The sequence below is a fragment of the Mesocricetus auratus genome, unplaced genomic scaffold (genome assembly GCF_017639785.1).
Source record: "Mesocricetus auratus isolate SY011 unplaced genomic scaffold, BCM_Maur_2.0 Super-Scaffold_100691, whole genome shotgun sequence".
Lineage (NCBI taxonomy): Eukaryota > Metazoa > Chordata > Mammalia > Rodentia > Cricetidae > Mesocricetus > Mesocricetus auratus.
This window is the reverse complement of record NW_024429267.1, coordinates 1123395-1195483: the sequence shown is the minus strand read 5'-3', so window position 1 is coordinate 1195483 and position 72089 is coordinate 1123395. Positions and strand designations below refer to the sequence as shown.

The window sequence follows — 72089 nt, the reverse complement described above, 5'->3', positions numbered from 1 at the left end:
GCCACAAGGGACAATGACTTACAGAAGGAAGAGTTTACTTTGGTTTATTGTTCCAGAATAATAGAGCCTGTTGATAGCTTGTGAGCAGGAGCAGTAATCTGAGAGAGAAAGATGATGTGAAAGCCCAGAGAGCAAGCAGAAAGTGAGGCATACTAGAAACCCTCCAAGTCTGGCCCAGCCGCACCCCCAGCCCCTGTGATGTACCTCCTCTTCAAGGATCTATGATCTAAAGGCTCCGTAGTGTCTCAAGTGTTCAAATAACTGAGCCTATGGGGGCAATTCTCATTTAAGTCGCCACAGATGTCATGGGGAATGTCCTTCTGTGTATGTTTCTCTTCTTGTTTGATGAATAAAACACTGTTTGGCTGATAGAGGCAGGAAGATAGGCGGGGCTAGGAGACGGGGAGAATTCTGGGAAAGGCAGGCAGAGAAGCGCCAGAAGATGACGCCATGGAGGGGCCAGGAGGATAGGACGCACCAGGAGTTCTCTGGTAAGATAAGGCCATGTAGAAATACACAGATTCGTAGTTATGGGTTAATAATTAAGACAGAGCTGGCCAGTAAGAAGCCCTAGCTATTGGTTAACAGTTTAATAAGGAATATAAGTCTGTGTGTGCTTATTTGGGGCTGAAGCGGCCTTGGGACCTGGCGGGACAGAAATCATCCATTGTCACAGATGCCCTTAGGCTACATGACCACTTTACACCACAGCCAGATGGGAGCTAAGCTGAGATTGTTGGAGGGGTACTGGCCTCAAAAGGACCCCAGAGACCCAAACATACACCATGGAAGACTTGTGGACTGGGGCATGGCCAGGAGACCCCAAGTGCCCACCACCGAGGCCCAGCAGTGGCAGCCGCTACGATGAGTGAATGTGTGATGGAGAGATGGGAAGGGTGGAGATGGGAGAGACTGTGGAGTTGATCGGTTTGTGCGCTATGGAGAGATGCGGAACTGGAGACACACCGGTGGTGAGGAACAGGTGAATAAGAGGAGCCTCAACAATCAGCTGGGGCCATTGCGATGTCCGGGGCCTGACTGCCACCAAGGGTCATGTCTGAGCCAGTGGCCCTACCATAGTTGGAGTATATGTTGACGTGTGTTGCCACCCCACGTCATTCAGATGTCTGTGGTCTGGGGGTAGGGGGGCCTTCCAGAGACCATGTTGATGTTCAGGCACTGTGGAGGCAGGGGCAAACAAAATGAGTGGCCTGTGCTGCCACCTGAGGCCATGGTGATATCCTGGCTTGGGCTCCACTGAGGGTCAAGTCTGAGTCCATGGCCCTGCTGCAGCCAGGGTTTGTGTGGATGTCCATGGCCCAAGTGACCACCAAAGGCCATGTGGATGTCCTGGTCTGGGCTGCCACCTGAGACCATGTGGATATCTGAGGGCTGTGCTGTTGCTGGGGGCCATACTGATTTGTGTGGCCAGGACTGCCATCTGAGACCATGGTGGCATCTGGGCCAATGCTGTTCCTGGCAAGAGGGGGATGTCTGGGTCCATAGTCCTATTGCAGTCAGGGTCTGTGTTGATGTCCAAGGTCTGTGTTGCACTCAAAAGCCGTGTGGATGTCCATGATCTGGGCTGCCTCCTGAGGCCATGTTGATGTCCAGGCACCACACTGAGCTGGCCCTGCTCCTTGCCAGACACCACACAGGAAAGCTGATCCTGTTCCTCATTGAACAGTGGCACCAGCAGTGACACGGGCATGGAGAGCTGGTCCTGACCCTTTCCAGCTCCTGGGATGCTAGTCCCACACCTCAGCAGCCACCACACATGGGAGAGGTGGTCTAGCCCCTCACCAGCTGTTGCACAGGACTACAGGCAGTGGTGTGGGTGTGGGTGAGCTGGTCCCACCCCTCTCTGGGGTGGTGTGGGAAAGCTGGCCCTGATGGCATCTTGGGTACAGGTGAACTGGTCCTACCCCTCACCAGTCACTGCACAGGGTGGGGGGGAGAATGTGTGAATATGGTCTGACCAACAGACTACCCTACCACCTAGGCTCAGATCTATGGCCTTGAGTTGGCCCACCCCAACACTTACCCCTTCTATGAACTGCTGGTGTATGTCCAAGAGCCAGTTCCTATGGAACCTTAGCCACAGGATCTCCATGACTCTGGACAACCCCAGGACATCTGAGAGCATTCTCAGTAAGGGTCCAGTATCAATGGTGTAGCAGAAGCCAGAGGTCCTGAACCAGACCAACAACTCAACACAATGAAAGCTGTCTGGACTCAAGGGTATGCTGTGTGACACACTGCAGTACCCAATGCTACTATGACAAAGGAGCATGTGATGGAGAGGCGGAAAGATGGCAGAGGGGAGTGGTACAAGTACAGCTGTGACTGGTGTGAGAAAATGCTTTTATTTTTCGGTTTGTTTTTGGAGACAAGGTTTCCCTATGTAGCCTTGGCTGTCCTGGAACTCACTCTGTAGGCCAGGCTGGCCTCAAACTCAGAGATCCAGCTGCCTCTGCCTCCGAGTGCTGGAATTAAAGGTGTGCGCCACCACCACCCAGCTTTTTTGAACTTATTTTTTATTTTGAGGGGGAGATTACAAGGATGGAGGGTCAAAATAAGTGGAATTGGAGTACATGACATGAAATTCCCTAAGAATCAATAAAAATTATGTTAAAAAGAGGACACCAGAGTGTGAAAGGAAAGTAGACACCAGGAAACCAAAGCCTCATAAGCACGCAAGAAGCCTCTGCTGTGCCTGCCCATGTCAGTGCTGCAAAGAGCCTGTCTCCTGGGTGGCTGTTGGGCTCCGGAAGAATGCTTCTGAAGAGAGGCTCTATCCAATCGCCATCCTGAGAAAACGGTTAGATGCTCACACTCTCAGCTCCTCTGCTTCAACTGAAGGGAAGACCCTGGAGGAGATCAGCATTTTTAACACACCTTTCCAGGCGCTTCTGTTGGCCTTACTGCTGTAGGGCAAGGACTGCTATATACATGCTCCCCTTGGTGTCCACATTCAATGCTCATCACGTCATAAGCAAAGGAAGGAAGGCTTGTAGGGTGGCCTACGCTGCTCTTATGAAGGTTGGCCTTCATGGAGATGAGTTCCTGTGCCTGCCTGCAACAGTCACCCACTCCTGCTGTAACCAAATAGCCTGCCTTTCCTTGTCCTCCTGGCATGTGGTAGGTTCTCTGTAAAAAAAATTTAGTCGTTGTGGAGGGGCTGGGGAGACAACTCAGTTACTAAAGTGCTGGCTGTACTCACACAGGGTCAGTTCAGTTCCAGCACTGACATAAAATAATCCAGATGTGCTAATGCACATCTGTAATTCTAGCAATGGGGAAGTGGACACAGGAGGATCCCCGGGGCTCATTGGAGAATCAGCTTAATCAGTGTAAACACATGTACACACACATGCGCTCACAGTCACATATCCATACCTACACCAGAGAGAGCTAGAGAGAACCAGAGACAGCTTTCAGAAGACACTTGGGCTTCCAGCACTGTCTTTCTTATCTCCCAAGGTCCATACCCACATACCATCTGAGCATCACAGAGACACTCGCTCTTGCCTAGGGGTAGGCCAGTTCCATGTAAAACAGATGTCAGGTAACAAAACACCTTGCCATCTTCATTATAGATACAGGCACAAGGCACAAATGACCTGAAATCAGCAGGCCACTCTGAGAACTCTCTAGAAGAGAGTCTTATAAGGTGGTACCATGACAGAGTGCTCTTGGAAGAGAAGGATCAGTGGTGAGCAGAGGCATGTCAGGGTGGGGGGATGGGGGTAGGGGGTAAGGATTAGTCCTGTATCTGAGGAGTCACTGACTCAGCATGCTCCAGCCTGGGCCTTCCTCTCCACAACCTTATAAAGTCTGTGACTTCCACTCCAGATGACCACAAGTCTGTTTTAACACTGAACGTGTGTCCAGTGTCACAAACAGGCAGGCTCAGAGATAGACTGAGAGGAGTAAGTATGATTCTGTGGTTTAATCCACCTTCACTGGACCAAGTTCCCCAGGGTCTGGCTCCTAGGTAGCAGCCCGGGCTTGTGGCATTCAATGGGAAGTTGGGAACTGAAAGTGTATTGGTGAGTGGGAGGGAAACAGAGACCTGGACCAGTCCAGGGGTGGGAGAGAGGCATCTCTCATCTGTGTGCCATCTGCTTCTTCAGCAGACAGACTGTCCAGCTCCTACTCTATCTTGGTTTGTTTGGGGACCTGGCACTTCACAGGTCCTACAGACTGACTACTGATGAGCCCTGGGTGTCTAGACTGTCCTCCACTGCTCATCTCCCTGGTAGGAGGACGCAGGCCAGATTCAGAGCACACAAAAAGTCAGTGACTTGGCAAGATATGCCAAGACCAGGTGTGTTTCCACCTGCTCAAAGAAAATCTCCATGGCATACTGGAGAGGGAGTGGACCCTGTCTCAGCTGGTAGGAGTGAGGCAGTGGGCACAGTCAGGGACCAAAGGCAGCTGCAGGGGTGAGGAAAGCTGAGCAGTCAGAGGTCAGAGTACACATCCCAAGTAGAAGAACCAGCAATAGGCAAAATTCACTTAATTGGTCATGGGGAGAGTGGCTGGAGGTAAAACCAAGCCTTGTGGTCGAATACTTTAGGGGTAAAGAGACAATGAGGGGCTGGGCCCAGTGCTGATGACAAGGAGAGCTCTGGTGGCAGAGTGCAAGATTGGTAGGGCTGTAGTCCCTCCTATCAGAGGGCAGATGCTAGAGGCCATCCCAGCATTGAAGATTGCCTAGAACAAGCCAGTGGAAGATGCTTGTGGTCCCATACATAGCCCAGCAGAGGATGGGACCTCAGTGCTCACACCAGTGACACAAGGATACACTTGCTGGGGCACCGGGCACTGTCAAAGTCAACATGCACTGGCTTGATAAATCTGAGCAATGAATACACCTCCGTGTGAAAAATGAGGAAACCGAGGCACGCAAAGCTTGGGCCCTTGCCACAGAGCTAGCAAGAGGTAGAGCTGGAGCATTCCTGGTGTGTCTTATACACAGTTTCAAATATATAGAAGAGGAAAAGCTCTGTGGGCTCTTAGTAAAGTTCCAGCAGCTGCCTTTGAGATCTTTTTCTCTTTGAGGTTTTGTTGTGTTTACTGAAATACTGATGCATTAGTCAGGGTTCCGTAGAGGAACAGAACTGATAGAGTGAATATACATTAAATTATTCCACTGTCTTACCAGATAGGGGCTGGCCAACCCAATAATGGCTGTCTGTACAGTGGAGAAGCAGAGGAGCCAGAAAGCAGTCAGTCTGCAAGACTGGATGCCTCAGAGGTACTAGTCTGGCAAAGAAGGCCTAGAAGGTGCCTGGGGAGCCACTGAACCCAGGGGCAGCAGAACACAGAAGGCAGCGAAAGAGTCTGTGGCAGTGGTCCTCACCCTTCCTAATGCTAAGACCCTTTAATATAGTTCCTCACGTTGTAGTGACCCCCAACCATAAAATTATTTTCGTTGCTGCTTCATAACTGTCATTTTGCTGCTGTTACGAATCATAATGTAAATATCTGATATGCATGATATCTGATATGCAACCCCACAAAAGAGTCATTCGACCCCTCAAAAGGGTCATGATCACACAGGTTGAAAACCACTGGTCTATGGCCTCTTGAACAAGATGCCAGAACAAGCAGACAAAAGGTTTTCCTTCAGACCTCCTTCTATTGGGGCTGCAGGCAGAAGGCACCGCCCATGTTTAGCCTAGGTTTTCCCACCTCAGTTAACATAATCAAGAAGAATCTCTCATGGATGTGCTAGAGCCTTGCCTCTTAGTGGAGACCTGATAGTTAATCAGCACAGCCAGGGATTGAGCTAGGGCTCCTTGCATGCTTCATCCAGGGCTTCATCCAGCTTCAAGGCTCTGCTCTTCCTAGCCTTCAACCTGCGGCTCATCTAATTATAGGAGGAGGCTGGAACCTCTAGGGCCGATGGCAGCATCAGTGTCAGCCCTGAGCTCTTCAGTGTTTATATCCAACAGAAAGCATTTCCTTTCCTGTGACCTGTGACCTTCCTTGTCACCATCATGCCTCACAAAACTGAGACTCCTGAATAGTCTGCTACCCAATCCAGGATTAAATTTCCCTGGCCATCCCAGTAACACCTCTTGACAATTGATTTCTTCTAATGAAGAATGAAGTGAGAGGGGCTGGAGAGATGGTTCAGTAGTTAAGAGTGCTTGCTGCTCAATCATGATCTGAGTTCAGATCCATACTGGGTGACCCACAACGCCTGTAATTGCAGCTCCACAGGATCCGACGGTCTCTTTTGGTCTCTGCCTGTGCCTGCACACATACACACACATGCACATACACATGTACAGATAAAATAATTCTTTTAAAGAAATAACCAAATGAGATCTTTCCGTTACCATGAATGCCAAATAACTTGAATCTCTCAGATTCCCATTTCCCCTCCCTCACCTCATGCCGATAGGCTGTCACTCCTTACACAGATGGGAAACTGAAGTGGGTTTCTAGGTCTTTCCACCAGCAAGGGCCAAAGTCAGGAGCAGGCACCAGCTGGGTCTGTAGTTCATTGCAGCTCATCAGACACCACCCTTATTTATTCTTGTCTATTTTTGCACTAGCAGAGAAGTTAGTACGAATGGGCATCCTCCAGCGTGTGAGTTCTCAGGATATAATTCACTTTAATCTTTTAAGCATTTGACAGTATTTGCTCGAAAGAAGGAGCAACAAGTACATAATTATTGCACTAATTAAGCTGCCAAAAACACAGGCGTGCAGGAAGAGCACCTTTGAAACGGGAGCCCACGACGCATTAGCATCTGCTGTAAGCTTATTAATCACCTAACAGGCAATTAGCAAGCTGTTACTGTTTGAGGCTGCTATGTAAATAAATTCTTGGGTTAATTTCTTCCTCTGATAATAAAGAAAACATTATGAAAATTAGCTAAGCGACAATGTAAATGATCTTCACTGTTAATTATACGACAGTGTTACATATGCAAGGACCCCAGAGCTGATAAGGGCCCTGGCTCCCTCCCTCCCCATTGCCCACTCCCAGCCCCCACCTTGGCTGCATTGCTTTAAAAAAATAAAAATGTTAACACAGGTAAGGAGTAGGGGGAGCTTTGGGGACCGGAGTCACAGCTGTTTGCTTGCAGCTTGCCCAAAGCAACTGTCAACGCCTCAAACTGGGATGCTCTCTTGCCTCAGCCTTAAGTGACTCCGTCCAAGAGGGGAGCAAGGGAAGAGCCAGAGGACCAGACCCAGGGACCCTAATTCATGGCTATCAATTCCCAGGGGCCACTCTGCAGTGCTGGATGAAAGCCTCTGGGCTGGTGCCACTGTCGCCTGACAATTCCTGAGCACTAGTGTATGTGTGGCATCTGGTAGTCAGGGGCCACCTGGCTCATCCATCTGGTCAGGTGTGTGTGATGATGCAGTGTGAGCCCCGACACCAGAGTTCAAACCTCCGCCACTCAGTGGCTACAAGGCCTCAAAGGTCCAGGCTTCCCTCAGCCACAGTTTCGTCTGCAAAATTGAGGTGATGGGCTGGGTTGGGGGTATTCCTTGGATACAGAGCTTGCTGGGAAAGTTCAGATGCTCAGCACTCATATGAATGGCTGGTGAGTATGGTAGCTGCCTGTAATTCTTGCACTTAGGAGACAGAGATAGAAGATTCCTAGCACAAGGCAGCTGGCTGGACTAGCTGAGTTCGTGAGCTCTCTCTGTTCAGTGAAAGACCCTGCTTGAATATAAGAAGAACAACCAAGCAGGACACCTGGCATAAACCTCAGACTCTACACACATATGTACACTATGTCTGCACCTGAAGACAAATACACACATGCACATACTCACTACACACATACACATACACACATACACATGCTGCTTTACTAGATGTGATGGTAACATACCTCCATGACATTGTCTGTGATGGACAATGACACAGAGTAACTTTCCCAGAGTCCTTTGCACAGGGTTGTCCATACTTAGAACTCAGACCAAATTTATTGCCATCATCAGCTTTGATCTGGCCATTCATATTGACAGCAATTTCACATCTGGCTCTGAACAATGATGGGAGTCTAGAGAGGAGGTGTGTGTGTGTGTGTGTGTGTGTGTGTGTGTGTGTGTGTGTGTGTGTGTGTGTGTGTGATCATCATTACAGGCTACTGAGATGGGCAAATGGCTTTCTGAGAAGTTGGGGTCTGGACATTTTAGGGGTCTAAACAAATCCCGCAAGACAGCATGTAATGGCTGAGCAAGGCTTTGGATCACATGGTAGGTTGGTATTTGCTTATGAAGGCTCTCTGAGTGCACCCCCACATACACAGAAAATGACATTCAAACAAGAAGTATCATCCTCCACTTTTGCATTGGCAAACGTTAGAAGGGTGCGGATGCTACACTGGTGAGGTCAGGGAAGGCAGGCAGCTCCAGCATTCCTGTGAGGGGAGTGCGGCCCAGAAGCCCTGGAAGGCAGCAGGACACCCCTGATCTGAACACACAGAAGTGCACAGTCCCTTTGCCCAGCTCTCTCGTGCTGCTTAGCCTAGCTGATCAACTCCTGGGGTTGCAAAATGACGTATGCATGAGACTATTCACTGCCACCATAATTACAACACCAGGAGACTAGAGACATCCAAATGTCAATTAATAGGACACTTTAATAAATTACAGGCATCAAAAGGACAGAGTGCCATGCAACCATTCAAGCACACTCCAGCACTCTGTGTGCAGAGACACATTGTGTTAAACAAGGCCTGTGGTACAGAAGACCCTCATGTCTATGAAAATAATCCTGTGAGATATATGCATATATGTATATATAATGTGATATATAAAAATAACATGTAACTTATAAGTACATTATAAATATAAACAATTATCATATATAAGTAATAAAACATATATAACATACATAAATAATAAACAAAATGCACATTGTGTGTTGATAGGTACACAAGCTCACCCTCTACAGAACTGTTCTTTAAGGCTTTACAAAAAACCCAAATTTGTCTCTGATTGGCCCTGAGAGCTGGACAACAGGGTGGGGAACCTTACTGACCCTAGTGTGTATGTCACAGGCCATCTTCAAGCAGTAACAGGTTTTGTGTGCTCCAGTCTGCTTCACAGAGGTACCGCTTTGCTTCCTCCCAGCATTCCAGAGGACACTACCAACACAGTGTGCCCTGCTCACATAGAGACCATTTCTAGCCCACTGGGGAAAGACGACTGATTGTTCAATGTACCGGTGATTCTGAAAAAGGCTGTTGGTAAGGCTTCTTGGAGACTGGTGCCCTGGCCATCAGCTACACTTCCCTGTAGCCGGGTCAGCACCAGACCCTCACTCTTAACCAAGGGACTTGGGCAAAGACAAGCCCTTTTGTGATTTTGGATTTGTTTGTGGAGTTCATCTATAGACACTTATATCTATAAATCACACACATGTACATATGATAGGCATTAGGATATAACTATGAATGATACATTAGAGTATCATACACACACACACACACACACACTTGTATTCCTGTGTGACTCTGGCCCCCTGTTTTAAGGAGCACTACCCCTCACTGCTAAGTCTCAGCCTAGCCCACTGTGCCTGCTGAGTAAGCCTTTATCTCATGACAGCACCCTCATAAAACCAAGATGCGGCTCGCACCTCCTACACTACCCTCTTTTTTCCAGGCAGAGGTCTTTTCCACTCTAACAGGGTCTCTGGCAGGCTCCCCCAGGCCTTCTGCAGCTCAGCCGGCCTCCTCTCTACACTCTTCAAACCTTGATGTGCTTTTTAATCTGTGACACCTAGAAATAAACGAAAATACTGGAAAGCAGCCAAACAGCACAGGCCAGAACAAGGCTGTCACTTGCTGACTCTGGAGGCGCCAGCTCCTGTTAAGTCACTAAGAGGCAGGTCTCTTTGGTTTAGCAGCTGGATCATAGCTTGGCCTCCATTGATCTTGCTGCTAACACACACACACACACACACACACACACACACACACACACACACACACACACACCAGAAGCAGCAGCTGACCCACAAAGACAAATGTGCTCAGAGGCAAGGAGATGTAGCCAATGAGCTTTAGGTTGGAGTTGGCCCAGCCCTTAACTTACTTTGTTCTGGTTGGGCCACTGAGCTACGAAAGCACCAAATGTTTATGAGACAGCTTCCATGGGTGTCTAGCCTCTGTTTACCCTTCTGTCTTTTGCCCGACTGGCTCAGACTTGGGAGTACACCCAGCATGGTGGGGAGAAGGATAAGCAAGGTACGGGCCTGCCGACTTTAGCCCTGCTGGGACTGTGGGCCTCATTCCCTATTGCCTCTTCTTTGTCTTCATCTTCATATTCCTCCTGTTTTTTAGTTAGTTCTCTCTCTCTCTCTCTCTCTCTCTCTCTCTCTCTCTCTCTCTCTCTCCCTCCCTCTCTCTCTCTCTCTCTCCCTCCATCTCTCTCTTTCTCACTCTCCCTCTGTCTTGTTGTGGATGGTTCTTCCTGCCAGCCTGGTACCATAGCCGTGTCAGCCCCACATGAACACACAGGGGCTATATTAGTTATGAAACTGTTGGTTGATGACTAGGGATTCCTATTGGCTAGCTCTATCTTTATTATTAACCCATTTCTATCAATCTATGTATTGCCATGATGCTGTGGCTTACCCAGTAATGCCCAATGCGGTGTTACTCCTCTGGCAGCATTGCAACTCCATGGCAGGCTCCACTGCCTGCCTTTCCCAGAATTCTCCTCCTCTCCTAGTCCCACCTGTCTTCTTACCTCATTGGCCATTGGCCCAACAGTGTTTTATTCATCAACCAATAAGATAAACATATACACAGAAGGACAACCCCATCTCTTTCTGTCTGTCTGTCTGTCTCTGTCTCTGTCTGTCTGTCTGTCTCTCTCTCTCTCATGTGTGTGTGTGTGTGTGTGTGTGTGTGTGTGTGTAGTCCAAAAGTTGACAAAGGCTCAATCACTCTTCACCTTACATTTTGAGGTACAGACTCACATAGTCTGACTTCCAGCTTCTTGTGTAGCCAAGGTTGATATCTGAGTTAGCTTTCTATTGCTATGATAAACCACATGACCAAAAACATCATGGAGAGGAAAGAGTTTATTTAATTTTATGGCTTATTAAGTAATCAAAATAGGAACCTCGAGACAGGACCTGAGGCAGAGACCATGGGGGATATGACTTGTTAACCACAGCTGGCTTAGCCTGTTTTCTTATAGCACCCAAGACCACCGTCCCAGGGGTGGTACCACCCACAGTGAGTTGAGAGCATCCCACACCAATAATTTAAAAAAATATCCTATAGATTTGCCAACAGTTATGGGGAAGTCCTGTGTATATGTCAATAAAGCACTGTTGGCCAATAGGGAAACAGGATAGGTGGGACTAGGAGTCGAGGAGGCGTCACGATGTAGCAGCCATAGGAATAAGAGGTCCGGACCCTTTCTCTGGTAAGAGAAATACTTAGATTAACAATTATGGGGTAAATACTTTTTTGTTGTTTGTTTTATGAGACAGGGTTTCTCTGTATTGTTTTGGAGGCTGTCGGTCCAGCCAGGCCTCGAACTCACAGAGATCTGCCTGCCTCTGCCTCCCGAGTGCTGGGATTAAAGGCGTGCACCACCACCGCCCGACCATGGGGTAAATACTTAAGTCAGAGATAGCCAGTAAGAAACCAAGCAAATGGCCAACAGCTTCATAAATAATATAGCGTCCTGTGTGTTTGGAGACTGCAACTGTGGCAGGGTCCAGGTAGATGGTGGGGAAGGGAAGGCTGCACTCTACACAACAGGCCAGTCTGTTGTAGGCTTTTTCTCAATTGAACATCCTTCTTCCCAGGAGTCTCTGGCTTATGTCAAGGTGACAAAAAGAAGCAGCCAGGACAGCTGGCCTTGAACTCCTCATGCTCCTGTCCCCTCATCTGCTCTCTCACACACCTTTGTACATGTATGACCCCAAAGATTTGTGACAACATTGCTTCTTCAACTGACCGTGAAGGGCATACCAAGGGGTCAGCTGCTGGTTCCCAGGGAGCAGCCCCAGAAAACTCCCTATCAATGCCGTTGATCAGGGGCCAAGGAAAGAAAACGTTTCACTTGCTCTGCCTTGTCTGTCTTGGACCTGGCTTTTGTTTCACTCTGTTTCCAAAGCCCAGTTCTATTCAAAGGATCATGCTGAACACCTCAGGAAGCCCTGCTTCCAGAAGTACATGCAGCAGGAATCAAGGAAAAGAAGTAAAAGAAATGTACATGAAACTGAAAGAGAGACACATCTGTGCATATGCCTTTATACACATGTGTGCAGGTGTACAAGTATACACGAGCATGTGCAAGCAGAGGCTCACCGTGGCTGTCATTCCTCAGATGCCATCCACACTGGTTGTAAAGGTAGTCTCTCATTGGCTTGGAACTTACCAAATAGCCAGCCAGAGAGCCTTTTGGATCCACCTGCCCCACTTTCCCTGCACTGGAATTATAAGTGTGCCATGGTTATGTTCATGGGCTTCAGGGCTCAAACTCAAGCCCTGTACTTTATTCATTCTTTAATGATGGCAGCATCTCCTCAGCCATCCAAATTAAATATTTGAAACCGTGTGTGTGTGTGTGTGTGTGTGTGTGTGTGTGTGTGTGTGTGTGGCAGGTGAGCCATGGTGCATTTGTAGAGGTCAGAGGACAACCTTGTGGGTTGGGTCTCTCTATCTACCTTTATGTGGGTCCCAAAGACCTACATTAAGTCACCAGCCTTGCTCAGCCAATGCTTTTACCCACCAAAGCATCTTGCCAGCTCCCAGTTTAAATTTTTTACAAAAACCAAAGGTAGAAACATCTGTGAAGTGGACAATATCCTCCCTTTGGAGCACAGGAAAGACTGACAGCAGCTGCCCACGGGGTCCCTCTGGGCACACTCTAGGGGTTTGGCCTTTGTTTTCCTCCTGTGCTCTGGCCATCTGCATGATGAACTGCAGGGATTATCATGTTAGGCAGGAGCTGCTGGCAAATCTTCATTTTACTGAGAAGGACTCTAGGCCCAGAATGGGGAGGCAGCTCCCAGCTAAGTTTCCTTAGCCCCGCCTACCCAACAGGAGATGACCACAGAGTGGTAACAATGGCCAAAGCACATCAAGTATTACTGTGTCCCGCCACTGTCCTCAGGACAGCCTTCCCAAGTTGCTAAGCCTATTTCCTCAAGCTCACAAATGAGGAAACAGAGTCCCAGGGAGGTCATATGACTAGCTGACCATCGCACAGTACTTAAGTAGTAGAGCAGGGCCTGCCATCCAGGGATCGCCTCAGATCACCATCTGTACCTCACAGGCTGCAGATACCACAGCACCCAAGGCTGTGTCTCCTCATCTCTTCTTCCTGGCTGCTTGAGTCATGCTCCACAGAGCTGCAAGCACCACTCTTGTCCCCCCCCCCATTGGTCACGTGCCACTATTGCTCTACTCAGCACCGCCCCCACCCCAGGAAGGCTTCGCAGCATGAGGGACTCAAAGCCAGAGGCACCCCTTCCTTTATGTCACTGTGCTCCGCCTGTCCCTGTAGGGCTGAGAGCATAGCCCTCAAGCAGACCGGTGCTTTCTTACCAAGTGGCCACAGGCTGTCTGCTTGCCCTATTATCCTGCTGGCCTCCTCGGTGGTGGAGCTAAGACAGTGAGCCTGCAATGGGATACAGAGCTGTTGCGCAATAGTGCAGGCCAGAGCCCAGTGAGCCCAGAGGCCCTCAGTCCTTGCCCCGCCCCTGTCCCCGCCCCACCCTCACCCCCTCCTCCTGCTCCCACTCAGGTGCCTCTGTCCTCTTGCTCTTTCCTCCTCAGTCAGCTGACTGAGGCTTCTAAGCTGGAACATGTGACCACAAGGGCCAGGGTAGGCCCCGTGCCCCAAGTCACAAGCACATTAGCCAGTCTTCTGAGGCCAGGGCCAACACTGCTGGCTTCACCCCTGAGCACACACTAGGACTTCAGTTCTTCCAGGCCCCGAGAGCATTCAAGGTGCAGGGGCATCAGTACTGTGTAGGTGCAATTCACATCTTATAAAATGAGCCACTTTTAGGCTCGGCATGCAGTGCCATTGAGAGTGTTCAGGACATTGTGCAACCATGTCTGCCTAGCTCCAGAGCATCCTCTTCATACCTAACCCTCCCCATTCTCTCTCCCCTCAGCCCTGCTGCCAGCGCTGCTCTGTGTCTTGGTGAACTTTCCCAGCTCTGACCTTCCATTCAGATGTAAAGCTATGCAACATGTGACCTTTGGTGCCTGGTTTCTTCAGTCAGCATACGGTTTTGTGGCTCATACATGTTGCAGCAAGGTCTAGTACTTCATTTACTGCTAATATTCCACTCAGCCCCTCTCAATTAAAAAAGAAGAGAGGGGAGAAATAGTCTCACACACCAATTGGATATCCAATACCAAACTTTCAGCCCTGAAAACATACATACATAGACTGAGCAGTGATATTTAGGAATATATGTATGTATTATATACATATATGCCCATAATAACAACTAATAATGTATATGCATATGACAACAACTAATTTTTAAAAGAGTCCATGAGTTTAAAAGAGAGAATGGAGGGGGGTGTATTACAAGGTTTGGAGGAAGGAGAGGAAAGGGGGAAATGATATAATATATTATAATCTCAAACATAGAACAAATAATTAAAAAAGAAGATTGGGCCCATTCTGCTTTTTGGTAAGGGCTTCCCTGTGGCCCGGTAGATAGAGGCAAATGTGGAGTTCAAAGAGGGCAGGGAGAGAGGAAAGGAAGCTGAGGAGGGGGTAGCAGTCTGACTGTGGGGCTGGGTGGGGCCAGATCAGGAAAGGGGGAGACCATCTTAGAGTCACTATCGCAGTGGTGAAACATCACAACCAAAAATAAGCTGGGGAGGAGAGGGTTTATTCGGCTTACACTTCCATGTCACCATTCATCACTGAAGGAAGTCAGGACAGGAACTCAAGCAGGGCAGGAACCTGGAGGCAGGAGCTGTTGCGGAGGCCACGGAGGGTGCTGCTTACTGGCTTGATCCCAGGGGCTTGCTCAGCCTGCTTTTTTATAGCACCCAGGACCAACAGCCTGGGAGGTGGCCCCACCCATAATAGGTTACCCCCATATCAATCGCTAATTAAGAAAATGCCTTATAGGTTTGCCTGTAGCCGGATCTTATAGAGGCATTTTCTCAGTTGAGGCTCCCTCCTCTCCGATGACGCTATCTTGTGTCAAGTAGACATAAATTAGCTAGCATAGAGACCGCACAAGAACAAGGGTGAATTCAAGTTCTGGGGCTGGAGGAGATACAGCTTCCAAACCATGAGGGCTCTTTCCATGACACATTCATAGGCACAAAGCAGCAGACACCTGGGTTAGACCCACAGAGGGACAGGAAACCTCAGAAACCCTGGGTTTTCATCCTGATTTTCTTATTCACTACTTTCTCTGGCAACATTTTTTTTCTAACCCTCTGCTGAGGGCTCCCTTCAAGTCAGCCTCACCACAGGGGGCCCTCCAGAAAGTCACAGAGCTATGTTCTCTGTGGAGTCAGAAACTCCAGGCCCACTCCTGCGGGATCTGGGGGGCCAACAGCCAGATTGCCTCCTGCAACTGTGCCAGGGTAGTTTGAGGGCCCATAGGCTGCTGGTACCCAGGACAGGGCTCCACAGGGTGGTCCACTCAACACAGAGCCCCTCCTGTTTCCCTAGACTGTGGAGCCAGCTCCCCACACCTGGGTCTGCCTGTGTCGGACCAGGAGCCTGACCAACTGAAATATTGACCTGCGTCAGCTTGAAAGCGTTGGACGGCGCGTTTTTCCCTTCAAGGTTCTGGAAATTATAAACTCCCTTCCGCTTCACGCCAGCCTGCTGAGGGTCTTTCCCTAGCCCCACCTGCTTTATTGGTTGGTAAGTGAGTCACAAGGGACATTCACATTGGGGCCTGGCTCAAGAATCAAGAAACACCACGCAGGGAGCTCTGGCATGGAGTGTGCAGCCGAGAGCAGTTTGAGGCTTAGGTGGGGGCGGGGAGTACACAGAGCAGGCTGTTCATGAGGGGGCAAGAAAGAATTCAGTCACCCTTGTGTTTCCACCGCCTCCACCCCAGGCCCCAGCCCTGCTGGCCTAACCAAACCTGGGCCACATTTAGGCCAGGAAGGCAGGCTTGAAACCCCAGTGAGTCTCCAGAGGGCAGCATGGTGTGATTGATTCTGAAAGTGTGACAGCAAAACAGTTAATAAAAACCCGATAGATCTGTAGAGCAGTGCTTTCCACACCGCCTAAATGAATGCTATTCATCACTACGGGCACAGGCGTCCCAGCCCTATGCACAAGGGGTGTATGTGTGTGTGCGTGTGGGCGTGCATGTAAGCGAGCCTGTAGGGATGACCTTCCTGTCTGCCTGAGAGCTCTAGTGAAGAATCAAAGCCTGCTTTCATGTGCACACATGTCTGCACGTATCTGAACAGAAGTATATGTGTGCATGTGGACGCCATAGGACTTTGAGCATTGTTCTTTAGGCTCCACCCACCTTCTGTTTTGTGATAAGGTCTCTCCTTGGGCTAGAACGCACCAATTTGGGGAGGCCAGTTGGCCTGTGAGCCCTAGGGAATCCTCCCATCTCTGCTTCCCAGTACTGGGATTGCAAGTGTGAGCTACAAAGCCCTCCTAACCCTACAGGTCCTGTAAGGACATAACCAGGAAGGACATAATCGGGCAGATGCCTTGGTCTCTCAGTTAGGGGTTCTATTCCTTGTTGAAACACCACGACCAAAGCAACTTGGGGAGGAAATGCTCCCACATTATAGTTTATCATCAAAGGAGATCAAGAGAGGAACTCAAGCAGGGCAGGGACCAGAGGCAGGAGCTGATGCAGAGGTTATGGAAGGTGCTGCTCACTGACTTGCTTCCCTTGGCTTGATCAGCCTGCTTTATTATAGACCCAGGACCATCAGTCCAGGTATGGCACCACCCACAATGGGCTGGACCCTCCCCCATCAATCACTAATTAAGAAAATGTCCTAAAGGCTTGACTATAACCTAATCTAAAGGAGGCATTTTCTCAGTCAAGATGTCCTCCTCTCTGATGACTCTAGCTTGTATCAGGTTGACATAACACTAACCAGTGCACTTGGTCTCTGGGGACATTGTAGAGGGCATGTGTGAGTTTGGCCACCCTCAAGCAGTTGGGCAGTCCCTCAGCCAGGGTAGCTCTTAGCTCAGCCCTAGAATGCAAGAGTGGATTACCCTGCTTCCCCAGGGGTGGCCTCTGGGGATGAGGGTCCTTCATGAGTGAAGGAAGGGGTGAAGAGAGAGCTGGCACAGGGACGATCCAAGGAAGCCTGCTCAGCTCTCCATTGGAGATTAGCCTTTAGAGGGGGGGTGGGGCTCAGTCCAGGGCTTTCCTCCCATCTGTGACCTCCGAGTTCCTGCTTTCCTGGTCCTCTGGCCATTTCCCTATGACGATGAGCCATCTAAGCTCCAAACGTGAAGGAGAGCTTGTGTGGTGACTTCCAGAACCTGACCCTGAGGAAGTCATGGGTGCATCCTGTATGGGGTGGTAGCAGATGACTTTAGTTTAAGGGAAGCCAGCTGAGGCCCCAAAGGGAAAAGGGAACTATGTGCAGAGACCTCCAGACCTCCTTGCCCTGGGACAAGCAGACCCCTGTAGATTGCTGATATCCAGGCTACCAGGGTAATGGGTGATAGCATGAGATGAACCACCCCCTCCCAGCTCCCCTCTGCCGCCCCCCTGGAGACAAGCCCCCCCCCCACCCCCAGCCCCGTGCTTGCCAGATGCCTCTAGTTCTCTGGATGCAGATGTTCTACTTCAGTTCGGTTTTGATTTCTGATGAGCATTAGGAAAGTAAAGTGAGGCAGCCAAGCATGGTGCTGGTATGTGCCTATAATACCAGTACTAGGCCAGTTGAGGGCTACACGTTGACAAAGACAGGGTAGGAGAGGAGAGTGTGGATCCAGCTCAGTTGGTAGAATGCTCATCTAGCACCCACAAAGCCCTGGCTTTGATTCCCAGCACCACATAAACCAGGTAGCAGATGAAGGCAGGAAGATGAGAAGTTCAAGTTGTCCTTGGTTACATAGGGAATCTGAAGCTAGTCTGTGCTACATGAGACCATGTCCCAAAACAACAACAAAACAAAACAGAAAAAGGAAAAGAGAGAGACAGAGAGAATATAGCAAATAATGGTTAAGTGAATATATTGCCACAGATAGGGCTAAATTAAAATGCTGGATTAAGGAACTAAAACAAATCACTATCCAGGTGGCATGTCAGCAAAAACATGATGGGACATAAGAGGCTAGAGTTTGGGAAGCTGCTAACCAGTGCAGTGTCTCCCACAGCAGGCCTGTGGGTTGGTAGGTCCCACCCTGCCCCACCTAGCATTTTAACCTAGGTTCAAGCCAGCAAACACTAACAAAGTGACAGGGAGTTCAAACTTATGGTGAAGCAGCTGATCAAGGACCTTGTTTTTGGGTGCAGGTGCTTTTGTGTCCCCCTTCAGAGGATGTGTTTTGGGGTGCTAGGCCCCTGAGGATCAGTTGTAACTGAGTACCACAGTGCTAGTCCCCCAAACCACAACTCGGGGGCACAAGGGTGGGAGTGTAAAGGCACCCTGGCTGTTAGGAACTGCAGGGGGGCCACTAGCTGGAGGAGCTGGGACGTCCACACAGCCTTCAGCCTGTCTGAGAGGCCCTCTCCTCCTGCAGAGACCCCAGGTTACAGAGCAGAAAGCCAGATGACCCAGGAAGTGCTTCAGGGACTCCTTACAGCAGTCTTCAGGTCACCAGTAGCCACTTTGCTCCATAACCCAGATTCCCTGCAGGCAAGTCCCCCCTAAGGAAGGGAGCAGTGGGTGAGGAAGGCTCCTCCCCCAGCACTCTGCAGAAGGCTCAGGGCTGCAAAGGTAGCCTGCATCCCAATGCATTAGCTTGTCTTCGCCTGGGAAATTACTTCAGCCCAGCATCATTTTTTATGTGCCTGTTCAATAAAATAATTATTGATGGCCTCATCCATTTAAGTCACAATCAAAATAGCAGCCAGGATGGGGCAGCCCTGTATTATATCACCCGAGTGAGAACTATTTTCTATCAATTCACAAATACATTCACATTTAAGTGAAAAATTATGCTATCTGGGATCAAATATATCAGAGGCTGGGAGCCAGGAGGGAGGGAGCGAGGGTCTGAGGGCATCTTCATTATTCAGTAAGAGAGAGTGTGGGAGAAGGCGCTTCTGAGAGGCTCTCTGCCTGCCAGTGAGCATCATGAAGGAGAGGGCAGGGTCTTCCCCTCTGGATTCCATCAGGAGTCAGAGAGAAGACTATCACTGGTTTTCCCCAGGAAGAAAAATTGAACCACGGTGAATTAGACAGGAGATAAATCTACATGCCCCACCCCTGGGTGTTGGCAATCATGTGCCAATCATTTAGCAAGTACATGTGTCCAAGATGGTTGGACAGCAGGTGTGAAGCAGGGTAAAGGCAGAGAGAAAGGAGGGATGAGAGAGTGGTGAGAATAATCTCCATGTGTAGTGGGAGCCAGGCACCACTCACGTGACTTGTCAGTGGCCGTCCTGACTTCCCTAAGAAGACACCGAAGCAGGTCATGGTAGGCATACTCTCTGTAAAAGCGAGGGTATGAAGACTCAGAAAGGGAGATTCAGAATCCCAAATGTGCACAGCTTGACAGGGGACAAAACCAGGTTTGGCGTCAGATCTGCAGGATGTCAATATGTGTACTGGAGTCGCCTTGCTATGTAGATAGATATTGGTAGCTGCTGGGCTGAGCAGGGGGAACAGAACAAGGCTTGTTTGGTTATTGGGATTTTTGTTTTGTCTGTGTTTTGGAGAAAGATGTGCTTGTTTTGATTTGTTTTAAATGAGAACTGAGCAGAACTGGGGAAAGCTGAAGGGCGTTGCTGCTGGCTAGATCAAGTGAGCCCTGAGGGGCTGGCCGGGCCTGGCCATCTAAGGCAGAGTCCTTTTCCTACAGAGCTTTCTCCTTAGCCCTACACACTTGAGGGTGGCCCAAGACAAGGTCCTGTCTTTGTTTTTCCTTTCTTCCACCACCCCCCCATCCTACCATCCCCTGCAGGCCCTGATGCTCCCCCATTACCTGGTGGGAGGGTCTCTCTTTCCTGGCATGTACATGGCAAGCCTGACCTCTAATTAGAACGTAAGAGTGTTGGAGATGGCAGTGCAGAGGCCTGCAAAGGACTTTTAAGAACCAAGGATCCCTATCATCACTGCCATGCTCCCCTTTTATCACTCCCTGAAAAGCCATCCCTGGGTCTGCTCAGAGCCAGTTGGAGCCTGAGGCAAAGGGTTCCCATGGTGGAGCATGGTGGGGCAACACTGGGAGTAGGCAACTCCCACATTATGGCAGCCTGCTTGGTATTTGACCTTTTCTTGCCTCTTTTAATTAACAAGAGGCCTTTCATTGGCATGGAAGTACCTGTCAAGGCATTACCCTGGCAAGGTGAAGCTTGGAAAATCCTGACCTCATGCACACACATCGTGTCTCCCCTTGACCTTGATCCCTGTCTTTCCCACTAGGAAGACTGCTATTAACTCCATCAAGATCATCTGAACAAGGCCAACAAGATGGCGTAGTAGGCAAAACACTTACAGAGCAAGCTGAGTTCCATACCCAGAGACCACGTAAAAACCTGGGGCAAGGCAGAGCATTGTGGCTCAAGCCTTTAATCTCAGCACTGGGGAGGCAGAGGTAGGCAGATCTTGGTGAGTTTGAGGCCAGCATGGTCTACTTGGTGAGTTCCAGGACAGTGAGGGCTATGCAGAGAATCTGTCTCAAAGAAACAAAATAAAGAAACAAACAAGAATGAATGAATGAATGCTGGATGCAGTGGCATGCTTCTGCAATCCCAGCCGCTCTAGCCTGGAGAATACAGAGCAGAAACTACAAGAGAGGCCCTGCTTCAACAAGGTGGAACTTAAGAACTGATTCATATCTCCAAACACAGTCACATTCTCACACAGCGGGCTAGGACTTTAAGAAATGAGCTAGGGACAGAAAGGGCAGTCATTCAGCCCACTCATCCAGGAAGCAGCAGAATCAGGGCTCATAACTTGTGTCTCAGAGCCATATTCTAGTTAAGTACATTGTGAAGTCTGTACAGCCAAGAATGGGAACAGGTGATGTGAGTGTCCACAGCCCAGGCAGAGGTTACCTGCCTAGCAGGCTGCTCTTGGCCCAGAACAGCAGTGGCCCCTGCTGTAGCCCCAATGGATGGAGGAGGCAGCTGTTGAGATGAACAATGGACACTGGGCAAGCCAGACAAATGGGGAGGAGCTCTGGGCAGAAGCAGTTGCCCCTAGCAGAAGGTAGGTAACAGGGGGAATGGCTAAAGAGCAGTAGAGTATGGACCTGGACGAGGTGCAAGGGCTGCCTTTGGTCAGAAGGACAAGCCAGGTGTCAGAGGCCTTGCTAGCAGTGGCCACAGCCCCGGGTATCTTTTGTTTGTTTGTCTTGCTTTTATATTATGGCTCATACCTTTAATCCCAGCACTTGGAAGAGAGAGACAGGCCCATCTCTGTGAATTTGAGGTTTGGTCTGGTCTACATAGTGAGTTCCAGAACAGTTAAGGGGGTATGTAGAGAGCCCCTGTCAAAACAAAACAAAACAAAACCTAAAACATCTTTGAAAAGACATAGTGTTACTCTACGGCGTGGGCTGGCCTGAAACTCCTGCATCTGCCTCCTGGGTGGCTAGGATTACAGGTGTGTCATCACGTCCTGCTGACCATTTTGTTTTTCTATTAAACACAATTTACATGTTGTACGACCAACTTTTCAAAGGGATAACCAAGGGATCTTGTGATCATTACAAAGTTCATTTAAAAATATTTCAGGGTTGGGGAGAGGTTCGATGGCTAAAAGCACTTGCTGTACAAATGTGAGGATCTGAGTTCAAATCCCCAGAATCCACATAAAAATAGCTGGATATATCCTACATTGGTATATAATCCCAGCACTCTCAGGAAATGCAGGGGCTAGAAAATAGAAACTCTGTCTCACACAAGGTAGAATGTGAAATTAACAAGCAAATATATAAATATATGAAAGCTATTGAGAGAGACATTCACTGTCAGCCTCTGTCCATGATTACATACACATCACATGTGCATGCCCACGTACACACACACACATAAACGCTCAGTCTCACACAAGGCACTACTAGGTAGCCATTGACAAAAAGAGGCAGCTGGGAATGCTGGGACACGGACAGAGGATTAAGCAAATACTCAGAACCACAAACAGATGTCTGAGGAATGTGAAGTTTTACCCAGTGTGTGGTGTTGTGTGGTCCTGTCTAACCACGGAAATGCATGTAATACAGCATGCTTCTTCAGAATGCCACCACAGCTGTGTATACTTTAAGAGTTTTCTTTTCCCACCAGGAAGAAAACAAACAAACAACAACAAAAATATTGAATGAAGTCACTAAGGGGGTGAACACATCTTACTTTATGTCATTTCAACAAAAGTGCATTATCTTAAAAAAGAAAGCCCTGGGAACTCTCTGAGAAGGCTCATTTTTCTTTCCATTCCTCTCCTCTCTTTCTTATTTTCGAGATGGGATCTCAACATGTGCCCCAAACTGACCCCATCACCCATCAGACACTGGGGTCACAGGCAGGCGCTGCCAGACCCAACTCTGTGTGTGTGTGTGTGTGTGTGTGCGTGTGTGTGTGTGTGTGTGTGTGTGTGTGTGTGTGTGTGTGCGCGCGCGCGCCACAGCATGCATGTTGAGGTCAGAGGACGTCTGAATTGGTCCTCACCCTCCAGCTCCTATGAGACAGAGTCTGCGTTTGCTCTTGAATATGCCGATCCAGCTGGCCCACAGAGCTTGTGGGGATTCTGCTATCTCAGCTGGCTCCCCACCTCACCGTAGGAGCTAGGATTGCAGACACCATGCCAGTGCGTCCAGCTTTCCATGGGTTCTGGGGACCTGAACTCAGGTCTTCACACTGGAGAGGCACACTGAGGTACAATCTCCTCAGCCCCGGACCCAGCTTTTTGTTGTCTGTTTGTTATTGTTGTTTGTTTTTAATAAACCTGCAACAAAAGCCACATCTGGAAAGAAGCCTTTGCAGGACAAGCCTCACTGCAGGAACACGGAACTGCCCCTTTACCCCCAGGATAGTGGCACTGTTCCTTATTGGTACCTGGCAGAAGGGCAAAGACTCCTGCCCCAGTCCTGCTGTGATGGCAAGGGGGTCTTTGACCTGCCAGTCACCACCGTCTCTGACAGCCTCTTCAGTCACCCAGACTTTCTTATAGGCCACTGTCCCTGCTTTTGCATGCCTCCTGCACAAACAGAGCCTCTGAGATGCCTGGTAAAACTGCAGGGTTCCAGCAACTGCAGAGAGGCCACCCTCAGCATATTGTAAGCATTACATCACCTAAATTCCAGCGTTGGGTAGTAAAGCAGTCATTAGAGACAGAGATAGATGTGCGCAGAAGGACCACCAGGCCTGGGGAGCTCCCAGACAGACATACTGCCACACTGGGACACAGAACTCCCTCCCTCCCTCCCTCCCTCCCTCCCTCCCTCCCTCCCTCCCTCCCTCCTTTCCTTCAGCAGGAGGAACTGCAGGAGTTCTCATAGCCAGTAGGAGAGGGCAGTGTCCCAGCCTACAGAGGCATGGTGGAGCACATTCCCTATGACAAGCAGAGCACAGTGGCTCAGGTTGGCAGCAAGAGTGAGAAAAACCACCCTGAAAGGTTCTCAGGGGCTGGGATGGAATGGGCCTGAGCAGTAGTACCCACTCCCTGGGCAGGGTTCCAAGACCCTTCCGGGTGCCACCCCCAGATCTGCCAAGTCCTGGCTTGCCACAGGCTTCATGTCTCCTTTGGCCTCTCTCCACCCTCTGAGCGCATGCTGGGGCCCACAGGGCTCTATCTGCTCACTCAGGGCCACATTCTCAGCTTTGCCACCATTTAGAGAAACAATCTTTGGGGACTTGGCCAATCAATTAAGACTTGGGGTCTTAATCCATCAAGGCAGAAGGAATGGACCCGAATTCGGCATCTGAATCAGAAGCTGCCCAGTGGGGCCAAGGGCTGCCTTCCCCAGCCAGGTACCTCTTGGAGACACAAAGACTGAGAGGGAAGGAGACCTTTCCAATGCCACACAGTCGCTGAGAGGATAGATCAGGGCTGTGACTCAATTCTGAGCCCCTAAGCAGAGTGTCCCTCTCCTGTCCCTGAGGTGGGAGAATCTGGAAGTCAGCCCTACCTGTCCACAGCCACATAAGAAACCACCCTCCAGGTCAAAGGTAGGCACTTGTTGAAATCTAGACCAAAGGGCCAGGGTTCCTTGGGTGGTGATCAAGGAGCCTGCCTTCTCCTTGCCTGCAGGGTCATGATGCTTTCCACACTGCCACAGAGGTGATGGTTTGCAAAGTCCTTTCCCACCACAAGCAGATGCCCTTAGAAGATGGACCAAATGCCAAGATATCTCAAACTAGGACTAGGGGACAGGATGGCTTAGTTGGTAAAGTTTCTGCCATAGAGGAGGACCGGAGTTCAGATTCCCAGCACCCACATAAAGGCTAGGCATGGCACCCAAGTACTAGGGCGCTGAGGGGGAACAGAGACAGCTGAATTCCAGGACTTCCCTGGCCAGGCAGTCTATCCAGTCAGTAAACTCTGGGCTCACTAGGAAAGCAATTGGCAAGACACCTGCTATTGGCCTCTGGCTTCCACACCCTCCATACATACCCATGTATGCATGACATTTTGTGTGCGCCCCCCCCACACACACAGAGCTACTAGGTCACTTGGCCAGCTTCCCCTGAGTCATTTTGGTGCTCCGGGTTCCAAGACAGATTCCAATCCAGGTTCTTAACCCTCTGAAATGCCCATGGTGGTAACAGCCCAGTGAATGCAGCAGGGCTGACCTGCAGCCCCAGAAACTCTCCCTGAAGCAGGGAGGTCCTGAGGGGGCACCCGGAAAGCATGCAGACAGAGAGATTGAATAAACAGTTTACACAGGACTCTCTGCTGCAGCCCTGCTTGAGGCCTCTCACCCCAGAACACAGCCTAGGGGCATGAGCTGCTGTGTAAGGGATGCTCCATCACTGGCTAGCAAGGGAGGAGAAGTGAGCTGAGCCTCATATAGGGACCCCTTGGAAGTCACCCCTTCTACTCCCAACTTCCCAAGGGCAGGTTGGAAAGGAGACCGTGGACAAGTGGCCCAAAGTAGGTACCATGGGTGATATCAGTGAGATCCCTACCTACAGCCTGAGGGGAGGAGGGGAATCCAGCCGGGCCACCTGCCTGCTCATCATCTGGGTGGATACTGGGCTTCATCTCTCAGGCAGGGATCAGGCTCCTGCAAATAGAAGGTATCTGGCAGACCCTCTACAGCAGCCACAGAGCCACTGAGACCACCCTGTGGGACTCGCACTTACTATAGTGATGTGTTTATTCACCAAGTGTTTATTCGGGCCTATAGTGATGGAAAGAAGAAAATCTCCGTGCTTGTGGGACTTGTGTCTGGAGTTTCCACTGGAGAGCAGGCTGGCATATACTTGCTGTACCAGCCCCCTTGGAGGTAGAAGTGGGAGAACCAGAAGTTCAAAGTCAGCCTGGGTTGCATTAGCCCCTGTCTCCAAACATATACAATTACTACTTCTTAAACTTTGAAGAAAGAAGGCTGTCTGGCCACACACAGCCTACTAGCAGAATCCAGTCACACAGGCTTTCTTCTACTGTCCTTCTTTCTGCCTCCATCCACTGGCAGACCCTTGGTGGTGGTCAAGGTGGTGGGTGGGGAGGAGGGTGTCCAACTTCTCATTACCTAGCACAAAGTCCATGTTTGAGAACCAGGCAATCAAGTTACAAAAGCAAGTTGCAAACATGATGTGTTATGTGACTTGACTTCACAATTTTGTGTTGGGCAGCATTCACAGATTTACCCAGGGTGCATCCCGGTATGGGCCACAGGTGGGGTGTGCCTGCTGGAGCCTTGAAGGCTGACCAAGCGCCAGGACTCTTCCCCAATCCCAGCATCAGCTTCACTTCCCCCTTTCCCCTGACTCTGCTATCTGCCCCACCCCCACCTGCCCATTGCCTCCCCACCTGCTCTCTCTTTGGGAGCTGGAGTGACTCTAAGAAGCTTCATGTCCATTGTCTGAGGAATGTCAAGCTGTGTGCCTCTGTGGTCCCCCCTCCTCCCTGAAGCTAGGTTGTCATTGAAGTGAACCCAGTGAGTCTCCTGTGTCCTTAGACAGCATCCTGTCTCCTTGGTCCCCAACTTTTAACAACTTCCATCTGTTGAGCACTTCTTACCAGTCACCCACGGGACTCGGGGCTAAGATCCCAGAAGCCTCAGCTCTTTGATCTTCCCAACAGCCCAGTTAAGTAGGTGTTTTTATAACTCCATTTCCCCCAAAGGGGACATAGCATAGCTAAGACGCTGGGAATGGCTCTGTCTAGTCTCCAGGCTCCGGTTTTTGCTCCATCTCTACTTCCCTCCTTGGGAACATCTTATGTCCCCCATTGCAGCTTAGAAACCCCCCTAAATTTGTCACCAGTGATAGCTGAGTTTCTATCCATTCCTAAGAGAGCTCAGATTTCTAGGCTCAAATGGTTTGTTGATGGAGGTAGAATTTCAGGCAAGGGTGGGACAGCAGAGGGTTTTCCTGGTGGGACAAAAGCTTCCCAGAGTCCTCATAGGTACCCATGCAGGAAGCCCCCTTCTGCTGCCCAGTGACACCCACTCCTTGTTTTCTCCTCATCTTGGCTCCCATGTAAACCTTCAGGTCCTATTCCTTAGCACAGGATAAGCAGGGATGGGGACATCTGGATATAGTGCAGTACCCCCTACTCCTGACCCCACACTCCCTTCTTAGTCCCTATGGTATGCCTTGTCCCCTGCAATCTCCTTTGCTCCAAGCAGAGCGTCCAGGTCAGTTCCCAACCCCTAAAGCAGGCTGGGCCTTGCTGGGTAAGGAGGAGGTTACCAGCTGCAGAAATACAGGATACATCCTCACACCATACCCCAGGGCTGAAGAAGCCTCTCGGTGGCCAAGGACCTCAGGAACCCTGACTCTGTCCTCAGATCCTAAGAGGTGATTAAACTAAGTGAGCAGCAGTCCCGGCCTGAGGAGCCCACCCAGCCACACACATCTGAAAAGGGTTTTGGGAACTTAAGCATCCTTGATGACTGATGGGACCCATTCAGTTCCCCTGGGGTGATAACTGGGCATCTGATGGCATTGCCAATCAGGAGAGCAAAGGGCAATCACAGCTTCAGACTTTTCTAGAGTCACTGGTAAGACAGGGAGATTAGAGAGTGATGCAGGGGGTGGCAGAGGAAGAGAGAAAGGGAGAAGAGAATGGAGGGAAGGATCAGAGAGGGAGAAAGGAGAGAGGGGAAGGGAAGGAGATAAATGAGAGGAAGGAGCAGGGTGAGGGGAGGAGGAAAAGGGAAGAGGGAGATGAGGTGGAGGGAGGAGGGAGAGGAGGAAGAGGGGAGACGGAGATGGAGTGGGGAGTGGAATAGGAAGGGAAGGAGATGGGGAGGAGGGAGAGAAGTGAAGGGATAAGGGAAAAGAGAAAGAGGAGGGAGGAATAGAGGGAGGAGAGGATGAGGATGAGGAAGATAGGATGGAGAAGGGAGGAAGAGAAGAGGAAGGGGTGGGAAGGAAGGAAGCTATCCAGCCTCTGCCAGCCTGCCCCTCCCTCTTCCAAGCAAAATATTCTGCCTCTTAAACACACACACACACACACACACACACACACACACACACACACACACACACACACACACACCATGTGCACACACATCCTCCGCCTTTCTCCTTTTCCTCTCTGAGCAAGAGCTTTGTAACACTAGATGGCTGATCCGAAAATAACTGTTTTGCCCTTAGACAGAGGCAGTTTTTTCACAGGAGAAGCTGAGATATTTTGAAAGCTGCCCCTGAGGCGAGAAAGTTGTGCATAAGGCACTAATTGTCAGCACTCCCAAGGGCAACTGGCTGGCAAGCAAGGCAGGAGGCAGGCAGGGGGAGGCAGGGCCTCTGAGGTCCTGGGGGAGTCTACCTCCAGCAAGCATGCTCAGCCAGCCCGAGATAAAACCCAGGAGCAGGGGCGATCTTACATAACCAGAGCAGACCGAACATTTTCAGCAAATTACCCCTGTGATGAGTTCTGCCATAAAATCGCCTCGCAAGTGAATTTAGTTTTTTTTTCCCTGCGTGCCCAATCAATTAGCACATGAGTAATACCAAGCCCATTAGGACAAACTGATGCCGGGGGAGTTATGTCATCTACTCTAGAAATGATTGCTTAATATGCCAGTTGGGGGCTGGGTGTGGTGGCATATGTGTCTTTAATCCCAGAACTCAAGAGGTAGAAGCAGACAGATCTTTGTGAGTTCAATGCCAGTCTGCTCTCCATATCAAGTTCCTGGCCAGTCAGGGCTACATAGTAAGTCCCTGTCTCAAAACCACAGCAGATGGGTTGGCTCTGAGAAGCTTCCAACTGCACACCATCTTGCCATAATCAATACCAATAGTCTGTCTCCAACCAGAATGCTTCTGAGCAGAGTAGAAGTCAGAGCCAGTGTGGGAGACCCAGCCCACTGAACAGTCCCAAACACCAGGCTCCACCTCCACAGTGCCCCTCCACCCTCCCCTGTTCTTTGTTCTTCATGGCTGGCCTCCAAAACCAATAGATGCCTAAGGGTAAGAGGAAAATGTCTAGAGACAGGTAGGAGAGATGGGAGTGTTCTCCCTGGGAATTCGAATTCAGGAAAGAAAGGGAGAGGCTTGGGAGTTGCTTCCATTCCCTAGTCCCTGACAGCTGCAGAGCAGACCATTACAGAGGGGAACTAGAGATTTATGCAAGATTAAAGGGCCCAACATTTGTGCTCAACAAGAGTGTGTGAGTGACAGAGCTTGTGTTGGGGTACACTGGGAGATGTGGGCATGAACAGGACAAGAAATTGTACCCCTGAACAAAGTTGGTGTCTTGTTAGGGTTCATATTACTGTGAAGAGACACTGTAACCACAGCAACTCTTATAAAGGAAAACATTTCATTGGGGTTGGCTTACAGTTTCAGGCGTTTAGTCCATTATCTTAATGGCAGCATGTAGGTAGACATGGTACTGGAGAAGGAACTGAGAGTTCTATGTCTTGATCCACAGGAAGCAGAAGGAGAGTGTGTAGCTATAGGGACAGGCTTCAGCATATATGAAACCCCAAAGCCTGTCCCTATAGCTACACACTTCCTCCAACAAGACCACATCTACTCCAATAAGCCACACCTCCTAATAGTGACACTCCCTATATGCCAAGCATTCAAACATATGAACCAACAGAGGCCATTCCATTTTCAAACTACTACATTCCATTCCCTGGCTCCCATAGGCTTGTAGCCATAACATAATACAAAATGTATTTAGTCCAACTTTAAAAGTTCTCATAATCTATCACAGTCTCAACAATGTTTAAAAGTCCAAAGTTCAAAATCTCTTCTGGTATTCATGCAGTTTCTTAACTACAATCCCCTATAAAATCAAAATTAAAAAAAATCACATGCTTTCAACATGGAATGGCACAGGATATATATTACCATTCCAAAACATAGGAAAAGGAGCATAGTAAGGAAACACTGGACCAAGGCAAGAATGAAAACCAGCTGGAAAAACTCCAAACTCTTCATCTCCACGTCTGATGTCCAAGTGCTCTTCAGATCTGTAGCTCCTTTCAGCTTTGGTGACTGCAACACACTTCTCTCTCTTGAGCTGGTTCCACTCCATGTTAGCAGCTCTTATTGGCAGGTTCCATAGCTTTGGCATCTCCAACATTTTGGAGTCTCCAAGGCAATCAGGTTTCACCTTAACAGCTTCACACAATGGCCTCACTAGACCTCCATCCAGGGACACCCTTGACACATGCCTGGCTTCAGTGGCTTCCCTTAGTCGCAGGGAAAGATTCCATAATCTCTTTCTTTTATCCTTGACTCTAAAGCCTGAATGATGTGGCTGAAGCTGCCAAGTTCTGCTGCTTACTGGGAGCTGGAATATGTCCCCTTTTTCTATTACATCTTGACCAGCTTTCTGATTTCAATGATTTCCTTCACTGCCTAAGCTTGGGTGATCCTTGAACTTGTTCTGTAAACCAAACTGGACTTGAACTCAGAGATCCTCCTGCCTCTGCTTCTGGAGTACTGGGATTAGAGGTGTGCACCACCACAAACTGACTCTGAGCTTTCCTTTAATCCATTTTCATAATTTGAAAGCTTGACTGGGTGGGATCTTTCCCTGAGGTCACCATCCCTTTATTCCATTTACCTTTAGGTATTTCTTTAATCTGTTTATCTATTTGAACACAGGATTTAGTTCCATTCTACCTCCTGGTGCCTCTTTTCTCCTCAAATTGTATATTTTGTATTTTTCCTTTCTCAGCTTGTTTCTTTCCATTATAGATCTTCATACAGTGAACACAAATAACCACATATCCTAGTCAATAGTAGGCTGTTTTGAGATTTCCTCTGTCAACAGAATTAATCCAAAACTCTTCAATTTAGCCTCAGGCAAACTTTTGTAACAAGGAAAAAAAAACGCCACATTCTTTACCAAAATATCACAAAACAGTCTCTAGGCCACACACCAATATTCTTCTCTTCTAGAACTCTTGAACCAGGCCCCCACAGTTCAAATCACCCTCAGTACCACCATCTTTCATGTTTCTACTAGGATGACTCATTGAACCTCATTTAAAGCATTCAACTACTTTTCTAATCCAAAGTCCCAGTGCCCAATTTCCTCCAAACAAAGCATGGTCAGGTCTATCACAGCAATACACCAGTCCCTGGTACCAACTGGCCTTACAGTTTCTATTGTTGCAATGAAACACATGACCAAAAAGCAAGTTGGGGAAGAAAGAGTCTACTTGGCTTATACTTTCACATTACTGTTCATCACTGAAGGAAGTTAGGACAGAAACTCAAGCAGGGCAGGAACCTGGAGGCAGGAGCTGATACAGAGGCCATGGAGGGATGCTACTTAGTTTTGGAGGCTGTTATGGAACTTGCTCTGTAGAGCAGGCTGGCCTCAAACTCACAGATATCCGCCCGCCACTGCTTCCCAAGTGCTGGGATTAAAGGCATGCACCACCAACACCCAGCACTGCCTGCTTTCTTAATACAACCCAGGACCACCAACCTAGGGATGGCATCACCCACAATGGACTAGGGCCACCCCCATGGATCACTAATTATGAAAATGCCTTATGACTGAATCTCATGGAGGTATTTCTTCAACTGAGACTCCCTCCTCTGATGACTCTAGCTTGTGTCAAGTTGACACACAAAACTAGTCAGGTACAGTTGGATAGGTCCAGCAGGAGGCCTGTGTGTGTGTGCACATACAGGGGCATAGCTGTTGGTGTGTGGAAACATGCCTGCATGCAGGTGTGCATGTAGGTTCTTATTACCCTAGAATGCAGCAATCCTCCAAGAATCACTTCCCTATTCTTCTGTCACACCCATTTGTTCTGTGATGCTTCTATACCAAGGAACCCAAGAACGAAAGTCCATAAAGTCTTCACTAACCTGATGGGAAGAGGCTGGGCCATACTATGAGTCTCCTGAGCATGGAGGAGAGCTAGCCCATACTTGACTCTAGCCCTGTTCTTCCCACTAGTCCCTTAACTCCCCTATGCCATAGTTGCCTCATCGCAAATGGAGGCAGTAACATGCCCCAGAAGGCTGTACTGAACAGTAGTATGCAGTGGGCACTTTGCATAACACCAAGAGGTGGCTTCTTCAGAAGGACAGAGAGCTATGCACATGTCTGTAGATATGTGCTCACAGGGACCCACGGGGTCTTGCTGGGTTGAATTCTGGCAGGTGAAAGAGAACCTGGGGGTGACTTGCGTGAATGGTCAAAGGTGGCAAAGGTCAAGTTAGTTATCACTATGGTAGGTCAGGACTGTGGACTCACTACTCATCCACCCTCACAGCACTCAGCACCCTCTGTGCCAGGCCCCATCTCTACACCTGTCTCATGCCTTGGGAAGAAGATGACATGCAACCAGGGCTCCCACCTGGCTAGAGAGAACTAGGGAAACAGAGCTGGACCCTGATGACCATTTCTGTCCAGTGATCAATAGGAAATTGTCTCTACCTCTTGGTACTTCGCTCCCAAGACCACATGGGCAGGGGGTCTAGGCTGTTGGCTCCAGAGTGTGACCCCTTTACAATCCCTCCTCAAACCCCTGAAGGTGAAATCTGCTTTCTGTGCCACACACTATCAAATAAATGGAAGTGAGTGCTCAGGGCCTTCAAGGAAAGGTGACCCACGAGATCAGGCATGCTTGTGACATCCTGGGAGCTGTAGCTCGGTACTGCCTTGCTGATTTTTACAGTAGACAGCATGACTTCCTTCTCCTGAAAAGTGACTCAGATTTACCAAAGAATTCTTGTATTTGATTTCCAGTTGCCTAATTTCTTCTTGGTTTTGAGTCCTAACCACAAGGAAAAAGTGATGTCATTCATTAGCAGCTCGTGCCCATGACCTCAGGACTTGAGCTCCTTTTCAACCCAAGTGACAACATGTCACTTGCCTCATGAGGAGCCTTGGAGGCATGTTTGGGCTTCAGTGTGGAAGACAAGAAAGCCTGAGTTCTCAGTCCCACTTTGCCCTGGGGTTTTATGAGCCACTAAACTCCTGGGACCTGGGTTTCCTCAACTCTAAGGCAGGCATATTGCCAGCCACCTCAACTATGACGCAGGATTCTTCCAAGAGATGAATACACTCTTAACGTAGGGCTGCAGCCTAGCAGACTTCTAGAACATTAAGGAGGCTGGAGAGATAGTTCAATGGTTAAAAATCATTCCTGCTCTTCCAGAAAACCCAAATTCAGTTCCTAGCACCCACACTGGACAGCTCACAAGCACCCGGAACTCTAGCTCTGGAATGTGTGATGCCCTCTTCTGGCCTTTGAGGGCACTACACTCATGAGCATGTTACCCAATACAGACGCGCGCGCGCACACACACACACACACACACACAGAGATAATATATAATATATAAATAAAATAAATGTTTAAAAATAACTTTAATAAGAGAAATGGGCTTCTTTCTTTAAAGCATTTTCATCATCATCATTATTTATACAGTACTCACCACCACATCATATTTTTACAGCACTGAGCTTTTGCACACAGGTCCTCCTGAACTTTAGGCAAGCACTCTATCATTCAACTGCATCCTCAATCTCTTGAGTCTTAATCCTGACCAATCCCCTGCTCACTGCCAAGTCCTAAACCAGCCATTTCCTGAGCCTGCGTCTGCAGCAGGAAGATAAAACCTATCCTAGGATTCAGGAATTAAGCAAGCAAGGGGTTTGCTCAGTGATGTCCCCTCCCTTTCCCGGAGACCTACCACAAGTGATATGTATCTGATGGTGTGAAGGATTCAGGGTTGTCAGACCTTGTAGTGGCCAGCCTCCAGGAGGGTCCTGCACCTGCTGGAACTGATGTCCTGCTATACTCCAAATCCACTGAGCAGCATGACTTTTGTAAATGAAAGCTTGAAAGAAGGTAGGGGTGACTTCTGAGGGTAATTTGCATGGGGCATGACTGCTTTATCCCTATTCTCTGGATCAGTGGTTGTGGGAGAAACCAGTCACCCTGTTGTAAGAATAGTCAAGCTGCCTGGAGAATGTGTTCCATGCAGCACAGAGCTGAGTCCTGCCAAAGCCAGAACCAATTTGACAGCTGTGTAAAACCCATCTTAGGTAAATCCTGAGGCTCAGTCAAGCCTCAGAGGATCGAAGCCAGCATGATATCTGAACTCCAAACTCTTGGGATACCCTGGCCAGCTCAGCTAGTCTTGACTGACATCATGGACCACTTTCAAACATGTCACAGGTAGACAGAGTATCACGCTCGGATGTGACCGGGCACACAGCTGCCTCCAGTAATCACAATGCTGGGAAGCCTGTGGGTAACAGGTTCTGCCTTACTGTTTCCTTGTGTTATTTTGTGGTACTGGGAGTTGAACCCAGGGCCATGTGCGTGGTAGGCGAACAAGACACTGAGTTATATCTCCAACCCTTGTTTGTTGCTTTAAGCTTCAACGCCTTGGGGATCAGTGGGTACACAGCAATAGGTAACCCATGCCAATGCAACCTCTGCCCTTTCAAACTTGCTTTTAGAGGAAATATGGGGGCAGGTGGCCATGATAGGCAAGGTGTGGTCAAAAACCAGTGTCCCTAAGCTTTGTGTTGTCACTGCTTGCAAGCCCGGGGAGGTGAGGAGCTGTCTGAAAAGCAGACTCCATGGGAAGGGTTGTACCTAAGCAAAGGGTGATGTGATTCCCAGGCTTTGTGGAAAGAGAGAGTGTGTTAGAGTTCTAGCCCCCTTCTGGTGGGCACAGTCTAACATGGGGCCAGGGTAGGCTGCACACTGGCCTGGCACATGGACTTACAAAGACCCAGGGCTCCTGCTTTACTGTGTATTTTAAGAGGAGGAAATGGGCTCTTTTGCTCTCCTAACGGCCCGGCTGCTCTCTGATTTTCACAGGTAATGGGGCAGGAAATTGCCCACAGTGAATGAGCGAGACCTGTTACCTGTGGGTGGAAATGGGTAATGAGAATTTAAACCCAGGCACATCACCGGATCACATTAGGGAGCCAGCTAGCAAAAATGATTAGGAGGGTTTTAATATGCGCCGATTGGATGGATATCCATCCCTGCAGCGACCTCAGGCTCATTAGCCTAGCAGTCCTGCACAGGCAATCAGTCATTTCTGCTTGCACAGTGGCCTCCATCCCAGAACTCTTGAGGGGCATCCAAGACCTGGAGGTGGGAAAGAATTCAAATTCTATTTGTCATGGTGTATTCAGGTCCCCTTAGTACAGCTCAGATGACCCGACAGACTTGACCTACCTACAAGTTCTAACCTTCCAACCTTCTCTGAGAAAATCAACCTAGGACTAAGCCACTGGTCACTGTACCCATCATTCCTTTTTCTCCATTCTTAGGGGTTGCTGCATCCTCATGCATGGGGCACTGGACCTGTGGCCAGAGCTCCAGGGTCCTGTGGACAGGTTTTCCAGGCATGTCTCTTCCAAGACCTTTCATGTAGAGGTCTCCTTTGGGTCAGTTTTTTTTTCTAGTCCTCTGTGACTCACCACCGTGAAACTTCCCCACATGTCCCAGAGTGGGCTGTGGTGCTTTGTGCTGTCAACTTGATAAAGCCTGGAATCACCTGGGATCTGAACATGTCTGAGGGGGGTTATCTTGATTATGTTGAGGTGGGAAGATCCCCCACTATGGGTGGCATCATCCCCTGGCTGGAATCCTGGGCAGCAGTACACAGTCAGTCATCACTCTCTGCTTCCTGATTGGAATTGCAGTGTGACCAGCTGCTGCAGGCTCCTGGCAGCTTGATGTCTCCCCTGACCTGTGAGCTAAAATGAACCCTTTCTTCAGTTGCTTTGTCAGAGTATTTTTTCTCTGTAATGGTAACTCACAGTCTTCTCCAGTTTGTGCTTATTTGGGTACTTTCTTCGTCTGGGTACATCTCCCCAGTCAATAATAGTGTCTTGTTTATTTGAAAACATTTAATCCAAGATTTTTTTTAAAGCAAAGAAATTGAAAAGGCAAAATGGAAGCTGGGATAGAGGCTGAAGAGATGACTCAGTTGGTAATGTGCTTGCTATGCAAGCATGAAAACCTGAGTTTGATCCCCAGAGCCCCAAAAAAGTCTGGAGTGTTGGGGCAGCGGTGGTACACACTTTTAATCCCAGCGTGTAAGAGGCAGAGGCAGATAGATCTCTAAGTTCGAGATCAGCCTGGTCTACAAAGTAAGCTCCAGGACAGCAGGACTACGCAGAGAAACCCTGATTCAAACAAAACAAAATGTTTGAGCTTGTAATTTCAGAGTTGGGGGATGAAAAAGCAGAGACAGGCAAATCCCTGGGGTTCTATTCCTAGGCTAGTTCTGAGCCAATGGGAGATCCTAACTCAAAGAACAAAGAAATAGCTCCTGAGGAACAGCTCAGGTTGTCCTGTAGTCTCCAATGTATGTATATGAAAATGCATGTGCGTTAAAAAAAAGAAGGAAGGGGAGGGAGGGGGAGAGAGGGAAGGAAGGAAGGAAGGAAGGAAGGAAGGAAGGAAGGAAGGAAGGAAGGAAGGAAGGAAGGAAGGATGGCCATCCCTGGTCCCTGCCTGAATCAGACCAGCCCTAGGCTACCTACCCACAGCCTCTTTATTCATTTCTTTAGGCCCAGCTTTCCACACCTCATCCTTCTGTTTCAGAACCACCGGAGGCGCCACTGAGCATCAAAGTCCTTCATATAACCCCAGCCTGGCAGCCTGACTTCAGCGCTCACGTCCAACACATGGCCTCAGCTGTGGCTGCCATCAGTCCTAATCACCCTGCTGGCTCTGTCCCCTCCTGTCTGTTTTGAGCCCCCCCCCAGCTTCCCTCACCCCTTCTAGCAACCCCTTCCTCTCAACTTCCCACAGGCTCCTTCTCAGATGCAGACCCTGTGACACTAACCCTGCTCCATGCCCAGCCACTCTTATTTCAGTTTCCTGCATCCTGATGGAGACTTTTGACAACACTGTCACCCTTGTCCCCTTGCAGTGCCCCGAGCATGCCTTGTTCTGTGTAACTAAACAGCTAAGTCTCTTCATCTAATGACTTAAGGCAGGGTCCCTACCCTTCAGGTTTTCCTTGAGGAATATTCTAGTAACTTTGTATTCATGGAATTTGGTGATGGTGGATCCCAGCAGCCTCTAACTGGTTCTCTGGATGAAGAGCCAAGCTGTGTCCTCCCAACATTGTCACAAGGCCAGACCAAAGGCAAGAAGCAACACTTGCTGCTTTCTGAATCTCCAGTATTCCAGACCAAAACAATCCTAAAACTATTAGCTATGGTATCAGCAGTTCTGGGGTTGGATCTAACTCTGCCATTCATTTGCTGTTGGACTTTGGATAAGTCATTTACCCTCTTTTGGTTAAATGACTAAATACACTCAGGTATTTATTTAATTCTCTCTCTCTCTCTCTCTCTTTCTCTCTCTCTCTCTCTCTCCATCAGTCTTTGATTTAGTTTTGTCTGCAAAGTTTCTGTAGTGCCCCTGGCTCCAGGTCTAGACAAGAGGAGCAAAAGAACAATATCTAACACTTGACTCCTAAACCCAGACAACCCAAGCTTCCCAGTGATGTCCGCTTGAAGCAAGGGCCCAGTGAAACTACTGAAGTGGACCACTCCCTGGGAGAACAGTCTGCTTTGAGAATAAAGGACAGCGGGTTGGCCAGAAGGCAAGTGGATTTTATGAGTCAGCAAGGTGGTGGTCTCAGCTTATGCAGGCTGTTTGGATTAACTGAGAACTAAATGCCCTTGCCCAAGGTAGTTGACCACTGGGATGGATAAGGAAGGTAGTGCTTTTCCTGGTAAACAGAAACCCTCCTTAAGAGTTACCAGAAGAATGCTGAATTTAGGCTTCTATTTACCATCTGTTTAGGGCATCCTCCCCAGCACTACCACATACTTATATATCCTTAGCTGTCACTTTCCATGGGCATCACCACCCAACTACCCTTGATCAGCCAACTCAGATCCTGCCATCACCAGGCCAGTTTAGTTGGGGGGAAACCCAGGCTGTTTGGGCTCTTTCCCACAAGCTGGTAGAGGCTGAGGCCCCTTCCAACAGGGCCTTAGAGAGCCAAGGCTGAGAGTCATAGGCTTCACAACCTTCCAGAAGGCCTCAAGTTGATAGAGAAACCACAGAGGGCAGCATATCTGGCTGCATCCTCAAGACACAGCTTCCCTGCCCAAACCCCATTACTGCTACAAGGAGCCTCTGGACTTCCAGACAGAGACACTTCTTGCCCCCCCCCCCCAACCTCTAGTTCCACTTTGTAGCTGCATCAGCCTCGGATGACTGCAGTGTCTGTGGGAATAGAAGATGCCCTGTCTGCAGACAAACAGCGGGCAGAAATCGGTGAACACAGGCAAAAGGAAGTCCAAAGCACATTGAAACCCAGAAGTGCTTTACTGGGGGAGGGGTCCTAGCACACTCTAGAGCTGCTTGCAAACTGACCCTTGAGAGCCCAGCATACTAGCTCCAAGGGTCTTCCTTCTGATTAAAATGGCTGCCCATGATTTATGCATGGAGTGGAAGAGACTGGATACATTCTGAAACAGCGCCCAACTTCCAGAAACATGGAAGACTATCAATTATTGATCCTCAGGCTGAAGAGCTTGTTCCGTGGGAAAAGCAGCCCTGAGATCATTTCCTATGCAGAGCCCCCAAACTCTGCCTGAACACGGAGGGCTGTGTGGGATAGACCAGGGTAGGAGGCAGGCTCGGCCTTACCCCCAAGGGTCTACTTCCTGTGGCCCTCACAAGAGTCAGATCCTTAGCTATAAACCTGCCTAAAGCCAAATTATCATTTTTATTCTTAATAGCATTGCCATTTACTAAAAGGAGCCCCCACCAAGCAGCCGGCCTTCCTAATGGAGGCACCTCATTAAATCTCCATTGTAACTGTGCCCTAGCTTTGAGATCAAGGAAAACTGGGTGCTGAAAAGGGAGCAGACGCCGCCACCCTATCCTTATTTGTGACGCAGAGTATTTTATGTATACGAGAAGCTGGCCATAATTTGCTTATAAATAATTGACTTCTCCTCGATTGAAATCTCTAGAGGGGCTCTGGATGTATTCACAAGCCCGTGCTGCTGCCCACCGAGTGCATTAGGCCCTTTCAAACCTGTCTTATCTCAGCCCCCAAAGTATGAGGAGTGATTTTTCCCCCTTCATCCCCTGTAATAACCTTCAACTAACCTTTAAACCGGAGTGAATAATTTAAATCTTATTTTCATATCAATGGAGGAGTCAAGCCAAGCAATTATCTTTTATCTGTGTACTCTGTCGTCAGGGCGGCAGGCATAATCAAGTTTTCCCCAGCGAGCCAGATGAGAGAGAAGACTGAGGAAGTGAGAGATGGTATCTGAAGACATTAACGCAACAATGAATTATTCAATAATGAGTACAAGATCTGTCATAACACACAGGCACACACACACACACACACACACACACACACACACACACACACACTCACCAAACCGTACATCTGCTGAGCGTTCCAGGCAGGCCAGTGCTGGCAGGCTAGGGGAGGAGGTGGCTGTTAGGGGGTCTGGGCTAAGCTTGACAAATAGGCTGATGATCTGCTCAATTAGGGCAGAGAGCAGGTGTGCCAGGCGGGTGTGTGGGGCAGGAGGGCTGTGTGGTGGGCCAAAGAACACGGGGAGGGAAAGACACCTAATTCATGTAACAGTCATTTAGAGTGGCTCAGTCTATGATTTTTTTTTCAAAAGGGGTGGGCCAGCAAGGAGGGAGAAGGGAAGATATTTTTTCAAAAAATAATAATAAAAAGCAGGGGAAGGTTGAAATTCCCCATGGTGCTCATTAAAATTCTACCGCATGCGATTCTTCCTTGGGTCCCCCTGGACTGCCCGTGATCATTTTTATTAATTCATAAAATATCGCACCAGAGATTGAGGCTGATGATTACTGGAGCCGACAGAGGAGCTGCTGTGGTTTCTGTCGGATCTCACCGAGTGAAACCCACCATCCACCCTCCTACTGGGCCTTGGGCAGCCAAGCTGGGCTGGAAGAGGTGGGCCAAGGGACCCAAGTGTCTGCCGCTGCTCGTCACCAGGCTGTCTCCGCTGTCAAGACAGCCAGAGGCTTCAGCAGATACTTCCTGCCCTTGTCCCTCAGCTATGGGAAAAGTCTTCCTTGAGGCAGAGTGTCCTCTAGCACCCTGGGAGCTGTGCAGTGTTTGAGAAGCAGTTGAAGGTTTCCCAGTGAGCTCACAGCCTGGCTGGACAGGTGCCATGGCTTTGAAACCAGGGTTCCTGGACACATTCAGTCTCGTCTGGAAACGTCCATGTTTCCATCTCTTCCTCTTCTCAGAAATAATCCATTCAGTGGCTACAGACTGACTCCTGCGATATCACTGTCGGGTGCAGGTGCGGAGAGAGAGCTGTCAAGGTCCCCAGGCCTGCAGGGTGGGGTCCTGGTGAGAGAGAGCAGAGTCCATTGTTTTGTTCAGGTGATGACCTGGTCCTCCTAGGGCCCCATGATTGTCTCCCCCCCCCCTGTCTGTCAGTCTCTGTGATGAATGTGAGGCAGTGTGTCTGTGGGTACGCTGTGAAGGTACACCTGTGACGGCTAGCAGGTATGTATTCTTGCCAGTGCAAAGGCCAGAGGATACCATCGGACATTTCCTAAAGGCTAACTGTCCACCTTGTATCTCTTGTTGGGACCTGGGGTTCACCAATTAGGCTTGTTCGGCCACCAAGCTCCAGGACTCCTCCTGTCCCTGCTTCCCCAGGGCTGGGATTACAAGCATGTGCTACCATGCCCAGCATTTACGTAGTGCTGGAGATAGAACCTGGGTCCTCATGCTTGTGCATGACTGACCGAACCTTCTCCCCAGCCCACCTTCCTTCAGGTTTCTGATGCTTTCTCCTTTTTCACTGATTCTGGAGTCTGTTTCCATAAGACCAGAAGACCTTTCAAACAAACAAAAAAATCCTCCAGGCCCCAGCCTAGAGATTCACATCCCACTGGTCTGGGGTGAGACACGGGCAGGCTCTGAGTCGGAGGTCTCCAGGTGTATCAAATGCTGTGAAGTGTTCAGTTCTGACAGTCCCGGAACCAGTGCCCCCTCCCCTTCATCCACCACAACACAAGTGAAAGCGTAGAGCAAGAAGTGTGCCTCCTCTGGAAGAGCCCTGGCCTCTCAGCGTGAAGCCCTGGGCTCTATCACAAGCTCCACAAGGTAAAGCACACCAGCACCATCAGCTCTCTGGAGGTATAGGCGGGAGGATCGGGTGTTCAAGGTCATCCTCAGCAAGTTTAAGGCTAGCCTGGGTTACATGAGACCTAGCCTTTAAACAAAAGGTAGAATGAATTACTTTAAAATAGTCATGATCCTGTTTATTTACAGCCAAGCACAGAGTCCAGGGTAATTTCATACATCATTGAAATACTTGGATTTTTTTTTCTGTTAGAAAATAGCAACACTGTGTTCAGTCTGGAAAGAAAGATATCCATGTGCTAAACTCAGAGTCCCTTCTCTTTTCCGCTCACATGGACACCGGGCTTGCTCCACATGCGTTTTGCATTGAGCATTATCTGTATAGCTTCTACTGGGATCATTTGGGAACTCCACGCGCCCAAGTCTAGAGGCAGCAGACAAAGGCAGGTTTCATCGAGCAAGTTGGTTTTTAAGGGAAGGCCTTGCTTCTCCCAAGAAAGTGATTTAATTTTAGACTTATTGACAATGTGGGTTGTAAAACTGACTGGGAAACTCAGAGTCAAACTGGCTGTTTCTCCCAATAAACTTGTATAGTACAGAATATATACATATATATATATATATATATATATATATATGTCCACCTTCACCTCCATTTTTGCCTTAGGGTACCAGTACACAAATATGTACAAAGAAAAATAAAGATAAGAGAGCAACCTGTTGACTGCTGTTTTCCAGCTCCTAGACCAGGAGACCATAATGTTACCTAAGGTATCAAGCAGACAGCACAGGATTGGGTCAGGCCTGGAGTACTCCCAGAGAAACAGTGTAAACTTACCAATTATAGGACTGCACATGCTCCAGGACTTAGTTACCTTTCCATTGCTGTGGTGAAACAACTTGACCAAGGCCACTTATAGAAGGAAGAGTTCATTTGGCTCATGGTGAGGGAGTATGGCAGCAAGTTGCAGGCATGGTGGCAGGGACTGGATGCTGAGAGCTCACACCTGAACTTCAAGCACGAAGCAGAGAGAGAAAATTAGGAGATTGATAAGGATGTAAGCTCTTAAAGCTCTCCCCAAATGATGCACTTCCTCCAGCAAGGCCAAACCCCTTCGACTCCAACTAGCACCACCAACTTAGGGCCAAGTGTTCAAATACTCGAACCTATGGGGGACATTCTCATTCAAACCACTAGACCAGGTAAAGGCTCAAAAATGTTCCCTTAAATGAGTAATCATTGCAGGATCATTGAGCTGGCTCAGCAGGTAAAGGCACTTGCCACCAAGCCTGACAAGCTGAGTTCAATCCCTGGGACCCAGATGATAGAAGGAGAGAACTGATTCCCACAAGTTGGTCCCTGACCTCCATCTCACAGACAGCACACACACACACACACACACACACACACACACACACACACACACACACCCTAAAATGTAACCATTGTGTTTACAGATACATCTACATATCTGCAGGTCACTTTGTGTCCCACTGGTCACAGTATGTACATGACCATGGCTGTATGGACTCTGGTGATTCTGGAACAGATCTGGAAGAAATCCTCTCCACGGAGAGAGTCTGTTCATACTAGCTGCCAGCCCTTTGTCTCTCAACTTTCATTTTGGCACTGATTTTCCAGCCTGGAAGAGCAGGCAAATGTTAAGTTCCTAACTGCAGGGGGCTTTGTACTGAGGAACTATCTGGTAACTGAGCTGTTGAATGAGTCTCTTCTTTTCTGCTTCAGAACAATGCTCTGGAGTGCTGGGCTTACATCATGCTCATGATGGACAACAGGGAAACTGAGTCACAGGAAAAGGGAAAGGATCTATGTGTAGGTAAGACATGGGCAAGATGAACTCTTAGTGTATTGCAGGCACACATGTGCTCATAAAGAATTCTTGAATGTGTCTCAATTCCCAACTCATCTTCTTCTAGCAACTCCTTGCTCCTGGGGCAGAGCGAATTTTTCTGAATTAGCTTCTTAAACTCATATAGCCAATTACGTAAAGGAATTACAAAATCCCTTCCCTGTAATCCCAGTACTCAGGAGGTTGAGCCAGGAAGATTGCAAGCTTAAAGCCAACTTAGACTATATAGCAAGACTCTGCCTCAAAAGCAAAACAAGCAGCTGGGAAGAGGACTTAGTGGTAAGAGTGAATGCTGTGCAAGCATGAGGATCTGAGTTCAAATCCCCAGCACCTGTAGAAAAGCCCAGATATGGCTATACATTATTACAACCCCCACACCATGGAGGCAGAGCCCAGAGAACTTCTGGGGCTTGCAACCAGTCAGCCCAGCTCCAGGCTCAGTGAGACACTGTCAGTAAGGTCAAGAATGATGGAGTGGGACATCTGATGTCTTCTGGCCTCCTTGAACACCCTACACACACACACACACACACACACACACACAGAGAGAGAGAGAGAGAGAGAGAGAGAGAGAGAAACAACAGCGAAAATGAACTAAATATTGGAACAAACTCTGTACTAAAGAAAATATATGAAAGCTTAATAAACACATGAAAACCACATGATCATATTCATTAGCCATGGGAGCACACAGATTAAAATCGTAATATACTCTCTTTCCCTAGTGTTGCTAAAACTAACAAAACTGACAATGTCAAGTGTTGACAAATATATGGACCAAATAAAACTCTCCTATGTAATAATATATAATGTAATATGTACCGCATAGACATGAAAAATGGCAGGACCCTTTTTGGAAAGCATTTCTACAACTTCATATAAACCCCGAAGTACACCTGTCACATGAGCTAGCCATTCTGCCACTCAGCATATGAGAAATGAAAATATATGTTCACAAAAGACCTCTTACAAGCGTGTTCCTAACAGTTCTATTTGTAATAGGCCCCAACTGGAAACAAGCCCATTTCTTCTTACAGTTGAGTCAACAGAAAATTGTGATAAATCTATGCAATAGAATAGAATGTTCAGAAGTAAAAAAGAATAAAATCCTAGTAAATGTAACAGCGCTGATGAATATCAAAAGATCATGCTGAGCAAAATTCGTTTATGAAAAAATACATACTTTATTAGTCTTTATACATTGAAGCTTAAACAAACCAAATTCTGTCATAATAGTGATGGAAACCATTATATTAGTCCCTTTCCTCATTGCGCTGGTGAATGACTGACAAAAGCAGGAAGAGGTCCTTCGGCCTCACAGTTGAGGGTTCATACCGTTCACACCGGAGGGAAGGCAGGGTAGCAGGAGCTGGAGTCAGCTGCGCACACTGTACCATCACTCAGAAAGCACAGAGAGATGAACGGACAGCAGTGCTCCGCTCGAGATCTCCTTTGTGTTCAGTCTGGGCCCCCAGCCCATGAAATGATTCTCTGCATGTAGAGGTTGCCTTTCCTCCTCAACTAACTTTAATCTGAAAGCTCCCTCAAAGACTCGCCCAGAGTTTTGTTTCCAGAATCATTCTAAAGTATGTCCAGTGGGCAATCAAGATTAGCCATCACAATCTACATCGGTGGTTTCTTGGGTTGGAAGTAGAGAGAGATTGACAGCAAAGGAGAGACTTGGCAGGGGGAGAAATGCTTCATGTGTGAGAATAGTAACAATAGTTATGTGGTGATACTCGCAGCCAAAAGTCAACAGCTATACTCCAAGTATGTGAATTTTATGTGTGGACAGAACACTTCAATTCAGGCATAATTTGGTTAAGAGTAAAAATGAGGGACTAATGAGATGGCTCAGCAGGTAAAGTCTTCCCATCAAGCCTGGGGCCTAAGCTCCATCTCTGGTACCCACGTGATAAAAGGAGAGAACCAATTCTCGGAAGCTGTTCTTTGACCTACACACACATACACACATCTCCTGCACACACACACACACACACACACACACACACACGTACCTCCTGCACACACACACACACATAAACATGCACCTCCTGCACACACACATGCAAGTACCTCCTGCACACACACACACACACACACACACACACACACACTATAAATTAAATCTAGAAAAAATAGTAAAAACAAAGATGTCCTATTCAGAAGCTCAGTGAGTGCTCAAAAGCTAAAACAGAATATCACAGAGTTAGTGGCCATTAAAAATCTTTTTTATGTGCATGATGTGTATGGGTGTTTGCTCAAATGTGTGTCTGTGTACCACATGAGTACCTGGTGCTCACAGAGGCCAGAAGAGTGTGTCAAACCCCTTGAAACTAGAATTACAGATGGCCATGAGCTACTTGTGGGTGCTGAAAATAGAGCCTGGGTCCCCGGAAGAGCAGTCAGCACTCTCAACTGAAGAGCCATCTCTCCAGCACCCAGTGACCATTTTTTAAAAGTGGGCAGGAAATAGTGCCCCAACAGCAAGATTAACTTATATGCACCCATATGAAATGATAGTCATTTATGACATACACTAGCAGATAAGCAGTATAATATTATTTCTGTGGAGAAAGTACACACTTTTTTTAACGCAGTAAATAAACAAACCAATAAAAGCATGCAGATGCAGAGAGGGGACACCATGAAAACTCTAATCTCATACTTTCTTCAGGCCATTCTGTCTTTTTATGAGTGTGAATTATTTTTGAAATTAAAAGTTTCAAAAACAAAATCAGTTCATCCCACTCTTTCATCCCGAACCACTTTATGAGTCATCACTGCTCATGAGAGCCTGGTTCTTAGCTTGGCAGGCAAAGCACTCTGAGCTCTTATTCAATACAGCAGCCTACTCAGTATTCATGGGTGCACTCAAGCCTCTTTTTTTCATCTTCATAGCCTCCTCTGAAGGGAGCCCAGATGACCCACTGCTGCAATCCTAGCACTCAGCATAGAGTTTGACATGCAGTGGGTGCCCCAACACTAATAACAGAGTTGCCAGAACCGCTCATCACTCTCTATTACCAACCTCAAGTTCTGGTTGACCTCACCTTTTCAATCCCTTGACTCTGCAGGCCAGCCATCAAGTGAGGAAGCGGGAAGGAAGGATGAGGTGCAAAGACTACTGAGCCACAAAGCCCTGCTCTTGCGGCTGTGGAAGGGAAGATCTTAGTGACGGGAGATAGCGTCCCCATCAGTCCACATCTCCGTGGGCATCTGCCAAGTGTGACACGGCTACAGAAGGTCACACCAGCATGACCTGGGGCTTGTGTGGCCAGGTTTCCCAGTTTGTTCTGGCATTCGCCCCATGCTGAGTTTCTACAGACCCTCTGTGAGGCCCCTAGCCATTGAGAACTCGGGATATTGACCACAGGCTTCACCCCTGTGCTCCTTAAGCACAATTCAAGGCGCTCTTTTGTCCCTATCCCAACATCTATTGTCAAATCTAGAACTTGGGAGAACAGCTGTTTTTTTTTACAATAACTATATGCAATATATTCATGGCAATCAGTACATTAACCACTTCAGGCCACACTCCTGGGAATACTAAAAAAGAAGGATTATGGGAATACCACGGAAGAGTACAGACAGAGTCAGGAATCAGTGGTTTTAAGACAGTGGTTTATGGATACTGAAATCTAGATATTCGGGAGGAAGATGATTAATAAATCCATCTCTCTCAATACCACCCAAGACCTGATTAGAAGTCATCCCTCCAGAAGTATGGCCAGGGACTAGATTTCTGAGGACCAAATGAAGAGCAGTCTCAGGCTGAAGGCACAATAGGGACAGGTGGAGTACCTGGGAGAATAACCAAGAATGGGACATCAGGACAGACATACACCAGTGACAGGAAGCCACTCAGTCTTCCAGATAACACTGGGACAGACAGAAGGACACAGAAGGCTAATAAGTATCTCAACCAGTAGAATCTCTCCCTCTGGAGCCACCTCCCAACACTCCTTCAGAGGACAACTGCACGCATGCCCATAGATGGACCCCAGGCACCAGGCTGGGCAGGCATGGGCACCTGTTTTGCCATGTCATTCTTACAATAAGCAGTGAGGCAAGGACTATTGAAATTCTTACCTGTTGGATGGGAAACAAAACCCCAAAACAGGTGTATGGGGGACTGCAGAGAGGGAGATGCCACTGGTTGAGGTCCTTATTAACTTCCTGTGTCCGTCTGTCTTACACAACTTACTCAAAGTTACATGGCCAATGAGAATGGATGCACTAACCCAGATGCATCCAGGTAGGGGGCCATGTTCCCCATATGATCATGCCTGAAAGGTCAAAGGGTGAGGTTAGAGTCACGAACATCATTCACTACATATGCAAATGTACAAGTTACAGCCCAGTTACATTCCAGACAGCCTTGAGGGACATCTAACCACGTGTGGCTGTGAAAATTGGCATGGTAAGGGCAAGACAGAGCATGGTTGCTTTTGTCCTCACATTAGCTCTTTTGGTAGAGAACTAAAAAGTTCAGAAAGGTATGGGTTGAGGTAGGGGATTCCTTGACAATGATTTCTAGTCTCCATTCTGCCTCAAACTATGTAGTAGCCACTTTGGGGTAGGAGGCATAAGTGGCATGTAACTGGGGGCTTCAGAGGATGCTGAGGACTTGGGAGGGTGGTATAAAGGCAGGGATCTCTTTCCTGAGCAAGCCTCTCCAATTGCAGAGGAGTTGGGCTCTGTCTATCCTGATTCTTGCAACATCAATGAATCCCTACAAGTTTCCCACCCCACTCCAAGATGTTCCCTCTGGCTCTTTGAAATTGCACCTGCTGTTCCCACATGGAGACATTAAGCTTACACAGCACCCTCTCCTCCCACCTTCGAGTATAGTCGGAACCTCCCACAAAAGACTCTTCATAGGCATGAGCTGACAACCTATTCATGAGATTTATGGGGGCAAAAGCAAATGACTATTTAAGTTCCCCAACAGTTCCCAAGGGGTCTTGGTTGAATTTAGGGCCCTACATCTGACTGATGATTGAACATGATACACATTTACAACATGGAGAGAGAAGTCAGGACATCACATTGACAGTGTGACAAGGCTGTGTCAGATTCCAGGCACTGCCTCAGCTTTCACACAAAACCCAACTTGGACTTGGAGCAGACAAGAGCCTCTCATCCTTGAGAACAGTCCCAGTCTCCCAGACCTCCCTTCCCAGTTTCTTAAAGACAGGTCTCCATGCCAACTTAAATATTGCATTTGGTTGGGAGAGAAGGAACCGCAAGCCCAGAATGGAAGTCAAATTATTCCACAAATATTGCTTATTTAAATAACATTTTTAAAAATACATCATGTTCAGTGGTGAAGAACTACTAAATTATTGAATTCCCTGAAGCATCCTACAGGCTTTCAAGTGGCTCATGAAGCCCTATAAAAGAACGTGATAAATAGTCAAAAAGGAATGCTGGGCTCCACGTCAGGATGCCTGGATGAGCCAACGTGAAACATCTTCATGTAAGCTTTCCACTTAAACCAACGATTAAACAGATTAAACAGATGATTAAACAAATAAAGATTAATGAAACAAGTAAAGTAATCAAATCTGTATGGGTGTATAAACGAACGATTCCCAACAATATTAGAACAAATTGTCTAAAACTAATAGGGAAATGCGTCAGCTCGGTCCCAACAGCTTTTGTTGGGCTCGCGCTTGGATGTAATCAAAACATTTGTTTAAACTAAGATGGATATGAGGCGCTGAGATGTCAGTTTCTTGAAAGAGAAAAATAAAACAAAAGCAATGTCTTTGGTGAGGAGATTGGCACCGGCGACGGGGCTGCATTGCCGAGGGAGCTGTGAATGTCGCAGGGAGGGCCGCAACTCTGTCTGCCTTTGAAAATAGGCTATGCACAAATAATAAGTAGCAGCAGGCCAGAACAAGCCAGAGGTAGCTGATGCTTGAGAATTTGAGCGGCAGAGAAACTGTCCAGATATTCTCCAGCCCTTTAGAAAGCCCCATTTAATCATCAGCCATTGATACGCTAATTACAATGTGGGCTTACTCCTTCCTTCTTTTTCCTGAGAGTGAGTGGGGTTATTCTCTCTGTAGGATGAGAGAGAATAACTTGGGGTTTCTTAACAAGGATGGCCTATTCAGATATTTTTCATTAATTAAAACTAGTGTGTTGCTTTAGGTTTTGTTTTTGTGAGTTTTTTTTTTTCTGATCTCAGGGTTTTCATTGACAACTCATTTGCTAATTCCTTGCCTGGGAAATCTGAATCTTTGATGTTGTAAGTGTGGTCCTTTGAGCCAGCAGCATCCAGCCTGCCATGGAGGCCGATTAAGGATGCAGATCCCCTGACCCTGCCCCAGGGGCTGCTGAATCTTGTTCTGCATCTTCATGTTTTTCTCAAGGGATGTTTGAGAGGGGCTGAATTGCATGTCAGAACAACAGTGATTCAGTGGGGGAAAGAGGGTAAAGGGACTTTTTCTTTAAGGTGAAACTGTGTAAAGAATGCTTGGGGGCGGGCACTGGGAAGAAGGGCTGGGAAGCTGCTGGAAAGAGTCAGCTGGGGCCCATGGCATCTCCTTGGCAAGTGGTGTTGCCACCTGCTCTGGCTGGGCAAGCGGGCTGTGTGTGTTTATGGGGCGAGCAACAGAAATTAGATTTATCTCAGCAGAAGATGTGAGTCACGGGCTGGAGGCGGGGGTGGCTCCGTCAGTACAATGCTGGCCTTGCAACCATGAGAACCTAAGTTTGATTCCCAGGGCTGGGGAACAAGAACAAGCCTCTGCTGCCAGGGTTAGTGGCACAGGCCTTTAATCCCAGCACTCCAGAGGAAGAGGCAGATGCATTTCTCTGAGTTTGGGTTCAGTCTGGACTACTTAATGAGTTCTAGGCTAGCCAGGGCTACATAGTGAAACCCTGTCAAAAACAACAAGAATCCTGGACATGTTTAGAATCCCATGCTGGGGGGTGGAGGGCAGAGACAAGTGTCTCCCTGGGACTCTGCCAGTCAGATTAACCTTCTTAGCAAGGACAGACCAAGGAGAGACCCCGTGTCTAAAAACAAGTGGGTGGCTCTTAAGGAATGATTCCAGAGGTTGTCCTCTGGCCTTTACACACATACACATGCACCCCTCACATACATGTGCGCACACACAGAGGAACATACAAGCACATGTGCACATACACACACAATGTGAGTCACTTGTTGTTTGTTACTGACAAATCTACTGGACCCCTCTGAGAGCCACAGGGAAGTTGCTGCTTCAGAAATGTGAGCTGTGGTCCACAGCCCCAGGATTCACCCTTCTGTCCTCTCCCTTGCTCCTCCCTCAGCCCCTGTTTCATACCATCACTGTAAAACAGCTACCTCTCTGTGCACAAATCAAAGGAGCCAGCTCACCCCTACAACACCCCAAACCTCTGTCTACTGAGAGGTATGGCCTTGGAGGCCAGATTCCAAGTCTAAGGTAGGATACCAGGCCTAGTTTGTTGCAATAGTGGCCAGCCAGGCCAGTCCAGAAAGAGACTATGCAAGACAGCTGTGCTTATAGAGTACACACACACACACACACACACACACTCTCTCTCTCTCTCTCTCTCTCTCTCACACACACACATATATATATTGTGTGTGTGAGAGACACAGAGAGAGACACACACGCAGAGACAGGGAGACACACACAGAGACAGGGAGAGACCTGCGTGCGCGCGTGCGCGCGCGCGCACACACACACACACACACACACACAAGGGTTCTAAGTGACACTGGAGGTCCTGGATTAGCATGCTGCTCTGACTTGAGCCTGGGATCTACAAATCCTAAGCTCTCCAGCAACTTCCACCTCCCATGCACAGATTGGAACTTCTGGACAGATCAGCTGGGGCCAGAGGTCCAGAGGAGGTGTCTGACTCCATGCCCATCAGCCAGCCAATAGTGAACAAAATATCGAGGGGGCAGATTAGGAAATAAATATCTAGGAGTGAATGTTTCGTTATATTCAGTTGCTAGCACTAGGCTAAGGACCCAGAACATCCCCATCCCTGTCTCAGAGAATTATCCCTACACAGGCCTTGCATGTTATGTGCATGGTCACTGTGGGGAGGGGAAGATCAAAGGTGTTCAGAATGTCACTGTGGAGATAGCACTGGCAAAGTCAAGTCTTGCTTCCCTGAGTGAGACATCACCCCTCACCAGTGTGGCATAGCAGGAAAGACGGAAGGGACCAGACACAGTCCTTCTTGTCTGAATGAAGATGCAGAGTCCAGAAAAAGGTCATCTGAGGCCACACAGCTCACAGACCAGAGATTTGACTGCAATCTCCTAACTACATTTACCTGCCTCTGAGCAGGGCAACTATGACTCTCCCTACCCCATCCCGCAGGCCATGGCTGACTCAATCCTATCTCTAGAAACTGTCTCTAACTGGTGGAGGTTTACCAGGCAGGACTCAATCTCCATTTTGCCCAGTTCCTGGAACCTGAGCAACCTAATGGCTATTTTGTCTGTGAGCTCAGGTGAACATCCTGAATGGTTTCCCTGACAACAAGGCAAATTATAAGATTTGCAAAAGCTGCAAGGCAAGGAAATCACAGGCAGAACACAGACCGAATCTCTGGAACCTGGAAGGAATTCTGGAAACAAGAATATAAAGATGAAACCTTGTTTTACCATGAGGTGGAAGAACCCTTCCCAAGGCCACACTAAACATCAGGAGCTGTAGTCCTAATGTGAAAGTGAGACCTCTGATCTGATAAAGTTCACAGCACAGGCCTGAGGACCCCAGTTCGGATACCTAGCACTCAGGTGAAAAGCAGCATGGTTGTCACATTCCTGTAACTCCAGCACTGGGGGACAGAGACAGCCAGGTTCTGAGGAGTCTCTTGGCAGGCAGTCTAGCAGAATGGTGTGTTCTTGGTTCAGTGAGAGACCCTGTCTCAAAAGCAAACTGGAAAAGTGAATGAGGAAGAGAAACCCAAACCACTGTCAACCTCTAACCTCCACATGTACTTACACGGTGGAACACACACACACACACACACACACACACACACACACACACACACACACACACACACACACACACACCACCGCATCACAGTTGCCTCAGGAACTGAAGAGACGGCTCAGAAGCTAAGAGTGCACATTGCTCTTCTAGATGACTTGAATTCAGGACCCAACGCCCACATCAGATGGCTCATAACTACCTGTAACTCCAACTCCAAGAGATCTGATGCCCTCTTCTGGCCTCCATGGATAATCCAATCATGCATATGTGTATGCACACATAATTAAAAATAAAATCTTTAAAATTGCTTGTTCAAGTTGGGTGTTCCTTCTAGCCCATTCTTCTGGGAGACATTGGAATGAGCTCTCTCTAAGGCTCAGCAGTGGACTGGTCTCTAGGAAGCCCTCTAGCAAACTTGCCCTTCCTTCGTCCTGGAAAACGACATCTTTCCACACCACTTTGTAATCATCCATTTGCTGTCCTGAAATTACTGCAGCCTCATTTGCTTATTTTAGCTACAATGGGTCTGCAATTTATACTCAGCTTCTGTGAGCTACCCAAAGCCAGAATCAATTCCTGGACCAGTTTGTCTTTTAGTGACCAGAAAGTGCAGGCTGCCTATGACACCTCCTCCCACACAAAATATCAAAGAATAAAGGAAGGTTTAGCGAGTTTCTGCCCCCTCTACATTTCCCGGGTCACTAAAGAAGTGACTTCCATTAGGAATTCCCACTCGTCTGTAACCCAAGAAATACATCAGGTGCTCACTGGACTGTATTTCCAGGGTGGCCTCCTCATTAGGCATCGCAGAGTCATGAGTGTGGGCACAGATATTTATGGTTCTGGTCAAGAAATGACATGGTACACATTCAGAGGACAGAGGTCTTAGCAGGCTCCGCTGCCACAGAGAAGAGGGAGTGACTCAGAACACACAGAGTCTACGTACTCCTCGAAGACACGGAGGGCAGTGTGAGAGGTGCACAGGGAGCTTTGCTCATGCTCACTACACAAAAGGCCTTCCAGCACTGGGTGACTGTTTCAGTTGTGGGTCTTGCTTTCGGGTTTTGATTCATTTTTGTATTTCTTCCCAGCATAATATTGGGTGTCTAGTCAGTAACTGGTAACTGCCAGTTAAATAAATGACGTCCTCTGACCTCCATACATATGACATGGCATTCTCTCTCTCTGTCTGTCTGTCTCTCTCCCTCTCTCTCTGTCTCTCTCTGTCTCTCTCTCTCACACACACACAAATAAATATAACTTATAAAATGAAATTTAAAAAAACAAGAGAAATGGAGGTAGGCTGGGTTGAAGCTCAGTTGGTAGAGCGCTTGGTCAGCATGCACAGACAAACAGGCCCTGGGTTCCACCCTCAGCACCACATAAGCCAGCGGAACACACCTGTCATCCCAGGATACTGGAGGTGAGGACTTCAAGGTCCTCTGGTACATAGTGAATTTCAGTCCAACCTGAACTACGTGAACTCAAGAAGAAAACAGGAGGGGAAGATACAGAGGAAGAGAAGAAAGAGAGGGAGGGAGGGACAGAGAGAGAGAGAGAGAGAGAGAGAGAGAGAGAGAGAGAGAGAGAGAGAGAGAGAGAGAGAGAGAGAGAGAGATTAGTAAGATCCTTTACAAAACAAGGGGCCCACAGTTTACTATAAGATCAGACTCTACCTGGTCGGTCCATGCCTCTGGGTGCCATGGGTACCTGTTCCAAAGAAACAAGGGTGCATGCCTGCCATGCTGAGGCTTTGAAACGTTACCTTGCTGCCTTTCTGCCTTCTTGGAGTGACCTTTCCGGTCAGCCCTAGGGAACTGTCTGCCTGGTGGGAGCTTAGGCTTTCTTTTCAAAGACATCCAGAAAGAAATATTAGGGAATATTAAGTTATTGACACATAAATTGTAGATTTGTGTCTAGAATTACTCTTTGACAAAATCTAGTAAGCCATGTTTTGTCACACACGCCCCCCTCCCCAACACACACACACACACACTAGTATATCAATTACCAGGATCTAGGTGCCCAGCAGTCTACTGCATAATGTACATGTAGATAGAGCATGGGCCCTTTGCCCTTAAGGAGGTAAAAAGAGAGGTTGGGGTGAGTCCCACTGGGTCTTCTAGCATCTGCTGCTGTGTGGAGAAGAGAGCCCCTAAGTAAGGCCTGAGGTACACAGCAGGGCCAGTGAGCTAGCTACAGGGCCGGGTGTGGAGGAGGTGCCGAGCCAGCCAAGGGGGGTGTGGGTGGGAGCGTGGGTCTCCAGAGGGCCAGAGCCAGAGCATGATTGATTATACATTCCACAGAGGACTTAGTAGCCTGGCTGAGGAGATAGGGGCTGGGTAGTCCAACAGTGACTGTCAATAATCCAGAGAGGCTGAAGACCCTATGGATACCTCAGCAGTGCCAATTTGATGCCAAAGGCTTGGAGCATTGCTGGAGAGTCGCTAGTCCTCATGCTAAAGAAGCTGGGTTCTGATGGCAGTAAACGACCTCCGTGGCAGCTGGAAGAAAGTGGGTAGACTATAAACTAAACTTACTGGCAAGAAAGGAAGACAGGTAGGCAATCACCACATTTCCCACAGTCCTCTTTCTATCTGGACCCCCACTGGAAGATGCCACCCACTCCAAGGAAAGAGCTCTTCCCCTCTGTTGATTCTTTCTGGGAATGCCCTCACAGACCCACCCAAAGGTGTATCTCTTAGTTGACTTTCCAGCCAATCAAGTTGGTAATTGAGTTTAACCACCTCAGGGCACCATCAAGTTGAGTAAGCCAAGGGAGCTTCATTATGACCCTTCCCTGACACAGACTTTGGCAGCAAATGTCCCCAGGTGACAAAGTAGAGATCCCGACACCTTGTCTAGAGACTTGCACTGGTCCACCATGCTCTACCTCCATACACGTGTCTAAGTTAGGGTTTCTATTGCTATGAAGAGACACTATGACGACAGAAACTTTTACAAGGAAAACATTTAATTGGGATGGCTTGCTTACAGTTTCAGAGGTTCAGTCCATTATCAGCATGGTAGGGAGCACGGTGGCCTGCTGGCAGACATGGTGCTGGCTACATCTTGATCAGAAGAGGCAACAGGAAGTAGACTGTGTCACTGAGTAAAGCTTGAGCAAATGAGACCTTAAAGCCTGCCCTCACAATGACACTCACTTCAACAAAGCCACACTTACTTCAAGGCCACTCCTAGTAGTGTTACTCCCTATGAACTTATGGGGGTCAATTGCATTCAAGCTACCACACCCATGTTTGTAAGTCTATATCCCAGAGCATTTTCAAGTGACAGGAATCAGACTTTGGATTGTGGAAAGAGGGGGCATACTTCCTAACCTCACATGAGGAAAGATGTTGGCTTCTGGAAGGAAACAAAGAGATGGGGAAAAAAAGACCAAGTCCCAAGGCCATCATGTGTCCAGGTTAACCTTAGACTTCACAGTCAGAACCACTTACCCCTATTTTCTTTCTGCTAATTTAAACTGCATTTCTTATTGCCACCAAAGGCAAGCCTTATGCATGCAGAAATTCCAGGAAGCCATCCTGGAATTAAACCTTGAGAGATGGAAGGTTGCTATGGACCAAATGTTTCTGCCCCATCTCCCAACATTAATATATTGAAATGCATTGGTGGTATTTGAAGGTGAAATTGGGAGGGGGAGATTGATTGGGTCGAGGGTGGAACCTCATGAGAGAGATTAGAGTCTAAGAAGAGATATAAGTAAGATGATGTCACTCTGACTTAGAAGCACACATCAAGAAAGAGGACCTTTGGGAGCCAGAAAGAGATCCTTATTAAACTCACCCTATGGGGTAGCCTGACCTGAAACTTCCAGCCTTCAGACCACGGAACACATAAATTGTTACTACAGCCATCAAGTCCATTATGGCTTCCTGAAGGCAGTAAGATAAAAACTCTTATGTTAGTAATCAGGGTGGAAGACATGAGAAATGGGACTAAGAAAGTGGACTTGGGTACCCATGGTGTGTGACATGTGAGGCAAGCAGGAGTTTGGAGGACAGCAACAGAGCCCAAGGCAAAACATTAGGATGGGCCCCAATTATATAAAGCAAATAGCACAGAAAAGAGGATCCTCTCTCTCTCTCTCTCTCTCTCTCTCTCTCTCTCTCTCTCTCTCAATCTCTCTCTCTCTCTCTGTCTCTCTCCTGCAGGTAATGTATCTGTGAAAGGTGTTTGAGTTGGGGATATAAATAAATATGGGAGTAGTCCCAAAGAAGCCTCCTTTGAACTTGAAGCCAGAGATCCTAAGCAGAGGAAACTACTATAGCTTCCAGCTGGTCCTTCCCCAAGTGTTTCTTCATGTTGTCATCTGTGGCCACAGTAGAAACAAGTATGTCTGAAGGACAATAAAGGACATTTTTTTCCATTCCCACTTTGGGTTATGACTTGTCTGAAGTTGCTAAAATAAACAATCAGTACAGGGGATGTGGGTCAATGGGTAGAGAGCTTTCCTAGCACGCACAAAAGACCTGGTTTTGATACCCAGCACTGGTAAACTGGGCGTGGTGGTGTACATCTGTAACCCCAGCTCTCAGCAGTCAGATCAGGAGTTCGAGATAATCCTAGGCTACTGTTCTAGTTTTATTTATATTGCTCTGATAAAATACTCAGAAAAAAGCAGCACAGGGTAGGAGAGGGATTATTTGGCTTATAGTTACAAGTCATAGTCCATCATATGGAAGTCAAGGCAGGAAGGAACTCAAGAAGCTGATTACATCACTTCATCGGTCAAGAGTAGAGAGAAACAAATGTACCCATGCTGCCTACTTGCTTGTTTTCAGATAGCATCCATTATTCTTGCAGTTCAGGGTTTCTTACCTAGGGAATAGTGCCGCCCATAATGGGTTGGATCAATGAACAATCAAGACAACCCCCACAGACATGTTCACAGGCCAACCTGATCTAGATAATAGCTAAACTGAGACTTTTCTCAGGTGATTCTAGGCTCTGGCAAGTTGCCATTTCAAACTAACCAGCACAGCTACATAGTGAGTCTGAGGTTCAGTGGAGAGGTAACTAATGATATAACCCACACCTGAGTCCAGGTCCTACATGCCTAGACTGTGGGGGGGGGGTGGCAGTGAGACCCTGTGCTTCTCAGGGGCTGTAGGGGAGACTGAACACCTGAATTCATTTTCCATTGATTGTCTTGTCAGCAGACAGTGGCTTCAGCAGCGTTCATCTGTGCACTGTGAGCCTATGAGGGATGAATCTAGAGCAGTTGTTGCTGGGACCCCTTCAGGCTTGATACAACTGAGGTGAAAAGGAATGGCTAGGCAGACTGCTCAGGAGGTGTTCTTGAGGAAGTCTACTCTCAAGCTTGTTCTTCTTGGTGGAATCGAGTTCCTTGTGGTTGAGGCGAGATAGGTACAGACATTTTGGGAAAGATATCATGTCTCAATTTCCCTGACATGAGCCACCAGGCATTGGACAGCTTTTTTTCTTTGATCCAGTGTGTGTTGGGAAGGACACAGTTACATAGAGGACAAGTCTATCCATCATTTCAGACCAAAACAGGACTCAAAGGTCAAGGCAAAGGCTTCCTGGACCAAGGCAGCTGCTTGCAATAAGCAGCTCTGTTTCCTGTCTTCATCAAGAACCCATGCTTGGTCAGATGACGACATCATTTGTGATCCACAGGGGTGGGCCTCTGAGAGTCCTTCCCTGACAGGCCTTTCAGAAGCTCTTCCTGCATCTGTGACATCCACTAGCTAGTCAGGGTCATCCATTCTAACGTCTCTTTTGCAACTAATTTAGGGACCCCTGCAAGGCTGCACCATCCTGTACCCTCCTGGGACAGCCATCTCCTGTCACTGTGCAGATGAAGGAGTCATCAAAGCAATGGTCCATGCACCCTGCTGACTGACTATATTGCTGCATACAGGACACAGTACCTCTTGGGTCACTGGAAAGGGATATGGGGGTCATTCAATCCAAGTATCTTTCTGTCAGCAAATTTGTCTGTGAACCATATGACTGGTATTTATTATGAAGTCAGCAGTTAGCCTGTTTAATCAATTCCTTCACAGATTGCTTGGTAGAACCAAGGGAAGGAAAAAATACTCAAAAGCAGAAATCTAGAAGAAGTCATGGTAGAAAGAACCACTGGGTCTGGCCTCTCTAGTCTCCTAGTCCCACAAGAAGTCAGGAACACTTACTTACACATTAGCACAACATGGTTCCTACTACCCCAAGAAAGATCTAGAAGGTTAGCATCCCCTGGTGAGCCTGACCAGCCTGCTGCGATGAGTGGCTACCACATTGCCTTGTGCTTCAAGAGACGCCTGACTCTCATTCTCCCAGGCTCCAGCAGGTCGGCTCGGCTCTGAGCAGTTAGGATTTTTGTTGTTTTTTTTTTTTTTAAGTCTCATAAATTTCCAAGAAACTTCTCCAGACAACTGTCACGAGGCTGCACCTGCCAAACAAACACAAACAGAGCTCTCCTCCACCAGATTAGTTACTTAATTAAGAAGAGAAAGAGACAAGGCACATAATGTGGAGATAATTACCCATCTTGCCAAGTCTCCAAGTGGAGCGTGGCGCGCGCAGGCAAATTGCAGCACTGCCGCTAATGCATATTCATCCAAAGTTGTAACTGCTGTGAACATTTTCCACACAGACAGCAATATGTTCAACCAACAATCTCAGCTCCTTCTCCGATTCCAGCGTCTTCCCACACCCTTCTCTTGCCTCCCCAGGCTCCCGCCCCTGATCTCTGTGAAGGAATTTGCTAAACAAAGCAAATAAGAAAACAGTGACAAGTGAGTGGAACCGCAACAACCCACTCCACCAAATTTGGCCTCAAAAGCAAGATGCTTCCTTTTTTCCCCTAACCTGTTGACTCATTTGATTTCATTTCATTGAATTGAATTCCAAAGACATCTTCTATTTATTTATTTAGTGTGTGTGTGTGTGTGTGTGTGTGTGTGTGTGTGTGTGTGTGTGTGTGTGTTGGGTGGAGGAGGCACTTGCCACACACGCATGTAGAGGTCAGAGGCCAACTATCAGGAATAAGTTCTCCCCTTTTACCATGTGGGTCCAGGAATCAAACTCAGATCTTCAGCCTCAGTGACAAGCATCTTGGCTTGCTGAGCCATCTTGAAGGCACACAAAGGCTTATCGGGCATTTACTGTTCTGGACCTGAAGCCGATCAAGTACTGTGAGGTACAGAGAGCATAAGGAGGTCTCAACCTAAAAGCCACACCTAAGGAGATGCACTTCCCCTCTTGGCTAAGCATGATGGGCCTTATTTTTGTCCCTTTTACAGATGAAGTGGGCCAAGGTGATTAATTAAGTTGACAAAAGAACAGAGTAAAGGAATCAGTGTTCTGGCCTCTGAATCATTCTTATCTAACTGATGTCAAATCCCATGGACTAGGCAGACAGGGAGAAATTCTTTCTTGAAAACACTGAAAACAAATGAAGAGAGCAGAACTTGGAGACTGATAGAACATGTGGGCTCTGACACTTACCAGCTCTGCTGCCTGGGGCAATCATTTAACTGTGAAAACGATCGTTTTCCTCATTAGTAAAATATAGATGGGACACTGGAGGAATGGACCAGAGGGTAAAGGGCTTGCCTAGAAAATTGGGGGACCAGGTTCAGATCCCTAATATATATTTAAAGCGAATGGGTGGCCTTATAATCCCAGATCTTGGGAAGTAGAGACAGGGAATTCTCAGAGCAAACTGGATCACTAGACTAGACAAATTAGGGAGCTGGTTTTCAGCTGAGAGAACCTGTCTCAGTATACAACAGAGAGCAATTAAGGAAGACACCTAAGGCCTGTGTGTTCATACACACACACACACACACACACACACACATACACACAGACACACACAGACACACACACACACTAATATAAAATGCAGATGATGAGATCTAAGAATTAAAACTGCTAATATTAAATAAACTAGATTACTAAAAAAGTAGCTCTGAATACTGCATGTCACCTACTTAAGAAATACAGAGTTCCCAGACTTCTGATAGTTTGACTTAGAATCTCCTAATGGTGCAATGGCAGTGCATGTTCAATAGAAGCCACTAACTTTGACTCCTTCCCAACCTAGGATATACAGTATAGTAGTCTCTAAAGGTACTTGCAGGGGCAATGAATTGCAGCTTCCAATTGGACACATACCCAAGAGGGTCAACAACCTAGACTGTGCAGCCAAGCTGTGCTCTTGGCTGGGTTAAGTGTACCAAACCCACTGTTGACTTGTGGAGACTTCATTTTCTGTGACTTTATCAGGGTTTAGTTCCATCGGGAGTCAAGAAGCATCGGCAGTTAATGCATTCTCCTTGACTGCAACAGATGGGAAAATAAGTTCAGCTGGAGACCAGGGGGAGTGATGGGTTCAGGGCACAGACAGCAATGGGGACCTGCATGCAGGCAGGAAGGGGGTTTGTGTGAGTCTTTCAGTGACATAGAAGACAGCTGTGTTCAGAAGATGGTGATGCTGTGACCAGAACCTGAGGAGAACCAGAGGAAGGGCAGCATAGACTGGTGCCTAGTGGTGTGGAACGAAGATTTTCCAAAGAGACACTTGCACTCTTCCCTTGATTGTCAGACTGTTGAAAGAATGGACCCCAGGAAATTGGAATTCTCTCAGAATTCTCATACTGGGAGACAGAAAGGAAAGACTGGAAGGAGAGCTTATCTGTGGGAACAAGATGTCTACTTACCAGATCATTATGCCAGAGAGCCCAGAGCTGATGATGGTGCGGAATAGGACCATACTTTGGCCATGACTGCTGAACTCTGCACACCCGTCATCTATTTAAACCAAAATTTGAAATTAGGACCCTAAAGATGAACATGGGAGGGCCTCACCAGGCCTCTCTGCTCCTCTTCTCAATGCAGCCACATTAAATAAATCTGCCCCCTCCTTGCTTTTCACTGTTGTTTGTTTTATTAGCTTGTGGAAGGCAAGGAGCTGAGCCTGGCTCATTTAGGACTGCTGGGGTCCCAGCTCTAACAAGTCCAGTAGCAGTGTAATGCCTTGAGCAGAGTTAGAACCATCAAGGCCATTTGGAGCACGGCTTAGAAAGAGGAGCAGGCTAAGGTGGGTCAGCCCACTCATGAAATCTGGGCAGTTCCCATATAATCAGAGAAAGAATTGGTTTTGTTACTTCCAGAACATGCTCAAGGAGTAGGAAGCTGACAGGCTAACTTCTTTAAAAGCATGTATAGCCAAACTTAGCTGGTACTTCGCAATTTAGTGACCCTCCTTGCCAGTGCCAGGGCCAGTGAGAAAAGTACCCAGTCTCTAAGGAAGAAGTTGACTCACATTAAATGAACTTAGCATTTCCATTCCACCTGATCCACCTCTGGTTAGGCCTGAGGAACCCATAGCAGATAAAGGAACTGCAGTGGGTCTCTGTGATCAAACCTTAGGAACAGAACCTCACCCCTGTATCCCTGCCCTTCTGTCAGGCTAACCCCACTAGGTGGCTAAGTCCACTTGACCAAGACTGATTGGACTTGTATTGGAACACTAAGGACACTCCCCAATCAATTATGTGCCATATCAATTATTGATGCTTGTCAAGGACATCCTTCAGATGGATGTATCTATATAGGTCATCCTTTGCAATCATCTCTGAATATTTGTCTAGTTTAGCTGCACCCAGTTAAGCCATTGCCAGTGAGTAAGAGATGAGAACAGAAGCAAAGAACAACAGTGTAATGTTTAGATTAAGAGAAAGCAGCTTCATTTTCAAATGGCCCTCCCATGGTTAAGAATGAAGAACAGCCCATTGCGGAGATCCTCAGCCTTCAGTGTTTAGCTCAGTGTCCTCATTTAATTTATGTTGCTGTGACAAAATATTCTAACAAAAATAAATTATGGAGAAAGAGTTTATGTGGCTTATAATTCCAGGCCATATAACACATCATTGTGGAAAGTCAAAGCAAGAACTTGAAGCAACCAGTTATACCCACAATCAAGAGTAAAGATAAATTAGTTCACCCATGCGTGTCAGTGCTCAGTTTGTTCTCTATATATAGTCCAGGAACTCCTGACTAGGAAATGGTGCCACTCATAGTGGGCTGAGTCTTCCCACATCAATTAACATTTAAAACAATCACCCATACACATGCCCATAGGCCATCCTGCTCTAGACAAATCCTCCGAAAGACTCTTCCTGGATCATTCCAGATTACGACAAGCTGACAATTAAATTTAATCATCACACACAGTAAGCTGGCTGATGATTGAAATGATTTGGTTGTCCACTTACATTTAGTTTCAGTTGGCCTGGAACAGGGGTAGTCATCCCTAAGCTGTGACATGGAAACGTTGGGGACCTTTGTGCCTTCTGGGGCTGCCATTGGGGAAGCAGCATGCAGCCTCCTCGTGAGGTTTCTAAACTGCCAAACTCTCTGACGGCTCCAGTCACTGAGGTCAGCTCACAGTACGCCAGAAGAAATGGACAAGGGAGACTGATTTTCTGCTGGTGTGTCAGGACTGAATAGTGCCTTGGGGGTGTGAGTACGAGGAGGACTGTGGTCCTCACAATAGCAGGCTACTCTCTCAAGACACAGGCAATGAGCTGGTGGCAGCTAGTTCAGTCAGCAGCGTGTTGCCCCCACAAGCAGGAGGACCTGAGTCTGATCTCTAGCGCCTACATAAAATGATGCTAGGCATGGTGGGATGACCCAAAAGAAGCATAAATCCTCTTATCAGTTTGTAATTCCAGTGCTGAGGGGGCAGACATAGGAGGATGCCTAAGCATTGCTGACTACCCCGGTCTAGCCTAATTGGTGAGCTCCAGGCAAATGAGAGACAGTGGAGGATCTCCACGAAGAAGGCATTCCTGAGGATGAAAACTGAAATTGCTCTCTGTCCTGTACACACACACACACACACACACACACACACCACACACACTATAGGCAGTATGACTGGAGCAGAGGTCCCAGAGAGGAAGTCAGAGCTCTCATGACACTGAGTGCATGTGGCTTGCTAAGCATAAGCTCTCTGGACCTATCTGCTTGTAGAAGTCCACACCTTGGCAGCTCCCTGCTTCAGTTATCAAAATTTTCATATGACCACAAGCCTACAAGGAAGCAACCTCCCCCTAACCAGCTTCAGAGGTAGGCTGTGAATAACCTCCTCTTAAGAGCTCATTAGCTGCCTTCCTACCAAACAGAACATGGGACGTCGCAGGCAGGTTGTGTCTGTCTGAACACCCCCACTCCTCCCACCCCCGTTGTGTGTACCTGTACCTGAGTCTGTCAGGGCCCTGTTGTTCTAATGTGGCACCTGATGATGTGTCACTTCTTGTGTCCTTTCCTGTCTCCCACCTGTTCACAGAGACTTCTAAATTAGCCATCTGTTGCCAAGGAAACTCTCAGCTCCCACAAAGTGTGAATCCTGAGAGATTTTTGGAAGAAGGGGAGGTGATTTATTGAGCCTGGTTTGGTCTGTATACCTATCACAGCCTAGATAACAGAGGCCAAAGTTGTATATGTGCATGTGTTGTTTTCTGAGACAGAGACTCATAGCTCAGGGTAATTTTGACCTTTAACTTCTGGTCTTCCTGCCTCTGCCTCTCAAGTGCTAAGATTACAAGTGTACAAGTGTGTGCTACCATTCCCAGTGTATAGTGTTAGGCACTGAACCCATGGCTTCATACATGTTAGGCAAGTACTCCAATGAGCCTTACCACCAGCCTGATAGTGGTGTCTTGGTGGATATGGGCCTCCTACTTCCAGCTATATAGCCTTAAAAACTTGCCTAAATGCAGATCTCTAGGCCCATCATGACATCCTGAGTCATTATCTAGACTCTAGATACTAGATTCTAGAGCATGGGTTCAAAGGCTACTTGTGGCCTGAAAAGAGGCCTTTTGAGGATCAGGAAAATAACCACAGGTTTTGCTGTTAAACAGAGAATCACAGGCTGGAGAAATGGCTCAGCCATTAAAAGCTAAGCTCACAACCCACACGTCAACAGAAAATAGTCACAGAGGGCTGGAGCATCGCTGACTTGTGTTCAATAATTATATCTTCTTCACTTGCCGTTTGTAGATGGCGGCAGAGTTAAAAAGGATGCAGTAACACAGAAACCCAGGCCTGTGTTCTGGAACATCTTCTCTAGGTCCTACAAGCTATGTGCTATTTCCTGGAAGTTGCTTTGAGCTCTCAGGGTGTAAAGGGTATTCCAAAGCTGCTAAGGACAAATCAGTATCTAATTAGATCAAAATGGAGACAATGACAGTGGTTGGAATCACCTACACATATAGGCCTCGCATGGACTGCCGCAGTCCCCAGAGAAGCTCGAGACCTGTTCACCATAATTGGGTGAGCCAAGAGCTAGCTAGTGTGCCGTCTCCACTGCCTCTTCCTTCCTCTCCTTCCTTGCCCATGTTCAAAGTATCTTGAGAAGTGAATCCTCCTCAAATACAGGAAGGACCACATTGCCTGCATTTCTTCTCTCAATGGCTCTGTGCAAGCATTCACCCCAGTCCAGATCCTTGTCATATGTGTCTTATGCTAGCATTAAGAGACACCCCACAATCCCATAGAGACTTGGGAAGACAGACTTCACATGACCTGGCCCAGGTCACAGAAAGTGGGTGGAGGCCCCTGTGCACTCCTGAGAGAGTCCTCTTTCCAGCACTCTGCAGCCTTTGGTGCGGCATTTTCTCTCTTCTACTGAAGCTGAAGATTTTTTTTCCAGTGGTGAGTGACATCCTGCCTGACCCTCACTGTGTGCACAGGAGCAGTGACATTTTCAAAACCATTCATTTTCATTCCTCCTGATCCACTGTGGAGTCCCGGGAATGCTGGTGTGGGCACTCCATAACACGAGGACTGTATTCACAAGATGTCCTTCATCCTCCTGTGCCTAACAAAGGATTTGAAATTTTAAAAAGGGGTGATTGAGAGGAGGGCTGGGCATGGAGGTGGCTTAGGACAGAATATGGATGGACCTGCAAACTCATTCCAAAGATGGCATGGTAGCAAGGAGAGCCTGGTGCCCACTTTTCAATAAATAAAAGACTTGAGTTTCTATAACTGACTGGATGTTCCTGCACCCTTTATGATAACAGGTGGAGAGTGCTTGGAACATGAGTCTTCCTCTGGATCATCCAGTCCAACCACCTAGCCTGACCTCCAGCAGAGGTGCTGCCAGCTCTGAAGATGGCATGTCCATTCCATCTCTGTTTAGAAGCTGTGCCCCCAAAGACCTACCTCGGTGTATCCACAGGCAAGTGTGTTTTCTTTGCAAATCAATGATAAGGGCAAAGGTAAGGCAGGAGTGACAGTCTGTTATGTTGTCCAGTGGAATGAGGAGAAAGTGGAGGAAGACGGCCCAGTCCATAATGTGGTTGCCCTGCAAGCATGAGGACCTAAATTCAGTCCCCAGAATCCAAGGGACGGTGGAGAGGGGAAGACAGATGGGGTGGAAAAGGGTTGTATCTAAGCTCTGGGGCTCATTAGTCAGCTCAAAAACAAAGTAGACAGAGCCTATGGAAGGACACCATGATAGTATTCTGGTCTTCACATGAGTGACACACACACACACACACACACACACACACACACACACACTAGTGGTGATAGCAATAATTAACAATACATAAACCTTGTGGGACTGTCTCTGGGCAGTTTCGACTAGTGGACACCCACCGCTGTAGGAGATTGGAAATTTCCTTAGGAATGCTCATGGTTGTACCAGGGAAGTGGCAGAGACAGGAGAAGGGAGTTCTCAAGGGCACCCCAGAGATGCTGTAACTAGCACAGGGCTCTGACAGGACAGTGTTCCCACACTCCTGAGAACACCGGGTCCAGTCACATGGACAGCTCCCCTTCTCTGAGGGTCAGAAACAGACCCTGGGCCTGCCTTTCCCAGCTGAGAGGCATACAGAACAGAGGCCTCATCTCCCTGCTGTCCCTGGACACTCCATGCATTGTTCCCCACTTTCTTCCCTCCCCTTTGTGGAGCTGGGACTCACTGTCTATGGCCAATGACTAGCTCAAACCCATGGTTATTTAGCCAATGCTGTCTCATTGGGCACTCAAGACAGTTCTGGTGACCCATCTCTGAGAGCAGTCCACACATAGTTAGAGCTCAGTTTCTCCACCCATAGGCAATGGACTTGGAAAGTTTCCTTACACTCACGCCTCTCTTTCTGCATCCATAAAACAGAGTCATTAAAAGCACCAACTCACTGTAAGACTGAAAGGGGAGCTAGACAAATGAGGGTCTAGCCCAGTGCCTGGCACAAAATCAACACATCCACGTAGTTGTCACAGTAAGAGGTGGCAGGAACTCAGGAGGTTTGGAAAGAACTCAGCTAAGACTCACCTCAGGTTCCACTATAACCTCAGATCAGTGGCTCTCAAGATGTGGTCCATGGAAGAGGAGTCTCTGCATCCATGGAAACCCAAACACTTCAGTGCATCCCAAACCCATGGGGTCATAATCAGCAACTCTAGGATGGAGTCCAGCTGTCTACGTGACCTCCAGGGACTCACATGCAAGGTGAAAATGCCCCATGGTGGGAGATTGAGCAGGACCCTCACTCTACTTCATACACAGTAGGAACCTCTCACTTAGAGCAAACTCCACAGGTCTGTGAAATCTCTTGCAAAGCAATCCCCGGAATAACTGACCTGAAGAGCTGGAGCATGGGGTGCAAAGGAGCAGCTAAGAGTGATAAGGAAGTTAGCAGCTCCTGGAGGATGGTTATTTTGAGCTCAAGAGGAGGAGGAGGAGGAAGGAAGAAAGGGAGGGAGAGAGGGAGGAAGGAAGGAAGAAAGAAAGAAAGAAAGAAAGAAAGAAAGAAAGAAAGAAAGAAAGAAAGAAGATGAACCATACCTTAGTAAACCCATAACATGGCTCTCCATACCTCCTTCCTATGGTCTTCAACTTCAGTTCCCAGTGCCCAGGCCAATGCAAGCCAGAAAGCTGCATGCACTGTGTTTCTCCTACCCATGTCACGTGATACCATGAGGCATGAAATGAGGAGACCGCCTCAGTTAGACCTGAAAAAGGGAAAAGAAGGAGTAATCAGGGCCTGGCAATGTAGCTAAGTTAGTAGACTGCTTGCCTACCAGGCACCAAGCCCTGGGTCCATCCCAAGCATGATGTAACAATAAGGCACAGTGGGACACACCTATAACCTGGTGCTCAGGGATGCATGTAGAGTGGGACACACCTATAACCTGGTGCTCAGGGATGCATGCAGAGGACCACAGTTGAAGGTTATCCTTAGCTACTCACCTGCATAGCTAGTCTGAGACTAGCCTGGACTAGATACAACCTTGTCTCAAGAAAACAACAAGAACGACTAAGAGCCAAGAGAACCCCGCATGTTTATCACCGGTGGGGGAGTAGATGAGGCAGCAGGGCCAGGTCAGGACTTGGATAGGCAGGAGATGCTCCTCAGACACAACACTGAAAGAGTCATCCAGGTAGCCCAGTCTAGGAGGGGCACCTCTAAACCTTCCCACTCGAGTCCTCACATGACATGAAAGTCAACCCACTCCTTCCAGTAAAATTGTGGTTTCTTCTAAGAACTCAACTGAGTCAGAGCCATCATTCATTCCTGATTTGAAAGAAAACATTCGGGAGCAAGGTAGGAGGCTAGCCCCTTCTACTAACAATATTCTTCCATAGTCCTGCTGTGGGGACCAAGCCCTGTTGTCGCCCCCACCCCCGCCCCCCGCCCTCTGCCTCTGCCTGGCATCAATGATGCTGCTATTTCAATCTAGGGGATCCTGCGTGGCCCTCCTGCCTGCCGGGAGGTGGCACCGCCCACCTGTGCCAGCTGCCAGGCTGGCCTCTGCATGCCTGGAGCCTCAAGGCTCTGAATGGCAGCAGCAGGTGGGAGTCCCGCTGGGGGAAGGCAATGAAACTCACAGCCGTAAACGAGTTTATTATTGTTGTTAACTCAGGAAATAAACATCTCCGGCACTAATAAAGCACTGCGCTTTCGGTCTTTATGTCTCAGAGCCCAGGTTTTCCCAGCACCTGGGCTGCTGGAGCTGGAATAGCCCTCTGAGTCCAAGGCATTGGCCAGGCTGTCTCCCCGTGGCTCCTCTTCCACCAATGGCAAGCAGCTCAGTGTAGCTCAGCCCTGCCTGCTCCATCAGGAGCTGGGAGAGGGCAGCATGGCAGAGACTAGACCAGGAGCTCCTGTGGGTGTACCAAGACGCTGGGGAAAGGGTTTCACTTCGCTTCTCTCTGTTCTCAGGCAATGAATGCTGAGCTGGCCCTGTGGGCGAGGGTGGGATGCCCTCTTGTCCATCAGACGCTCCTGCTGGGGGACCGCAGTGACACCACAGGCCTGTTGCTGTTTCCTCTGGGTTTCCATTTCTGCAAACAACGCCAAGGTCTGGGGCTCATGAACATTTCCCGCAGTGAAGGTTTAGAGTCCAAGATGGATTCTCTGATGCTGAGGGTGGGGTCTCCAGGCCAGGTTCACCTAGGTTGTGTGCCCTCTTCTATATCTTTGGAGTCCTCTGTGTCCAAAGCAGATAAGGAAAGCTGGTGAAGTCAAGGCACAGTGGCTTAAAAGTCCTGGCCTATGCCCTTTGGTAAGAACTAGTCACATGGCCCATGGTGTTACAAGAGTGCTTGGGGGATGTAGTTCCTGATGGAGTAGTGACACCCCCCCACACTGCCACATAAATACAAACATACCTGTGGGCTGGAGATTACGAATCCCCAGGGGATAGTTGGTCATCTCTGTCACAGACTGTTTATTAGAGAGCTGAGTGATGATGTCAAGGTTGTAACCTCAGTCTTAAAGGGTTTAAATTTGGCTATTACCCATTGGGCCTAGGAGTCACCATTGTCACTGCCGGAACTGGGTGCAGTAGAAGAAAAATGATGAGTGAATTCATACAGGCACTCCTATCTACCTCGGTTTCTCTAACTAGAAGAAGGTATTATGAAGACTACCTACCCCCCAGGTCAACATGCCATTTAGAAATGATTCCCAACCCCTGGCGCTGCACAAAGACATCTAAAGAACCTCAGAGCCAACGAATCTGGGAAAGAGGCAGTCAGTATGAGCAGAGCAGGAGGCGGCCTGCCCTGCCCTCTATCCTCACAGATGTCCCCCAAATCTCAGCCTATGGGATTACCACTGAGCCCAGCATGGCTTTATAAGACAGAACTGTGGGTGTGTGCTTGATTTAAAATCACTCCGGCAAAAACAAACAGATAGCAAACACCTTCCCTCAGACGGCGAATATACATACACAACCACACAGGGTGAACAACAAACAGATTAGCAATAGACGCAGCCTGTCTACATTTAGTGCAAGCTTGGTACACATGCACACCTTGCTTTATCCCTCCTCCTAAAGCAATTATCCTGCTAAGAATGCTCAGAGAGAGAGAGAGAGAGAGAGAGAGAGAGAGAGAGAGAGAGAGAGAGAGAGAGAGAGAGAGAGAGAGAGAGAGAGAGAGAAATAAGAAGTATAAATGCTCAGCTTTCAAAGGGCTGATGGTGGGGATGTGAAGAGAAACAGCCCAGGAAGGACTGTTTAAATACGAAGCCCTGGCCTGGGGATGTAGCTCAGGTGTGCTTGCCTGGTATGCATGAAGTCCCATGTTCCATCCCCAGCACTGCATTAGCCAGGCATGGCGGTACATGGCTCTAATCTCAGTTCTGGAGAGATAGAGACGGGGGATCAGAACTTTAAGATCACCCTAAGCCACACAGTGAGTTCAAGGCCAGCCTGGGCTATATGAACCTTTGTCTCAAAAATGGAAATAGAAAAGATGGGAGGAAACCCTGTGTGTTCAGACCTGTGGAAGTTCTGGTTAAGTAAGAATAGGCACCGGACCTTCTAGCAGGTAACAAAACCCCGCCATGCCTCCGAGGCCCCTGTGTGTGATGGAGGGTGCTGGAATGGGGTCAGGGACTATACCATGGTTTCCATTCCATGCCAACTGGGTCCCTTGAGCAGAGTGTGTGACCTTAGCAGCTCTGGAACTCAGAGGCGACCTGTGCAAAGCCACATCCAAGACCTGATACCCAGCAGTTGGGCGAGCTGCAGGAACTTCCTGTTCAACCCAAGAGAGGCAGAGTTCCTGAAAACCCAGGGGCTGTCCTGCTGGGCTCATAGGATATTTAGTGTATGGTTGAATGGTACTGTGACGTTGTCACCCTCTCCTCCTTGCCTCCCCCTCCTCCTTCAGCTCTTCCTTCACCCTTCCCTCTTTACTTTACTTAATTCTCCCACAATACCCTGAGGCATCAACCAATCAGAAGCTTGAGAAAGGTTTATGTCCCTCCTCAGATTGTTAAAGTGGAGCTCCCATGGACCTGCTCTAATCCCAGTTTTGTCACTGACTCCTAGTGACCTGAAGCAAGTCACAAACCTATGGAAGCCCTGGGTTCCCCAGGTCCAAATGGAGAAAACACCCTGGAGAACAATATGGGGTTAAACAAAACAAAACAATACATCATAGCACTAAGTTTGGGGGAGCTGTGGGTGATGATGAACAGTGACCAGTATCTTCATCCCATGGATACTACAAGGACCTCTTCACCTGGCTTCTCTGTCTCTCTGGAATTACCATCATAGGAACTTTGCTAAGACTTTGACCCCTGGAAAACTACAATATAGAAAGAGTACATACGAGCGAGTGGAAGGTGCCAGAAGCAAATTCCTACATTCATGTAGCTTGACTAAGGTGGTAAGTCAATTTACCCTCCTTCTGATTCCAACCAGCTGGGAGAAAGCAGGCTGAGGTTGCTAATAGAATATTCTGGTTGCTTAATGGCTTGATAGAAAGATACTGGTTCATTGCCTGGTGGTATGGAGAATATGGAATCTTTGTTGTAGTTATGGGGACTTGCTCCCTGGTTATTCCCTCCCACCACCCTACCCAGTCCATCCCCCTAAGGAACGATGTTTTTCTCCCAGCATGGCTGCCCTTGGCTTTGCTTTCTGCCTACCCGGAACCCAGCTGCTCACAGCCAGAGCCAGCTCTGGCTCCTGGAGGGAAACAGATTTGAGCATGCAAGACCATACCTCAGCATCCTTCTCCCCAAGCCTCATTACGATATTGTCGATATTCCCCGCAAAAGGGCATCTCTCCCGACGCCTTCGCTTTTATATTAATGTGCGTGAAGGCAAGTCAAGCCTGATTAGCATGAAGACAATTGCTGCAATCCCTCCTGGAGAAGGCTCTCCCAGACTGCGTAGGCGGTTTAATTTCAGAGAGCCATTAATTGGCAAAATTGCTTAAGCAGCTGCTCTCCGTGTCATTTCAGGACCACTTCGTGAGAAGCAGGGAAGAGAGAGGGAGGGAAGGGAGCTGGCTTCCCTGCAGGCCAGCCTGCCTGGGCGCTAGCGTCCACACTCACCTGAGCAGATGGACACAACCCTGTGGGAGGGCCACGCGTGTCCCTGCTCTTGTCTAACCCATCATTCGGCCCTTACTGCCACGTGCACACCCCACCAGCCTCTCTGCTGCCCCCTTTCTCTCTAACCACGATCAGCCAGGATGGAATTCCCACCCACCTACAACATCAAGTTCAGTGTCAACTCTTCCCAGAAGTTTCCAGGATGGGCTCCTGGAAAGTTTCTCTCCTCTCCTCTTCTGTACAATTCCATTCTAATGTATGTGGATAGGTGTTTTGCTTGTATGTCTGTCTGGTTACTGCGTATATGCCTGGTGCTCACGGAGGAGAGAAGAGGGTGCTAGATCCCTTAGAACTGGAGATATAGACAGTTGTGAGCCACCATGTAGATGCTGGGAATTGCACCCAGGTCCTCTGGAAGAGCATCTCTCCAGCATGTCCCTTTCTTTCTGACTCCTTTGTGGCAATGCTTCTGTTTTGTCCCAGATCATACTAGACAGTGGGCAGGGATTGCCATGGATAGCTTCAATTGTCAACATGACCCAACATCGAATCACTTGAGAAGAGGGTCTCAGGGGGCAGTTGTTTATATTGGGTTGACTTGTGGACATATGTATGGTGGGTTGAATTAATTGAAATGGAGGACCCATTCTAAATGTGGGTGGCATCAACCACAGGCTGGACACTGGACTGTAGAACAGTTAGGGACACCAGCTGAGCGTAAGCAAACATGCAAGCAAAGATCCACATGTTTATTCTCTCTGCTCTTGACTGTGGATGTGATATGCTAAGTTCCTGCCTCTACTTCCCCAACATAATGAACTGCACCCTGGATTTTAAGCCAAATAAATCTTCCTTTCTGAAGATGCTTTTTGTCACAGCAACAGAAATGACAGCAGAAGGGGTCTTGGGTCTTTCGTCTCCAACCCTGGAACATAGAACCTGATGTAATGAATTGCCCAAATAAATGCTTGTAGGTGGAGTGGAGTTTGGGGGTAGGTTTTCAGGCTGTTCATCAATTAGCAAGCATATAACAGGTGTTGGTCAAAGA

The 72089-nt window shown here is 48.1% G+C and overlaps 1 long non-coding RNA gene across 1 annotated transcript; it reads right to left on the bottom strand.

Annotated features, from left to right (window-relative positions):
* Positions 1–39154: 39154 nt before the first annotated feature.
* LOC121137652 lies at positions 39155–66693 on the bottom strand. Its single transcript, XR_005874944.1, has 4 exons — positions 66563–66693; positions 60386–60476; positions 41652–41825; positions 39155–40066 (listed from the first exon to the last, which is right to left on the bottom strand). It is a non-coding gene; the product is annotated as an uncharacterized LOC121137652 (long non-coding RNA).
* Between the last annotated feature and the right edge of the window lie 5396 nt (positions 66694–72089).